Below are 71,084 nucleotides of genomic sequence, written 5' to 3'. Positions count from 1 at the left end.
GGTGACCGAGTATCGCCTCCAAAACAACCACACCGACTCGGATGTTATCCCTGGGCCGATCACTGTCCACTGCAGGTTGGTCATCAGCATTAAGCTGATTCGTTGAGTCACAAGTTGTGTTCTTTTTTATTAAATTGTGTTTATCTCACAAATACTCGTTAGAATGTTATTTAATATAGGGGTGTTAACGTTTACATTTTTGTGTAGTTGAGTGTTGTAACTGTCTTTAGTTACAGTTAAGGTTACACACAGTTGTCTCCATTCAACCACCTCTTAATCTCATTACAGCAAAGCCCTTCCAGTAGTAAGTTCCAAATTGTTTATTCTTGTAGACCTACTCCAAGTACATAATTATCAAATCAAAATCCAAAACGTCCCTGATCTACGAGTTCTAAGTATTTCGCCGCACAAAATGAATATTCAGAATCGTAACTAAAAATACAATATTTTGTCCTTATATTTCCTTCAGTGCAGGTATCGGCAGGACCGGCTGTTTTATCGCAGGCAGTATTTGTTCTCAGCAGCTCAGAGAAACGGGTCAGGTTGACATTTTGGAGACTGTGTGTCAGCTGCGACTCGACAGGTACGTGAGGGAAAAAAATAAAAGCCTTTTTTTGTTCCTCTCGTGTTCATTCAGGATCCACAAGTGTCTCATTCGTCTCTCGTCACAAATGTCATACATTTTTTGGGGAGTAATTGGTCTCATCCTGTGCAGGGGTGGGATGATCCAAACCACGGAGCAGTACCAGTTCCTCTACACACTCATGGCTCAGCACAGTTCCCAGTTACAAAGTGATGAGCAGGTATTTATTAAAACAACACTTGTTTATTTTTTCATACAAGGAGAAGACTCAACAAAGTATTTTGTCTTTGTCCAGATCGAGAACCGAGACAAGATGAAAGTCCAGCAGGATTCAGATGATCAAGTCAGATTAAAACTTCAGCGCCTCAGGCTGGGAAACACATCCAACTAAAAGGAATGATGATCCTCGAGTGAAACTGGACTTAAAAAAAAATGTTATTGTTATTTGTTTCCATGTGTTTCTACTGTAATGTAAACAGGAACGACTAAACGTGCCACACGACTCAATTAAAACAAATTACATTTCTATTTTTTTTTCTCTGTTTGTCGACCTGAACCATCTTTCCCTCACAGCAAGTTAGAGACGCTTATTTACCTGGAAAACGATCTCCATCCTGGTCAAGAGATTTTACCTGTTGACCCAAATGTGGACTTTAAAAGACAATATTCTATAATCCTTTATCTCAAAAAGACTATGTTAACTGCTGTGAGGTGAAGAATTAAGGTGTCTTTCTCTTAATTTTCATTATTTTATAATGCATTTGTTCAAATTAGGGATATTAACATTAACAGCTTAAATGTTCATGTATTGGAATTGAAAATAAAAAATATTGGCTAGTTTTTGTTGGTATAGAAAAATCTAGAGCTAAATACGCTTTAAATAAATGTATTTTTCTATTATTATGTGGTTTTCTTGCGTCTGTAAGAAAAAGTTAAATGTTTCCATTTTTAAATGGCATTTCAAGACATATTAAAAGCGGTTTATATTCATTTTTTTCGGGAGTAAAGAAGAAACTTCAAAACGCAAGTTTAAACGCTACCACCCATAGACAGCAGGGGGCGATGTTTCTATTCAACAATAAGCAACGTGATTCTCGCCGTCTTCTCTTTGCTCTCGCTCTCGTTGGCGTTTTCCGTAAACCCCACCCAAACCGGAAATAAGGTTTGACACTTCGCTTATAATTTAAGCAAAACGTTTATAATGCGAATAAGTAAGTGCACAATAGCATATACTTAAATATAGTGAATAATTGTTCGTGTACTTTATGTTTTCTGTGAATATTTCGTCGTGATAGCGCAGCAGTTGTTTTCGATTCGGAGTTTATTTTGAAGGGTTTTCCCGGAAGTGCTAAAGGAGATTTGACGTCGCTGGATGGTGAAGGCGTAGCTAGTAAACATCTAAAAAAAAAAACCCAGAGATAACACCGCTGACACTATCGCTTGACGGCACCGATCGACGACGACTGTTCCACGGCTTGCGTCGAGAGTGTCTCGGTCTCTCTCCGGTCTCCCGGGACTGTCACGGGCTCGTAAAGAAACCCAAGCACACAAGTCCGAGGCGGCTACTAGCATAGCTAGCATTAGCAGCCGGAGCTAGCTTCTTTTTTTTTTATTAGCGTTAGCATCCGACGACAGCCATGATCGCGCTGATCAACAAACTGCTGGACTGGTTCAAGGCGCTCTTCTGGAAGGAGGAGATGGAGCTGACCCTGGTGGGCCTCCAGTACTCCGGGAAAACCACCTTCGTCAACGTGATCGCGGTGAGTTTTTCTTTTTTTAGGGGGTGCTCCAGATGTTAGCATCTGGCCGCGTCTATTGTTACACAGCGGTCAAGTGATCGCTCGGATGACGAGGTCAGCTGACTTTATGACATACGAAAGCACTTTTTTTTTTAAACAATTGTTACTTAAATCTCCATCTATCAGCGAATCGATTACTCGGATCGATACATGTTTTCTATCGTCTTTCTTGTGTAGATTTCCGGGTCCTGTGGCCGGATTTAGATCCACATTATAAGACGAGATCGGTTTTATGTTCGGTCCAACAGTTCGTCTGGAAAAGTGGGTCGACTCTCCTCCCGGACAGAGTGACCTTCCTTTCCTTCCTTTTTTTTTGTTTATCTCCTTCGAGATGAAGTCACTCCTTTTCCTGCGAGAACAGCTGACATCATGTTTCACATTCACTATTGGAAATCCATGACATTGATGTTCTTCTCTTGGATGATTTTCACTTCTCAAAGTGTGACAGTTTTCCCCCTTTTAGTGACTTATTATTTCATATAGTGTCCTGGTTTTCATGTCTTGTATTTGTCTGAAACGACTCACCCATCAATGGTTATTAAATCATTATTAATATTTCGTTTATTTATGTTCTTACTGCCTTTTTCATTGATTTTCAGGAACTCCTGTGTTGTTCTCTGTATTATCTTGACCTTTAAAGTATATATTTTATTGAGTATTGTTTTGATTGTTTAAGCGCTTTGTGACCCTGGTCTGGAAAAGTGCTATATAAATAAAAATTACTTACTTACTTTCTGTACTTGGAACAATAATAAATGTGTTCTATTACCTTTGTGTTTCAAAACACTTCTTTGTGTAGGTGTGTGTAGAAAATAATGTGGCGATACGTATCACAATACAATACTTAAAATCAAAAGAGTGTTTAACTAGCTTTTAGTTTTAAAACTCATATCACGTACAACACGGAGGTGTTGTCATTACGGACGGTTTTAGCGTTTCCAAATTCTTCCATTGCAGAATTCGGTTCAGTTATCTGGTATTACCTGAAAGTATATTTATTAAATAAATGTTTGTGATCTTTAAAAGTGCCTGTGTCTGTCTCCGTAATAATGTTTTGGCTAGAATATGGCAATACAATACAGAGGAAACAGGCACGATATATCGTGATACTGTAGTAACAAGGATTTATTTGTATTATTGTCGAGTACTTGACTCTGGTGTTGCATAATTTACAGACCACATGATTCTTCACAAAGTCATAACTGCCTTAATTTTTTTTAAACCAAAATATTTCCAAACACCAGCTTTAAAAGCCCTTGGAGTCGATTGTATCCTCTCGTCCTCAGTCTTCACCAGGATCCCACAGGATTTCTTTGTTCCTTTAGCTATTGAGGACGTAACCAAAAATTAAAACGATGCTCTACATTTCAATTGGAATTTAACATGCAAAAATGTCAAAGTATAAAAAATATGCTTTAAATAAAATATAGTTTCAAAGCATAAAAAACAACATTATCAATACAGTGCTTTTTAATATTGCAATGTTTTAGTGTATTTATATTTTCTTACAAAGATTATCTTGATATATTGTTTATAAAAGTTTCATTTTAATTGTACGTATTCTTTCTCCAGCTGTAGGACATTATCAATCAATCCACAAACACATAATAAAGATAATTATTGGTTGGTTTAAGGTGATATTACTTTGTTTTTTATTGGAAGAAGATCATGGTTTTGTTTTTTTTGTGGGAGTTCCTCTTCAGTCAAACATGACTCACGTGTGCGTTGTTGTACTTGTATCTTCCAGTCCGGCCAGTTCAGCGAAGACATGATTCCAACAGTTGGATTCAACATGAGGAAGATCACCAAAGGCAACGTCACCATCAAGGTCAGAACTAGTTTCTCTTTTCCTGATGCTCTTCCTGATGATCATCTGACTCTGTGTAGTGTGTGTGTGTGTCTGTGTGTGTGATGATTGAGTGACCAACAATGGCTGTAAATGAATCAGCCGTCTCGTGTCTTATCTTGTTTAAAATGAAAGTGGATTCAAAAGTGATTTGTTTACGTCGCAGGATTCAATCAATGGTTGATTCGTGGAGATAATATGATGCTGTCGGTTCTTTAAACACAGGGGTTTGGAACTCGCAACCCCCACAGTTTAGAGAGGACAATTTTTGAGGAAAGATAATAATAATTGGAACAAATGGAACCCAATTAATTCAATTAAATAGTAACATTTTACTTTTTAAATTAGTAGATGAACGTTTATGCGTGCAGTCCGTTCTTTCACTTTTTTGAATCAAGTTATTTTTTATTTTAGTTTCTTTTTTTTCCTTTTCCTTACAACTTAATTTTTACGATATTTTATCACACATATGGACTACAAACTTGGAATAATAATATAAACAAGAGATAATAATAATTAAAGTAAATAAATTAAAACTGAACACATTAAAAAAACATTAAATAAACAAATCAACCTGTGGATATTTTAGTCTTAAATTTACCTATACCATATTTTACTCTTATAAATACACTGTTTCCTCTACAATGTTTGGTTTATATATTTTCTCCAGTTTTTTGTTTAATACATTTCAAAGAAATATTAACTGAGTTATCTTTATTTTCTGCTGCTCTTAGTCAGTTTTAAGTTGATGTGAAATGATAAAGAACTTCCTGTTCTAACGAAATGGAAAGCAGTTGTATGTATTTTAAAGTATGTTTATTTAAAATAAAAACTGTGTCACAAAGGATGTACTTCACTCTCTTCTCACTGTTTACCATAACAAAATGTATGTATTCACGTCTAGTTGTGGGATATCGGCGGCCAGCCTCGCTTCAGAAGCATGTGGGAACGTTACTGTCGAGGAGTCAGCGCCATTGTGTAAGTCCTGGTTCACATCCTGTTACTGAGATGTATATTTAACAAGAAATTAAACATGTTTTTAAACAACCATTTTGTTGTTGTTGTCAGTTACATGGTGGACGCAGCAGACCCGGAAAAGATCGAAGCCTCTAAAAACGAACTTCACAACCTGCTGGACAAACCACAGCTGCAGGGAATTCCAGTGAGTTCTCGGAATATTTGTCCAGAATATAGAAATATTAATTGACTATTGTGTACAATTTAGAACGAGAAACGTATTTTGTAGCTGTTGAAAAAAACCCTAAACTGACTGACTGTGTCTTAGGTGTTGGTTTTGGGGAACAAGAGAGACTTACCAGGAGCGTTGGATGAGAAAGAGCTCATAGAGAGAATGTAAGTACAGGCTTTTAAACACTTTTGTTCATTAAAATAAATTATGCTAATGGTTTTGCTTCAATGCGAAGGTATCCAGTATATTCTATTGATTTTGCGTCTTTTTATTTTTACTCAGGAATCTGTCAGCCATTCAAGACAGAGAGATCTGCTGCTACTCCATCTCCTGCAAGGAGAAAGACAACATCGGTACGACACACACACACACTTTCACACACACTCCTTTGAACCTTCTCTAATGTAGCAACTGAGCTCTTACCATTATTTATGTAATATTCTTAAATAAATATAACAATAATGTAAGGGTAATAAGTAGTATTGGCCACAATCTGGTGTTATGATGCATATCATGAAACAAGCGCCACAATGCGATATATTAACAAGTATATATTTGAAGTATTGTCGAGTACTTTACTCTATTGTTGCAGAATTTACAGACCACATGACTCTTGATGAAGTTGTAACTGCTTTCATTTGTTTTGAAACCAAAATATGTTCAAACATCAGCTTTAAAAGCTACTAGACTCCACAGTATCCTCTCGTCCTCAGTCATCACCAGGAAAAATTAACAAATTATGTAAATATTTCGTTGTGAATTTAAAAAAGAAGAAAAATTTTTTTAATTTTATTTACATTTTTTTAAATGTAAACCATACCTTTTGTTTAATAAAAAGATAAAATATGTTTCAAAGCAAAAAGGGAAAAATTGTCGGTATTGTGAAGAAAGATGTTTACAATATTTTAGTGTATCGATCTTTTCTCACATCTTTAATTCCAAGTATATATTTTTGTAGTATTGTCGAGTACTTGACTGTTGGATTTACAGACCACATGACTCTTGACAAAGTCGTAACTACTTTAATTTGTTTTGAAACCAAAATATGTCCAAACATCAGCTTTAAAAGAGTCGACTGTATCCTCTCGTCCTTAGTCATCACCAGGATCCCGCGGGCTCTTATTGTTCCTTTTTCTGCGGAGGACATAATGCTGTCATCTAGTGGCCGAAAGTTTAATCGCAACACATAAGTGAACAAATTACATAAATGTTTCCATGTTAATTGTGAATAATAAAAATTAATCGAATTTTACTATTTAATATACACTTTTTAAAATATAAACCATTAAAAAAAAGGCAATAAAAAATATATATATTTGAAAGTATAAATCGCTAAAGTGCTGTTGAATATTGATACGATATCGTGTCAAAACCTTTAATTATAACCATATTTTCAATTGATTTGTAGCTTTTATTTCCTGGCCGCTACAACAAGTAGTTACACCCTTGATACGTGGCACCACTCTGACAACACACTGTCAACACACTTTCAACACACTGACACACCACACTTTCAACACACTGACACCACACTGTCTCTGCAGACATCACTCTTCAGTGGTTGATCCAACACTCCCGGACCAAGAGGAGTTCCTGAGAACAGATGAAACCCCCCAGTTAACGGAGCAGTCCGTGTCACATGATCAACCCTCCCCACTTCCCAACCAACCCCCTCCTACCCCCCTCTCTACACACACCCCTTTTTATTTAACCCTCGCGACCCTCCACAAACATCAACTTTCTTTCCTGACGCTGTCGTCTCTACCTCGAGATGCACTGACGCCACCTTGAGGCTGTCGGTGGCACGTTCATCGAAACGTTTCCCAAAAAAAAAGGAGGGATGAAGATTAGCTGTTAATCCCAGCGTCGCTTAATCCGTCTCTCGAGCTTCAAAACGTTGTGGAAAAGCATGTCTTTGAGCAGATTTAAGGGTAGAAAACGAGACGATGTAAAGATTAAAAGGATCCGACGCGTCAGTGCATCGTCACATGTCCGCATCGTCGTAGCTTTTATTGATGAACGTGTGAAAGTCGAAGCCTTTTGTAAATCTATGGAAGTGTTTCGGTGCCGAGTATTGAACGGTTGGGTTTTAAATGTTGAAACTTCTTCTTTTTTTTTTCTTCAATTATTTAATAATTTAATTATCATAATTTCTATAATGAAACGTTGACATTGTTTACTTAAATAATCTGTATATTTAAGGGTTGAATTTGATTTTAATTAAATTAAAATAAAATAAAAACTAAATGAAATATTTGTTTTACACATAGAGTTTGATATTTACATTTAAATTGCATTCAAATATTTCTTCTTAATTCAATATTTTTTTTAATTTGTAGCCTTTTAAATTCAGTTTAAAAACGCATTTAAAAGGGTACATATAAAAAAAATACTTTCATTTTTTATTATTTGAATAAAACTATCAAGCTCTGTGTGGAAAATGAGAATTAATTTATAAAATATTATAAATGTATTATTTATTTATATTATAAATATATGTAAAGGAATTCAACCTTTAAATTGACAAATTATTAAATTAAATATATATATATATAAAAAAAACTAATCTTTTAATATAGAAATGATTTAATTTAATTATTTAAAATTTATTAAATTCCTAAAAAAATTAAATATTAATATAAGTTCTGTTTAAAGTTTCAATATTAAGGAATCAATTCAAGCGTTCAATATTCCGACGGCGCCGATATACTTCCATATAAATCAACTCAACCGTCAGCCATGTTGACTTTTAACCACTCTTGAAAATCACTGGAAAAAAAGGTGCCATTATTATTAGACTCTCTTCCTCCGCCATCCAAATGCCTTCATCGACTCCTCCCTCCTTCATTCACCTTTATACTAACCTATCCCTCCCCCTCTTACCTCCCTCCTCTTTTCTTTGACTTCTGTCTCTCTGTCCTCGCTCACCCTGCCGTGGAGCGAGGGATGAAATCTTTTTATTGCACTGTTCATTTCCTTTTTGGTATTGTAAGATATAATTAATGACAATAATGTTAATAATCTCATGTCGAGAGTCGAGGAGGCGGTACTAGAACTGGAGGTTCATGTTTCTGTGTATATGTAATAAGCTTTTGTTTTATATTTCTTCTTCTTCTTTTTTTTTTTTATCAATGTTTCTGGCATCATAAGACTTCTCTCGACGTGTAACCAGTTCAGTGTTTTTTTTGTTGTTTTTTTTCTGCTGGACGGCGCCCGCTGATTGGACCGGAGCCGTCACGTGATGTCATTTTTTTACGCCGGAATTAATTTCGCTGATTCTTTTTTTCCGACTATCCAATCAGAGCATGAATTCTTTATTCATTTTAATCTCGGCAAACAAATTCACTTTGGGGAAAGGAAAAAAAAAACAACAACTTGTATGGATTTTTCATCAAAACTGGATATGTTTAGGCCTAAATAAAGATTAAGAACTATTTATTGTTCATCCCAAAAAAACCAAACAGTTCTTTGTCTTATTAAACTCACTTTCACGTATGATTTTTCTCACAAGACACTTTAATGTAGTTTATGCAGATGCCAACATGTCAAGTGCAATGTTTTTCTTTCTAATTTAAATCGATTTAAATAACCTTTTTTTTTTTTAAATTCATCGCCTATGATTCGCGTGCCTTTTGTTTGCTTCGTGTAAATTCTTTGCTGATGGTCCGATGAAGGTAAAAATGAGTTAAAAGTGGTGTAAACTGAAAAAAAAAATCAACTTTATGTTGCGAGAAGTGAACTTGTCTAGCGATAAAGTAATCAAGTATTGAGTTTCGGGAAGAGACGATCACCAGCAGACGTTCCCACTCGAAATAACGACGTTACTTTGGGATCAATCGCATCCACAAATGTGCTTTTTAATCACGATCGAGCGATTTGATTATTGAAGAAAAGGTCGAGTCGTGAGTAGAAATAACTTGTCATTCTTTATGTTATTATATCTAAACGATGTACTGTAACCTTCGGTGAGTGTCATTACTTCAAGTGCATGAATAAAAATGATGGGAAGAAAAAAAAAACCAAGTCGGTAACTTTGATCTGATGATTTGTTTTAGTCGTGGTTTCATCGTCGGATTCTTTAACCAGTGATGAGAGAAGTTTGTCAGGTTTTTAGTCGTTTTATTTTTTGACACAAATGTGGCCCCAGTTTGAATATTTAGACATTGGTTTGTTGCTGTTACAAATGTTTTGTTTTATTCAGAGATTACTATCTGTATTTTCAATTGTGCAGGTTAATATACATCATATATGAATTTAATATATTTAAAATTCTTCTTCTTCTTTAAGATGTTTTATTTTTGCTTAATGTCGTTTCCGTACATTTGTTTTAATTAAATTTATATAAATGAGCTTAATGGACAGCAGGTGGCGGTAGCGTTTAACTTTACGGTTTCAGTTCTGCTTCTGTAGAAGTGGATTTATTTGTTTATTCACTAAAACAACGCTTCAATAAAATGAAAAGAAAATCGTTTTAATGAATTTTTTTATTTTTTTATTTCAGAAAGTTTAAAGGAAAACGCATTTCCATTAAAACAAAACGGTTTCTTTAATAAAATTAAGTGAAAAACATTTAAAAATTAAATAATGAAAAGTTGCAAATTAATTTTATTCTTTAAAAAATAAATGCAAAAAATGTTTTTGTTTATTTTCAAAGCTGCTTCTATCAACGCATATTATCTTAGAAAAAAACAACTTTATTATTTAATCACAAAAGTTGCTTCAATCAATTTAATTAAAACTTAAAAAACCTTTAGTTTTCGTTTTTTTCCATTAAAAATGTTTCTTTTTTTTATTGCAGAAACGTTTTCTCATCAACAAATAAAACGGTTAAAGCAACGTTTTTGATCGATTAAAAAAACTTGAATTTTTTTTTTTTAATCAAAAATCCGTTTAAACTTAAATCATTTTTGTAGCTGTCAGTGACTTTAACAGTGCAACGCGGGGTGTAATTCTCCTGATTGAACACCAGAGAGCAGCAAACGTCGTCACTATTCAACAATGAGCCTGAACAATCTCTTGAAGTTTAATTTAAGAATGTTGGTGACGTCAGCGCAGCTTCTCTCCCATGATGCAGTGGACGATGGGAGATCATTGACAGAGGAAGAGCTGGAGTGGGTTGTTCTCAGGGGGGAATCAAAAGCTGAGTGTCAAAAAAACAAGTGAAGAAGTTGGACGGAGAAAAAAAAAAGAAGTGGTGATCTGGTCACTTGGCTTCAGGGGTGATCGGCCCCCTGATTAAACGCCCTTTTCTCAGCCCGGCCGTCCCCCCTCCCGCCCGCCCTGAGGTTCTATCTGTTCCCTAATGTCGGTGAAAGTGTGAACTTTTTATATCCTTCCACAAAAGAGAGCGGCCTCGGCACTTCCTGTTCGTGATGCGAAGGTGGTCCAACCAAGCCGGGGGTGTTTGTTCGAAGCCAGAGTCAAATCTCGGGACCCCAGGCCCCGTCGCCATGGCGACGTGACAACGGCGTCCCTCCGTCCCTCCTTCCCTCGTCAGCTTTTTTCCCCCCGAAGAACAAAAGCAACTCTGTGCTCTGGGTTCTCTCGCCCCGTGTGAGTGTGAGACATTCAGGTCAGATTAGTTTGTGTTCGTCGAGCCTCACAGGAACTCTTGTTGCTCCTCGTTCACAGCATGAGTTTAAAGTTTAAAGACCCTTCTCTGGACACGTATGACCAAGATATGCCTGATGGGAAGTGTAACGTTTTAGAGCACGGGTGTCAAACTGGTCCAGTAAAAGGGCAGAGACGGTGCAGGTTTTGGATCCAACCATAAGCACATATAGTTGAACCAATCAGGCGTCTGAAGACAGAAATCAATTAATTGTCAGTCAGGTGTTGCTTGTTTAAGCTCACACCTGATTGGTTAACTCATGTGTGCTTGACTGGTTGGAACAAAAACCTGCACCGTCTCGGCCCCTTTTCCTGGACCAGGTTTCAGTGAATGTTGATGAAGAACAAATGATTCTATTTTGTTCAAGACTACCATCTGGATCCACAAACATTTTGAAGTACTTTTTTTTTCACTCTTCGTGAGAACGGCTGTGCTTTCATCAGGCCATTTACCTCTGACTGATGCCTGCTGTCCGTTTTCTTTTGTTTTCTTCCACAAAAAAAAAAAAAAGGTTAATATATTGCAAATTTAATGACTTACTACGTGGCCTAGAAGTGCTAAACAAATTCACAAACTCATGAAACCAATTCACAAACAAACGAAACAAATTTGCCAAAAAATCTGAAACAAATAAAGCAAGTTTGGAACAAATTTACAAACTCTGACACAAATTTTGAACATTTGTTTCTTGAAAAATAAATCTGAAACAAACTTACACAAATTATTTCCTGAAAATGTCAATTACTTGAGATTACTCTGAAACTTTACACTTTCAGAAATTATGAGTTTTCAATTAGTTTTGGGTAGTTTTCATTTTGTTTCAGAGTTTGTAAATGTGTTTTATGTTTTTTTTTAAATGTGTTTCAAGAAATTGTAATATAGTTTCAAGTTTGACTCCTAAACTCAGTGTTTGTAAATTAGTTTTTCACTTCTGGGCCACCGTAGTATTCCATCGAAGCTGCTGCTACATGAGAATTAAACTATTTGTTTCTGGCTCCCCCCGCTGTTATATAAGTGTAATTGCAACAGTGTAAACAAAGTAAAAATTAAGGGTAACCCTCAGAGTGGGAAAATTAATTTCCAGATTAAAAGAGATAGTTTTTTCCTGCCAAAGAATACTTAAGCCTTGATGGAAATAAATGCAACCATCGTCTCCATCCCACTGTGTGGTCGGGTCCCCCGTGCAATTGAATAGTGTGCAGCTTACATGTTGTGTTGGTTTACTCCGAGTTTCCTCCCACAAGCGGGAAACACACAGGTTGATTGAAATATCGTTGTGAATAAATAAAAATACAAGGTATAATGTTGGTATGAATATATATATGGGTTTAAACAAGCTGCTTGGCAGAGGTCTTGGCTCTCTCATTGGAAATCTCATTGTGTTGTTTTGTTCTAAGGTTTGGAATTTGAATATTGACTTCTCTTCGTAATCGGGATGAAATTGTTGGAAGTTTGACTCGATTCAACGCGAAGCTACAAACTTACCGTCCCCTGGACTATTTAACCCGTCGCCGTCGACCGCCGGGAGGGGGATTCGAACCCGTGACCCCCTTTGGGTTTACGTAAGCGCGGACCCCCTCTCGGTTCCCATCCACTGTTCTGCGGCGACGCTCTGGCATGACCAATGAAGGTCTAGTCGAGGCTAGTGAGTGTTGGTGGCTTCATTAGCGAACAGAGGCGTTCTGTTCCGCGGCGAGCGAAGTCTCATCACTACTAATGAGAGCGACTTCTTCCCTCCTTTGTCCGACTCGCACAAGCTGCTCTGAAGCTCGAAAAATGCGCAAAAATGCCATTTTTTTGGTCTTAAATTTCGAATCTGGTTGCAGGAATCGCTGGTGTATTACAGTCGTGATAATCGAAGCAGCCTTTGAAGCTGGACTGTGTGTTTCTCAGGAGAGTCTGGGCTTTAATCCCATAGCGACGGGACGGTTCTCTGGTCATTGATATTCTGCGGGGCAGCTCAGCTCAGAAGCAAGAAGTTCTCATTGTTTCTGATGGAGGAATATTTCCTTCTTCAACATTTCTTCCTCCACATGTCCATGGATCGTTTTTTTAAATGTATTTAAAATATGATGCGAGTGAGTAAAGTTGATAACAGAGCAAAGATATACTTGGTTAGATGATGTTTTTCTAGCCGATCTATTTGTTGATAGATACAGATAAATAGGTTTCACAGTTTAGTTTTTAAAGGGTGGAGAATAATGAGGAATCAAACCAGCAACTGATTCAAAAAGACACTCCAACTACTTCTTCATAAATTACTTAAATGAATATTTTAAAAACATTTCAGTCACTGCTGGAAGTAGATCAGTGGCATCAGAAAATTGATTTAGACATTTTAAATGATTAAACTTTACTTCTTTTTTTTTTTACAAGTGTTTTTAAAAATAAAAAAAATAAAAAATTGAGGTCAATAATTTGTTCTTTTTACAATGCTTGAAAGTTTTTTTCTTAACTATAAAGTTCGATATTCTAATTCTTTTTTGTCCAGTTGAACTTTTATAAAAAGAAATATTAATAAAAAAAAACATATTGAATTTAAAAGGCTACGAATTAAAAAATAATGAATTTAGAAAAAATATTTTTGAATCATCAGACTTGGAATATCAAACTCTGTGTAAAAAAAAAAAATGGATTCATTTAAAAATATATATATTTTTAATTAAATTATTCAAAATCAAATTGAACATTTCAATATACAAATGATTCAATCTTTAAAGTTATTTTTATTATTATTATTCAATAATTTCTGTATTGAAAGGTTTATTTGTTTTTTATTGAATAATTATTCAATAAAAAAAACAAAAGTTAATCTTTCAATACAGAAATGATTGAATTAAATTATTTAAAAACTAATTTAATGCACGTTTTAACATTTGAAATGTAAAATTCCACCATTTAATATTCGAATTGCACGTCTGAAAAAACATCATACAATCATTTAACAGACTTTAACTTCACGTCCAAAAAAATATAAAACTACAATAATTTTAACAACCATTTTTTTATTCCCATTTTTTTTATCGTTTGATCATTGAAATCCACTTTCACATTCCAGGTCAGGGTTATTGATTTACAACGACTCCTCTCTACAGTTACAGTAACCGTTAGCTTTGATCTACGCTGCTACGCTAAAGTCATCTTCAAAGGAGTCCAACATGTGTCCTACACGTCAATCACACCTTCATCCTTCGATAACTTGAAGCTTCTCCAGGAGGTCCACCATGTTGGACTTCCAAAAAATAAAAACGGAACTCTTGACGCGGACCCTCGTGTTTAGCTTAGCAGCCCGACGACTCCTCGGAGTCCTTCACTAGTGCAAGTATCTCTTCGACGTTTCTTAAGATCTTCCGTCCAACAAAAAAGAAAATGGGGCTCGTGGAGCAGAACGAGTCCGAGAGGAGACATGAGAGGAAGAAGGAAAGATCTTGACCACTTAAGAAAGATCTGAAGATGTTAAAAAGATCTTGAAATCTCTAAATATACTTGACATTTTTTTTAAGATTTCACGTAAGAACTTTCTTGAGGTCTTTTTGGAAAGAAATCTTGAATTCTTAAAAATAACATCTTAAAATTAAAAAAAAAAAAATCCTTAAGAACTTTCTAGAAACTTTTTTATAAAAGCTTCTGTAGATCTTTGTAAAAACTACTTGAGACCTTTAGAATAACTTCTTGAGATTTCTTTCTTTTTTTTACTTTTTAAGATCTTAATGAGAACTTCTTGAGTTCTTTATAAAAACTTCTTGAATTCTTTATATAAACTTCTTGAGTTCTTTATAAAAACTTCTTGAGTTCTTTATAAAAACTTCTTGAGTTCTTTATAACATTTCTTAAGTTCTTTATTTAAAAAACTTCTTGAGTTCTTTATTAAAAAACTTCTTGAGACCTTTATAAAAACTTCTTGAGTTCTTTATTAAAAAACTTCTTGAGACCTTTATAAAAACTTCTTGAGTTCTTTATTAAAACACTTCTTGAGCTCTTTATAACAACTTATTTTGCTCTTAATAAGAACTTCTTTAGCTCTTTATAAAAACTACTTGAGCTCTGAATAAAAACTTCTTGAGCTCTACATAAAAACTACTTGAGATCTGAATAAAAACTTCTTGAGATCTTTTTAAAAAAACTTCTTGAGCTCTTTGTAAAAACATTTTGATATCTTCATAAAACCTTCTTCAGATCTTTCCAAAAACCTCCTGAGCTCTTTATAAAAACTTCTTGAGCTCTTTATAAAAAACTTCTTTAGCTCTTAAGAAAAACTTCTTGAGCTCTTTATAAAAACTTCTTGTGATCTTTATAAAAACTTCTTCAGATCGGTCTTAAAAAGTTCTTCTGCTCTTTATAAAAACGTCTTGAGATCTGAATAAAAACTTCTTGAGACCTTTATAGAAACTTCTTCAGATCTTTACAAAAAAGTCTTGAGATGTTTTTTAAAAACATTTTTAGATCTTCATAAAACCTTCTTCAGATCTTTCCAAAAACCTCTTGAGCTCTTTATAAAAACCTCTTGAGCTCTTTATAAAAAAACTTCTTGAGCTCTAAATACAATGACAAGATTTTGAGGTTTTCCTAAAAAGATCTTGATGAGGCAACTTTTGCAAGATCTTTGTCTCCTTCCTTCATGTCCCTCCAGGGGCTCCACAGGGCAGGGGTGACCTTGGCTGCAGACAGAGAAACACAAAAACACTACGATGTAGAAAAGACGCGAGGAAAACGAAGGAGACGACGAGGGAACGCAGCTCTAGCTGGAAATGGACAGAATGGCAGATGTGTCTTTAGCCTTGTCGTAGAAGATGGACGTCTCGTTGGAGGTCTTGAGTTTGGCGTGAGAGCAGCTCGGGGAGCCTTGAGCCGTGGTCCTCTGACACTCCTGACAGCAGCAGCAGCAGCAGTCCATGAACGCCTGGCCCAGAGCCTGCAGACAAGACCCCCGTGAAAGTCCGCCGTCCAACATCCCCCGTCACTCGGACCATCGCAGCACGACCAACACCACCGTGGAGGCGGAGCTCCACACCACCTCCAGACCTACCTTACACAGACACAGCAGCAGCACCGGGGTCACGGACGACTTGAAGAACAACAGGAAGTGGTTGAGGAGCGCCAGCATGGCGGCCGTGTTCTCGGAGATGGTGATTTTGGTGTAGGCCAGCGTGATGCCGCACACGTGCTCGGGCAGAGCGCAGATCCCGTAGACCACGGCCAGGGCCAGCAGCGTGCAGTTGAGCTGGCGCTCCACCACCTGGTGCTGCTGCCGCTTCTGGCTGGACGAGCGATCCTCCGGGCCGCGCTGCTTCTGCGCCGAGCTGGAGTCGCTGCTCACGTTGCGCGTCGCCATCTGGCAGAGGACGGTGAAGAGGACGGGGAGGCAGAAGTAGCAGCCGAAGCACCACCACATGCGGCCCTGCAACGACACGGAGGGAGATGAAGCATGAGGTACGGTATGTGTCTTGTTAGGATATATTATTATAATAACAAGGATATATGTGTAGTGTTGTCGAGTACTTGACTCTGGTGTTGCAGAATTTACAGACCACATGACTCTTGATGAAGTCGTAACTACTTTCATTTGTTTAGAAACCAAAATGTGTCCAAACATCAGCAATAAAAGCTGCTGGAGTCGACTGTATCCTCTCGTCCTCAGTCATCAATGTTCGTATAGCTGCAGAGGACGTAATGACTGCTGCCAATATAGTGAATAAATATATCTAGTGATACTTAAATGTAAAAAAAACTTTATTTAAAAACTTCTTGAGATCTTTATAAAAAAATCTTGAGATGTTTAATAAAACTTCTTGAGATGTTTTAAAAAAAACAACTTCTTCAGATATTTCTAAAAACTTCTTGAGATCTTTCTAAAAACTTCTTGAGATCTTTATTCAAAAACTTCTTGAGACTTTTATTAAAAGCTTCTTGAGATCTTTCTAAAAACTTCTTCAGATCTTTATTCAAAAACTTCTTCAAATCTTTATTCAAAAACTTCTTGAGATCTTTCTAAAAACTTCTTGAGATCTTTATTCAAAAACTTCTTCAGATCTTTATTCAAAAACTTCTTGAGATCTTTCTAAAAACTTCTTCAAATCTTTATTCAAAAACTTCTTCAGATCTTTATTCAAAAACTTCTTGAGATCTTTCTAAAAACTTCTTCAGATCTTTATTCAAAAACTTCTTCAGATCTTTATTCAAAAACTTCTTGAGATCTTTCTAAAAACTTCTTCAAATCTTTATTCAAAAACTTCTTCAGATCTTTATTCAAAAACTTCTTGAGATCTTTCTAAAAACTTCTTCAGATCTTTATTCAAAAACTTCTTGAGATCTTTCTAAAAACTTCTTCAGATCTTTATTCAAAAACTTCTTGCGATGTTTAAAAAAAAAACTGATTGAGACCTTTATAAAAACTTCTTTTGATCTTTATATAAAAAAACTCTTTATATTTATTAAGAAAACTCTCTTCAAATCGTTATAAATATTTCTTGATACATTTCTAAAAAACTTCTTGATATATTTATAAAAAAAATTCTTGAGATCTTTTTAAAAATGTAAAATATCTTTATAAAAAAAACCTTGTGGAGATCTTAATAAAAAACTTCTTGATATATTTATAAAAAAAACTTCTTGAGATATTTTTAAAAACGTAAAATATCTTTATAAAAAAACCTTGTGGAGATCTTAATGAAAAAACTCGAGATCTTTATAAAAAAGTTCTTCAGATATTTTTAAAAACGTAAAATATCTTTATAAAAAAAACCTAGTGGAGATCTTAATGAAAAAACTCGAGATCTTTATAAAAAACTTCTTCAGATATTTAAAAAAAACAAAACAAAAAAAAAGCTCAGCTCTTTTTAAAAAAACTTCTAGAGATTTTGACTAAAATAAAGTATTTCCCACTATTTAGTGAGATAATTAAAAGTGAAAAAGTATAAAAGTCATAATAAAAGTTGTAAAAAGTCCCATCATGTCTTAATAAGGCAGTTTGAGTTCCTAGCGAAGCAGTATTACCTCGGTTAACAGGAGGGGGCTCAGCACCTAGCCCTGAGGGGACCAGTGCTAAAGTGTTTAATTTTAAGTAGAAGAAAATGGAAGTAGACAGAAAATAAGAAAGTTTGCTGACTCTGCAGGAACTCACCTGGAGGTACCTGAGCAGGAGCGAGTGCAGGGAGTCGGGCAGGTAGTGCGACAGAGGCGAGGAGGAGGTGATGGAGCAGGAGTCGGCCGGCTGGCCGGCGGAGGGCGACTCGCTGGGCGTGAGCTGCCACAGGAAGATCTCGGGGCTGGACAGCAGCAGCGCCGTCAGCCACACCAGCAGCAGCTTCAGCAGCACCGAGCGACAGCGCTCGACCCGCCGGGCCTTCAGGTGGGACGAGCTGGTGGCGGCGTGGAAGCGGTCGATGCCGAGGGCGCAGAGAGTGAAGGAGGTGAGACCCAGAGACACCACCTGGAGTACAAGAGGCAGCAAGTATTTAATCACAACGACATGCTAGCAGCTAGCATCACTCTTATTGTGACAACATATATATATATTTAAACTTTCTGTTACATAAATATATAGTTGAAATGACACTTTTAATGAAACTAAAATTATTTTTTAATTAATAGCAATTGCCAGGTAGTTGCAAAGATAGCATTCGGTCTCCATGGCAACCAAGTTTTAATGAAAGCAGATGAAGGTGCTGCCATTTGTCACTCCACATACTTATTCCCATGTTAACACGAAACGCATATATAATTTCAAAAGAATGTAGGTTCTGTACCGTGAACATGAGTTAATTCAGAGTAAATTGTTCGGATCGTAAATACTTTAAAAATGTTTATATATTTCCTGATTATTTTTAAAGTTGATTATTTATATAGAAATATAGGAAATGTTTTGTTTCTGTTAGTGCAAGAAAACTAAAATATAAAATTCAAGCACATTTTTTCAAATATTCTTTATGGTTTTATTGATTTGGCTGTATAATATTATATAATAATAATAACAATAATGATCAACAGATGTGATTGGTTAGCTGGGCGGCAAAGCATTACGGAGCTATTCTAAGAGGGTGGTTAAGTGAAGTTTGGTCCTTGTCAGAAAATATATGAGTGCTTGAGTGTGTTTATATTATTATACTTTTTCCATCTTATTTATATTTTTATTTAATATCGTTTTTACCAATTTCTTTACCGTGAATAAAACATGTTCTTGGCAGAGGTATGCACTGGCCCAGGACTTTTCTAGTTCTTTTTTTCAATATTAAAAATTCTCTTAACTCACATCTTGTATATAAATAATATATATATTAAGAATTATAACTATGTTATAAAAAGCCTGCTGAAATGTTTTTAAATTACAGTATATTTTAAGTTTTTTTCTTAATTATTATAAACTGTGTGACAAAAGTTGTGTTATTTAAAAAGTTCCTCCAACACAAATTCAACTTTCCTTCACATTCATCTCTGATAGATCGCACCACATATATAAGCCCCGCCTACCTCCATATATGGCACCACGCGACAGGTGATGTCACCCAGGATCCTCCTCTGGGTGAGCTGGTTGAGGACCACCACGGGGAGGCAGATGATCAGCACCAGGAAATCCCAGAAGGCCATGCTCGCCAGCAGGTAGTTCCAGGCCGACCTCATGTAGAAGTTGTTCCACACGATGCACATGACCGCCATGTTCCCCACCACGCCCACGGCCAGCACCAGGCCGGCCAGGAACAGGATGGCGTAGGCCACGTAGGAGCTGTCGTCCAGCGGGTAGAAGGGGTTGACGAGTCCGGGCGTCTTGTGGGTCTCGTTGCGTCGTCGGCCCGACGCGTTGAACCCGCTCGGCAGCGGCGTCGTCACCGTGTCGAACTCGAAGGACTGACCGAAGGTGGACTGCTGCTCGTCTTCGTCCGTGCCTCGGGCCAGACGCAGGTGCTGGTCCCGGTCCAGGTCCAGGACCTCCTCCACGCGAAGGCCGCCCCTGGAGGAGAGTTTGTCGAGGCTCCTGGCCTCCGTTGCCAAGAGCGACAGCAGCAAGCACAGAGCCACAGAACACATGATGACAAGTAAAGCTTCAGAGATAAAAAAAAGAAAAAAGTCCCGGATCTGTCAAAATCGACAAGAACGTTCGTGAAAGTTCCTCTCACGCTCTTCTTCGTTCCCTCTCTTCTCACAGTCGGACTCCTTCTCCGTCCATCGGTGGTCCCGGGGTCTCCGGCAGGAAAGGTGCAGCAGACTGGACTGGACTCGTCCTGCAGCTCTGATGCTACTCTGGGAACTCGTCGCTTCCCCAGTTTGCCTGGATGGAGCTTTTGTCAAAACACACACATCCACACAGGCATACAAACAAGGTTGGCACCGGCCTGGAGTCTGAGCACAATCATGCATGCACACTTTTTGTTCCGCCGACTTAATGCGCGTCTGTGCTGCCACCTACTGGTGGAAACCGTTCACAGCGACACGATACTATTTCACAATAAATCATAATAAACTCACCTTTCTATGGGTTTATATTTGTCTCATAAATATGACGACGTGCACAGAGGATCCATAAATGTGACCTCACCTTGGCCCAGCTACAACACAAGGGATCCCACAAGCACATTTGTTTTGGGGTCTTCGGGTCACCTTGACCCTGAGATGACACAAGGGTTAGAAAACATTTCAAATATTGAATTGCTCTTATTTACTTCAATACTGTAACCACTGGACTACTGTTAAAATAGTTTATTTATTTTTGATCAACCAGGAGATGACAGTAACGTGAAAGTAAAGTGGAAAAGCGCTATATAAATAATAATTACTTACTTACTTACTTACATCTGGGACTTGAACATTGAAAGACATATTTTCTTAGCACTAACTTATATACATTGAAAAGTTTAATACATCACTTTTTTGTTTGTTTTTGTTTACACATTATTTATAGTCTTACATATAAGAGGTTATTCTGAAGAACGTACTACCTCAGAGTAGAAGAGATGTATTTTATTTGATTACAAATTTGACTATACAGAAATAAAACGGTATTTTCGTTGAATTAAAATGTTGTTAGTAAACACTCACAATGACATGCTTAGTAAGAAACGTATTTTTGATTAAAAGATCGAAATAAAAGCGTAGCTGCGGAGTTTTTATAAATGGCGCCATCTTGTGGCTGACACTTGTCACTGCGTGTGGGTCTACTTCATTTATGTCTTATCCCTGCTAAAATGAGAAGTTCATGCCCTTTTGATTTCCAAACGGCTCTTGACTTCGGCTTTGAAATTATAAAAACATTTTGTCATCACACATGCAGCTATCTTTCTCTCCTTCATTGACCTCATTTTACTTTCATCTCATCCTCTCCACCTGCCTGACCTTGTTTCCATGAAAGAAGATCTATGTGAGAAAAAAACATTGCTTTCTCTCGCCAGATATCAACAGACACATCTTCAATGTTTGATTTGTCACACGTGTTGATGCAGCGACGCTGCCTCACGGTTATGTATTTGCTGAGTGGGCGTGTTTGAGAAACTGCTTGACAGCTTTTAGGTGCAAATTCTTCGTGGTGTTTGACTAGTGGGTGTGTTTATGAAGAACCGTTTTAAAAAACCAAATCAAGAGCTGGAGCTCGACTGTGTGAGGAAGTGATGGATCGTTGAACATGGTCCTGCAATACTGCGGAAGGTATAAAAACTTTATACCTGTGGTCAGGTATAAAACTTGTAGAATGATAAATAAACGTAAGTTGACACAGCAAGTATTTACTTAAGATTAAGATTACTACATTTGCCTTAAGTCTAAGTTTTTCTGCCTATGTACTGTAGATGTTGGGAAATTTTTATTTATTTATAAGATTATCTCCCCAGGTCAGTGTAAATTTAAGGTTTTACTTAGTGACAATTTCTTCCCAAAGGTGGTGTTGAATAAATATTTACATACTTAGTGTAGATTTTATTTTTTACCGTTTGTTGACATCAACATTTACAGTGTATCACATCACGAGTGTGTTTATCGATCTTGTTCTTCCGGTTTCCTCTGCAGCCACGGTTCAAACAATCTATTTAAAGAAAAAAAAAAATTATATTGTAATAAAAAGATAAAAAAGAACATTTTTTAATTAGACTGTTCTATTTAAATGTAATGTATATAATTTTTATTTAAAAATGTTTTATTTGTATTTACATTTTTAGTCTGATTTCAAATTACGGATGATTAATAACATCATCATTTTAAAAGTTTTTTTTTTAAATTGCTATTTAATGTGTATGTGAAAAAAGCAATTGTAGCACTTTGTGTTGTTTGTTTTGTACTTTTTGTTGACATAAACATGTAATGTGTGTTTTTCTACCTTGTTCATCCAGTTGCCACTTTATTGACACAGAGAAAAAAAATGTTTATACAAGAAAAAGATATACAGTATATAAAAATATATAAATACATAAAACATATATTTTAAATAAGTACTTAATGAAACAAAAATGTTGGTTCCTGGACTGAAAACACATTTCATAGTTAGTCAAACAACATTTTTATAAATTTTTTCTGCTAAATTTTAAAATTTTATTGTATTTTAACGCAATGTTTCCAACAAGATCAGTGCGGCAATAACTATTTTTATTACATGTATTCTTTAAAAGAGTCAAATCGTTGAAAATGGTTCCGTTTATTGGGTCTTAGATAAAGAGGCTTCTCTGTCTGCAGATGTGTCAGGTGGCAGCTCTGAGGTCAGTGCACTGTGTCTGCAGCTCTATATAAGGCTGTTTCTCTCATGGAAATATAGAATGGGTCAATACACACAAACACACACACCTTATTAGGGAGAGATGGTTGAACTTCTTTTCCCAGAAAATCTGATTTAAATCCCCAAATGCATCTAAGATGACCGAAAAAAGTCAGAACTTTGCACGACAACTTTAAAAGGAAGAATTCATATTTTTTGGTCTCTAAATTTCTGCTGCTTAAATATATATGTAAAAATATTGCAATAAATGTTATTGTAAGTATTATAACATAGTAAGATTACAGATAGTGGAAAGATAATTTCAAAAATACATTGACTTTAATCTAGTTTTAAATGGTTATTTTCGACGATAGAAGGAGAAGAAAACGTACATTTCAACTGCAATTTGCTATTTTTTCATTAGCAATACAATTCTAATGAATACAGTTAATTATATTTATATAATTATAATTATGTTGTCAAGTCAAGTATTTAAAAAATTAAGCAAATGTTACTTATACAATTAAAAAGTTTTATACTCACAATGATGTTCAATTTTCATCGGAGCGGACTTCCTCGATTTAAGATTAATTGAAAGAGCAGGTGCCAAAGTGTAACTTAGCGCCTCTAGTGAGCAAATCAGGAAGGTGCATTATTATATATTTCCATGAACGTTCAATAAATCCTCATCTATTTGTGATTCAATTAGTTATTTTTCTCACCTGCATATATTTAAACTCTCTTTGTTAAAAGTATTTTTGGTGAATTAACCACAGTATTATAATAAAATATAATAAGATGTTAAATCTGAGTTTGCCGCAACTAAGAAGTGTTTTTAAAAAATATATAATTTAAATTAAAACACCTGTTAAACTCCCCGTCATTTCAAGTCTTATGTGGTTGATATGGTGACCCTAAAAATGCAGGTTATATAAATCAGAATGGGAAACTGTTATTTTTGTTGTGACGGCAGTACAGAATAAAAGAATGAAATCAGACATAACACAAAAAACATTAGTTTATATTACCTAATATAAAGTATGTTTCAATTTATAACTGCCCATTGTGTGAGTAAGTCAACGCTAGTCCAACATAACTCAACATTGTTTCAAAACTATTTAAATAAATCCATTATTTTGTGCAGCGTACAGGAACTACACATCCTTAAGAACAGAGCGTAGTTCTGCTCCTCCACAGAAACCTTGGAAGCCATTACTAGCAGCTGTCACCATGACTAACGCACACACGCACGCACACACACACACTATAAATTTCTTAGTAAAAGGGATAGAGTTGAGAGGAATACTAAGCAGATGTAAGGCAGTGTTGCTGTGTTGTGCAGAGACCAGGAAATAAGCGTAAAAACTGTGATTTTTAGCAACAAAAATGAAACATATTCCAGAGGAACAGTAGAAAATATACACTTGAAATGTCAACACACGTGTGTGAGATGCATACAAAATGATTAACTTTAATAAGTTAAGTTATGATTGTCTCTGTATACTTCAGTCACATTTTCGTATCATAAACGTTGGAACACGCGTCTTCACTGTACTCCAACAACACAGGTACGACACCTGAATACAATCCGGCTCCTTAATTAGAAAAGAGAATGGATTAGATGTGATTGACAGGATGGCAGCGAACCAGGCATGTGCGAGCGAGTGTGTGTCGGATCCGGTGAGTTCAAACTGGTTTATTGGAGCAGAGTTGCAGCATCGAACCTGCCACCAGTCAGTCGGCTGCCTGCTGCTTTAACTGCTCAAACAGGAAGTTCACCCACCTCACTCAACACAAGAAAACACACACACTCACACACACCACACACACGAACAATCGGTTCTGAAATAGTTTCTTCTTTTCTGCATGTTGCACAGAAGAGTGGTTAACCACGAAAAAAAAACACAAAATGTCCGGTTCATGCACTTTAATCCCTCGCACGTTTTAGTTTTTCATGAGGTTGTTTATCTTTAGATTCCTTTGGACGTTTAAAGGAATGTAGGTGTTGAGCATTTGCATTGCAGACACTTGTTTAGTTGACAGAGGTGTGGCTTGATGTCTGCAAACCAACTATTTTTGCCTTCTAATGTAGGGAGAGTGCAGGCCTCTGCCAAGCAGCTCACATGGACTCATGCGTTACTTCGTTTTCTACACTAAATGTATTATTCAATATCATTTAATGACTTTTTTTTGCCATTTAAAATGTCAATTAGCAATTAGCTCAGATTGTGCTAGCATTTCAAAACCTGAATGCACAACACCATTGAGCCCCGCAAAAGATAAGTGGATCCAGATGATATATATATTTACACTGACGATCCAAAAGTACAGTAGTTTCCTTTCGGGTTAATACATTTGTTTTAGAGTTTTTGAGGTTTATTTTGGCAGACATTGCGATAGTGTTCTCAAAGATTGTAAATTTGTTTTGAAAAATGTGTTTCAACAAAATTTTAATTCTTTTTCTGGATATTGTAATTTTGTTTCAGAGTAAGTAAATGTGTTTCAGATTTTTGAAATTTGTTTCAGGAAATTGCAATTTTGTTTCAGAGTTTGCGAAGGTATTTCAGAGTTAGTAAATGTGTTGCAAAGTTCGTAGAAGTGTCTTATACAATTTGTATTTTGTTAGAGTTTGTTAATGTGTTAATATGTGAGTATTTTTTGTTTCAGAGTTTGTAAATTTGTTTCAGGAATATTGAACATTTGTTTCAGTTTGTAAATTCGTTTCAGGAAATAATAACTAATAATTTGTTTAGTGAAATTGTAATTTTGATACAGAATTCATTAATGTGTTTTCAAATTAGTAAATTTGTTTCAGAAAATTAAAAAAAAATGTTTCAGAGTTAGTTAATATGTAGCAGAGTGTGTATTTTTGCATTCATTTTACACCTCCGGGCCACCGTACACACTGGGCTTGAGCTAAACATTCTATACGAGTCACAAAGTCAATATAATTTGAAAAGTCTATATAAATATTACAAATAAAAACAGTTTTAAAATGTTTTTTTTACTTTTTATTATGTATCTTGGTAATGTACACATAGAAATGTAGATATTAATAATTATATTATGAGCTGATTCAACTTTTAAATAACATTAGCAAAGAAAGCTAGCCTAGCATCATTTCAATCTCAATTTCCTTATTGAAATTCTGAACTCTAGTGACATCTAGTGGTTTGAATAAAAGCTGTAATTAAAAATAAAACATTACATTAATCATCTTAAAAGTTTAAAACAAATCGTGTGTTTTGATCTCATGAAGAAAAGTTATGTCACGCTGTGTTTGAGTCGCTGCTTGTCATCCTTATCAACACCTCCACTCACTTCCTGGTTCTCTCGGACCGCAGTTTCTACGGCGAGCACGCCCGCACACACCAGTGGTATGTCGGCGAGGAGGGAGGGAACACTTGCCTCCCTGAACTGAAGACTCAAAACCTCCAAACACCTCGGAAGCGTTTTTTTCTGTCTGTAGTGCGAGAATAGTTCCCTTCGAGTCGAGTCTTCGTGAGGTTTGAAGCCGCAGGTTGACGCTGAGCCGCTGCAGGAGGAACATGGAGTTTTGAGGGACTTTGAAGTACTTTTTTGAAGAAGAACTGGGGACCCCCCACACGAGTGAGACTTGAGTGAGACCCTGAACCAGCAGCAGGATGTCGGACTCTGCCTCCAGCTTCCTTCATATCGGGGACATCGTGTCGATGTACGCGGAGGGAACTGTCAATGGCTTCATCAGTACTCTGGGGTAAGTTTCAACAATCTTTTATTTATTTTTTAAACCTATTTAAAGCTTAATAAAAGTTAAACTTCATTTTGAAGTCATTTAACCTCAGTCTATCTTTTTAAAATATATATTTAATACACTTTTTTTTGCTGAAAGTGGCGACAGTTTCAATAGTAGTACCAAGATAAATGTTTTAAAAAAGGAAATGTATCGCAATATTTATTTTCGATGGTACTGTATCGTATATTCGACATCATCTGTATAAAAAATGCGTTTATTTAATATTTGGCTTTTGAATCACGTTTTAAAACTAGTTATGCTATTGTTTAGACTCAAAAAAGCGTTTTAAAAAATAAAATAAAACGTTACAAAATGAAAATTACAACTTATATGCAAATATTTACTCCATTTGTTCATGTTTGTGTTACGATTAAACTGCCAACACCTGGACGGTCATTACGTCCTAGCAGCTAAAGGAACAATGACAAATCCTGCGGGATCCCAGGTTGCCGACTGAGGACGAGAGGATACAATCAACTCCGCTTTTAAAGCTTATTTTGGTTTCAAAACTACTGAAAGCAGTTACGACTTCATCAAGATGTTTTTAAACTACCGTTTTCCCTTCAGCTTCAATAAAAAAAAAAGTTATTTAAAATTAAGATGCAAATATTCACTGCGTTTGTTCATTTTTGTGTTGAAATTTAACTACCGGACGCCAGATGGCAGGAGTCATTTCGTCCTCCATAACTTGAGGAACGACGAAATCCTGCTAGATCCTGGCGATGACTGAGGACGAGAGGATACACTAGCAGCTTTTATAGCTGATGTTTGGACATATTTTGGTTTCAAAACTAATCAAAGCAGTTACGACTTCGTCAAGAGTCATGTGGTCTGTAAATACTGCAACACCAGAGTCAAGTACTCGACAATACTACTATATATCCTTGTTACTACAGTATCACTATATATCGTATCGTTGCTCCTGTATACATATCATATCGCCAGATTCTTGCCAATACTGAGGCCTAATTGCATACAATATTATACACTAAATTTGAGAGATTTTTAATTCAAGGTTTCCCTATAAATATCACATTATATTATATATATATTGCTAGTAAGTTAAAACATAAATTAATATCTTAATAGTAATATCTTAATTAGTGTTTTGGCAAATTTCCCCACAGAATAACTACAGCTAGCATTGCTATTGCCAAGCTAAGTTAGTAATTATTCAGTATTATTATTTATACCTTATAGTTAAAAGAAAACAACAATCTGTCTGTATATTATGGTGGTAAGGCTAAGCTTAAAAGAACAGATGAAACTAATAAAAAGAGTAAAATATATATATAATAAAATAAATTGTTTTTTACACCTGCCCGCTTAAGACCTCGGCCCCTGCATGGGTTTGATTCCACGATATAATCTCTTGTCTATATCACAGTGTCTTTGTAATGATCAGAACAGGCAAGTATGACGGATTAGTAAATAAAAGTGGACAGGTACAAATCATGATTTTATTATAGTACATTTACATATATTTTTCTTATACATACAGCATGTAATTTGCTCAATAGTACATGTTTTAAACAATAGATAGATTAATCCTACAGAGAGACATTTACATGTCAAACAGCATCCAGTTGCAAAGAGTTGTAGCATGAAAAATACAAAATACAATCTTGTGCAAATGTAATAATGAAATTGCAAATATTAAATTAAATAAAGGCAAATACTCCTAATATAGTATAAACATTATTGTTATTAGATACCATTTAAAAAAAATAAACATTAGAAATGAAAGGTAGAACTGTTTTCATCCCGTAAGAAAATTCACAAGACGTTATAATTGTTAAAAACCTTTTCAGTTACTTTCATAATCCAAAAAGACACGAATGTTCTCGGAACAAAACACTTTACTATTAAAACAACTTAATCTTATTTAATTGTCGACCGTTTACATGATTTAACAGGAATGAGACTTCAAAACAATCCGAAAATCAGTGACTCGACACCATTCTTTGCTATTGTACAAGTTAAATTGTGCAATAAAGATAATTATCTCTACAAATCCAGGAGAGAAAGACTTGATACTCTTGCCAGTTCACGCTGTGGATCCTGAAACTGTAGGTTGCTTCAGGGTGTCATTTGCAAAGACAACAATGGCCTCGCATGCACACACAAAACACACACAGCAGGAGCGAAAATACCTGTAATTGTAATCTTGTAACTCACGCAAAACACACTCTCCACCAACACATGTCTAGTTTATTGTCACATTGTTGTCAACTTTAATACAATAGGTAGATCATTTAAGGTTTAAGTGTATTATTTTTGTCACCTGAAACTGGAAAAATAAGTTCTTAATTCAGTTATTTATGTTAATTAAATTTAAAAAGGGTCAATAAAGATGACATGTCCCATTGAGGCATCACACCAGGAACCTTGTTAACAGTGTCATGTGATGCTACCTGTGCAAATATCACGTATATCAGCGAGCGTATGATAAATACAGATTAGGATCTTAACCCCTGGGTTAGTTCAGGTATCTGTTTAACCATTTAAACACCTACGAATCTCACAAGTAAAATAGTTTTATTCTGCTGTTTGTTGGAAATTTAGTGTTTGTTCATATAAAATACAAGTTGAACTTTTAAAAATATATTTTTTGCTTTAAATTTTTTTTTCTTAAGAAGTGAGTGGTTTGCAATAAATTATAAGCTTTAAATGCAGTATTTCAAGCTGTAAATAATTCCCTCAAAACTAGAAGAGCACTGAGGCAGTGAATACCTCCTCCAAGGAGCCCATTTCACATGACTTTAAAAACAACAACTTCAACTGGTAAATATGTTGTAATTATTGTGAAGTATTGGTCCTGGTATAGTTTTTAAAGCTTTTTTTCTTATATATTTTACCAGTATTTTTTAGTGCACATCAAACAGCAAGCATGCTTTTCAGGTGTTTTTTTTATGTTAACCCAAAGTCTTCATTGAGAAAACACAACACAATAGAGACCGTTGTGTTTTAAATTTAAATTTTAAATAATAAAATTTAAAAAAAAAACAGTAATTGTAATTGTTTTCCCAATACTCCACTTTCATTTTCTACTCCACTTACAAACGCACTGAATGGCACGAGCAACACTGCATGGCAGGAAGAGGATGTGAATGTCCAGAAAGATTTGTGCCAGTGTTGGTGCGTGTGTGTACATGTGTGTGTGTGTGTGTGTGTGTGTGTGTGTGTGTGTGTGTGTTTCCTGCCTCGTGGTTTTTTCAGCCACACTTTTACATTTTCACTCCAGCTTGACCTTTCCAGTTCATCTGCAGCCTCCAGCACCGACTGTTGACTTTGGCTGGCCTCCCTTTACTTCACTTGTATTCGATCAGTCAGAAGAAAGTGACACATCACGGACAGTGGATGCTTTTGAACCCGAGTGTTGACACTTTTATTTGTGTTCCCCCCCAAGTGAGGAACTTGCTAGAATGAGTAATAGAGATAAACATCACTTCAATATTCACGTTGACACCATCATTTCATTCGTGTCATGGCCTCAGAGCAAGCAGGCCGGTGGGTTTGAAGCCAACCCACAGCAGAACAGACAGAGGTTAATTAATGACTTTAAATTTGGTGCTTAAATGTGTGTTTAAGTGGTTGTATGGCTATATATGTGCCCTGTAATCATCTCTGGAACATCTATTTCTATCTTAAGCCACAACAATAGTCAGTTTTGAGAGCAAAGTGCATTTAAATTCTTACCAAGTTTGTTTCTAAAACAGTATTCTGTCGAGGTTTTTGTCAAGTCAAGACGGTTAATTATAAATGAAAAAAACAATATGCATCACGATATATTGTGATACTGTAGTAACAAGAATATATTTGTAGTATTGTCGAGTACTTGACTCTGGTGTTGCCGAATTTACAGACCACATGACTCTTGACGAAGTCGTAACTGCTTTCATTTGTTTTGAAACCAAAATATGTCCAAACATCAGCTGTAAAAGCTGCTAGTGTATCCTCTCGTCCTCAGTCCTCGCCGGGATCTCGCGGGATTACATTGTTCCTCAAGTTATGGAGGACGTAATGACTGCTGCCATCTGGTGTCCGGGAGTTTAATTGCAACACAAAAATGAACAAACGCAGTCAATATTTGCATCTTAATTCTATATAACTTTTTTTTTTGATTGAAGCCGAAGGAAAAACAGTAGTTTAAAAACATTGGAATAAACAGTATATAGTATCACTCTATCAATATCTTCTAACAACCCTATCATATGGTGCACTTAAATAACTTGTATGTGCATGTTACTTTACTTCCAGGTGTTCAACTCCATCATAACTAAACTATTTACATCACAGGTGTTATCGACAGTCAGTGGCACATGTGGTTTGGTGGCGAGATGTTTAGAACCATCACACCTGCAGCCCGGGTTTAATTCTTGTACTTTTTCTTTCTTATTCTTAAATTGGGCAACACTGCTGTTTTTCTAAAGAAATGTGTAATGAATTCTTATGTTATGCGCTGTTACACTACTTTAACAGTTGATATCTATACCATATTTATCTACACCTGAAGTTTAAAATGACAGGACGTTCTTTATAATGTACTTTCCATGAACTTAGGTCATGTGTTTACAATCTGCAAAAGCAAACACATTTCGAACTAAAAACCCACATTCTACCCATTTTTTAGTTTCTATCTTTCTTTGGTTTCTGGTTTTGAGTCAGACTCATTATCAAACAATTGAAGCTACCTTGTGTGTTTTTAAATTACAACTATAAGCATATGGTTTACATATCTGTGGATAAATGCATTGCATTCCCTGCTGTTTATAACTTGCCAGTCTTTTTTAAACACGGTAGACAGCTGGAACAACACGCACCACATCCTGCTGATTTGACTTCATACGTCGAGTTATTGTCACGTGATTTCAAAACAAAGGTTCTACTTAAGTTGATTTTTTTTAATATTTGAAGTACATTTGAATAAGGAGTGTCGTCTGCCGCTCAGAGCATGCATGTTATGAAAATACTTCGTTCAGTCAAATCAGCTTCCTGTTTTTATTATGTAATCAGAAGAATTAAGTGTATTTTTAAGTTTCCCTCAGTCAGTTTCGTGAGCAGGTAGAGTTCAGGTCAACATTTAAAGACCAGAATAGGATTCAAACTTAAACCTTTTCTTTTGTTAACTCTGGCTAGAGAAAGCATTTATCCAGCCACACAAATTCAAATGTCCATATTCAAATCTCTCCATCCTGCCGGGGACAAAAGAGGAGTGGAAGCGTGGAAAAGTGTTTTCCATTTAGGCCTCCGTCAATGAGATCAACATGCGCCGACATGCAGTGCAGATCACACGCCACGATAAGTACACAATCGAATTAATGCACATGTGTACTCTCGTGTCGACACAATAAAACTATTTGAGACTCTGAACTGGCCTCGACTTATAAACACAGAATTCTAGAAGAAAAATCAAAAGATGATAATAAATAAAAGCAGGTAACAGCGACACCTATTTCCAGTAATGAGAACCAAGCAGCTCGTGATCCCATCTGCATACCTGAGGGTTCGTGAGTGACAGGCGACTACCCTAAACACAGCCCACCTGGCAGGTAGACAAAAGAACTGATTGTGGTTGTTGGTTTAAGTCTGCGTGTGGTCAGACGAGCCGGGGAAAGCTGCTCGTAGAAAGGAAAAAGATACTAAGATCCTTTTCTTTAATTAAATATATCATCATATGTTTACATGTACATGTTTGCGGGGGGTATGTGACGGAACGTTTGTGCTGATGATGACTGTTGGTAAGCGATTTTAAAGAGTCAATAAAGACGCAAACAATGGAATTACTGCTCGTTCCTGAGCTTATGTCATTTTAAGTGAGACTGATTCAGCTTAAGACCTTATAATGGAATCAAGATGTTAAACCAGCAGCAAACAGTTTTAAAACACGTTTTTTTCCTACTTACCTTTCATTAACAACTTCTCGGCATTTAGAGATAAACGCCTTTTTGGCAAGACCGAGTGAACCGCTAATCCTGCCGACTGTGCCCAGGACGCGTGTCAGAGAGCCAGAGGCCATGTGCTCACCTGTGAACCCCCCTGTTTCCTAAACACCGATGTAAGATTTCCTTTAATGACCAGAACCAGCCATCCAAGTCATTGAATGTTGCCCACGGATTGGGTTCCGCACCACACTCTTGAAAATTACCTCCAGCTTTTCTCAAGTCGATGCGATAAACGTCAAACAAAGGACAAAATGTTTGCATAGTTTGTTGTTTCCTGATGTGTTTTTTTTGTGCAGTGTTACGGATTTTTGATGTGTTGTTTTTGGGTTTTTTTTCCAGGTTGGTGGACGACCGTTGTGTGGTCGAGCCAGCAGCAGGAGATTTGGATAATCCTCCCAAAAAATTCAGGGGTGAGATTGTTGTCCTATTACTTCAAAAATCTTAATATTATATGAAAAAAAAACGACAAAAGAAAACGGTGTTTTTGCTGTTAAATTGAATTATAAATAGTAAGTATATAATAAAGTTCTACCTTACCTTACCTTACCTTAGTAAGTAAGTAAGTAAAGGTTATTTGTAACGCGCCTTTCTATACCAGGGTCACAAAGCGCTTTAACAATCAAAAGCAATATATAGTTAAAATACATGCTTTAAAAGGCCAAGACACATAAGACAAACACAGGAGTCCAAGAAAATCAGGGAAAAGTCTGCACAAATAAGAAAGTATTAAGATGTTTCTTAAAGGAGTCAGTAGATCATCAAACACAGAGGAAGATCGTTCCAAAGCTTAGGAGCAACAGCCTGGAAGGATTTCTCTCCTCTGTAGATTCTGATCCACAGACCTCAGAGCCCAAGCTGGGGTGTAAGGCTGGATCAGATCACAGATGTAAGGAGGAGTCTGACCATGAATAGATCCGAAAGTAAGAACCAGAATTTTAAAGTTGATCCTGAAAGAAACTGGCAGCCAGTGAAGAGTTTTAAGAATCGGGAAAATGTGAGTTCTTCTACTAGAGCGGGTCAGAATTCTCGCTGCAGAGTTTTGTATTAACTGCAGGCGAGACATCTCCTTCTTGTTTAACTTCAAAGGAGACCTGTTCACATCGGAGGTTGTCAAAGCGGATTTATGTCTTCCAAATGTCAAATATCTGGACTCTTCGATCCAGCTTTGATACCAGCTGGATCGCTTTAAGTTCAGAATCTTTGCTCTCTTTTCGAAGACGCACAAACATCACTCAAATCTGTGTGAGCCTAACATGTGTTTTAAAGAACTATTCATACAGAAGTGAGACTAGATCTAGACAAGCTTTCTGTCAACTAATGGCTGTCCTTATTCTTCAAAGAATTAAAGTCAAACATCGACATTTAATTTCACACACTTTTGAAACAGTGGGTAAGTCAATAATCCATTATTTAATTTCAAAGATTTAAGCTTTTAGCAACACTGGAATACTGAAAACCACCTTTGACAAGTGCTCAACTCACCAAAGAAATAAAGTCATTTGATTGTATTATAGATATTGCACGGCTTAACTAAATATGTAGATCTTTAACTGTAGATTAGTGAGCTGTCACTCTTCTCAGTCATGGGAGATGACATGGAACCGTATTTTTCTTGAACGCGGCGCAGAGTGTTGATTGAACGCGAGACGGATATGAATTTCTTATCTTGATACCAAAGGATTAGATCAGTTGAGCAACTTTAAAAGATAAAGCGTGACAATAATAAAGGTATTAAAGTGAAGAAGACAAACCAGTAACGTTCAGTTTTCTTTGTTTATTTGCAGACTGCCTGTTCAAAGTGTGTCCCATGAGCCGGTACTCGGCTCAGAAGCAGTTCTGGAAAGCCAAACAGGCCAAACACGAAAAGGACAAAATTGGGGACGCCGTGCTGCTACAGAAACTACAGGTATGCGTTGTCCCTGAAGTGGAAAAAACATATTTACATTTTGCTGAACAAATAAACATTTTCAATGTCCACAATACTGTACATGGTTCCTGAAGACAAATAGGAGACTCGATTGATGACCGAAACTGAACATTTCAGGCTTCAAATTAACATTTAAAAATGCAATTTTACTACACAATGAATATTTATACATAACCAAATAAGAGTCTTGTACATTTTAATTTGTTCAGCACATTTAAACTACACTACTTGAGCTAAACGATTCTATATTTCTGAAATTTCTATGAAGTTTCTTGTATGTATGTACATACAATACACAACAGTACATGTACATGTGTAAATTGTCTTCCAAATTGTGTATTTTTGGATAACCAATATCATTACAAAATAATCATATAATCATGATGGATCAATGTAAAAAAAAAGAAGAAAATTCACTCCCAATTAACTCATATATTACAATAAAGAAAATGCCATTTTACGTCTTAAAGGAAAAATTTAATTAAGATCATATTTCTATTTTAAAGATCTATTTTTAGAATGTCTCTCTTTTTCTTTCAGCATGCGTCTAACCTTGAGCAGAAGCAGAATGAGGCGGAAAACAAAAAAGTCCACGGAGACGAGGTGAAGTATGGAACAGTAATACAGGTGAGTTATCGCTGTGTTGACTTTTTTGTGTGTGGGTCAATTTTCTGTTGCGCAGAAAACTTTTATTCCAGTGTGTCACAACCGTCGCCAGATTTATGGCATGTCATAAATTTGTGTTGCCGTTTGCTCACCTTGAGTAGACTTATCTAAACTCTCAGGAATTTTGGCAGTGCTGGCGAGAGCTACTCTGGTAATGATTATCTCTGGAGATTCATCTTCGGTGCACTTTTTCTAGAGGAGATAAGGCAGACTTTGGGGAAAGTTAAATTACGTAGCTTCAGGTCGATATTCTGCTTTTCTAATTGCAATTGCATTTCAGTTAAATCAAATAAATAAGGAACTTTTTTTCACCTCATCAAAACTAATCCCTTTCAAAAAGGTAAGTAAGTAACTAAGTAATTTGTATTTATATAGCGCTTTTCCAGACCAAGGTCACAAAGCGCTTAAACAATCAAAACAATACTCAATAAAGTATATACTTTAAAGGGCAAGATAAAACTAATAACACAACAGGGTGTTGACATCTCTGTTTTTAGAATTAAAAAGCCATAAACTCCATGTAAGCTGTAACTCTTAAAGGCTCTAAAAACTTCTTTTTTTTTCTCTCGCACACACTTGTGTCAAACCTGTCTAGAACGCACACAAGAAGTGACACCATCTTCTCGCAGGGATGTGCAGTTATCTGATGTGTCAATATTGACCTTGTTCCTGAGCTTTTACCTGTAGCCGCCTGCACACACACTCACACACACACATACACACGCACACACACTTGGGTGTGGCTCAGCGGCTGATAGCTCTCGCTTAATGAGTCATGTCAAAAGCATTTTATAGTTCTTGTAATAAATTTGGGAAGTGGAGATGGCGCTGAAAGATAAAGCCCTGCTGCAATATTTGTATTGCAAAAGTCCATAAAGTGTGTTATTTTTTAAGAAACAGAGACATTAACTCTCCACAAGTGTTTACTAAGTTCATTTATCTATTTTGAGACAGGATCACAAACCTTTTGTAAAAAGAAAATCATTATATAAAGGGTCCAACATCTCAATGCATGTGAGGAGTGGGTATTCAAAAACTTGTTTTCATGAATAATGATGACTTAATTTTACCTTCATATAGTTTTTGTGGCATAATATTTGTGAAAAACATCAATCAAATGCATGTTTAATATTATATAAAGGGTCTAACATCTCAATGCATGTGAGAGGGGGTATTCAAAAACTTGTTTTCATGAATAATGATGACTTAATTTTACCTTTATATAGTTTTTGTGGCATAACATTCGTGAAAAATATCAATCAAATAAATGTTTAATATTATATAAAGGGTCCAATATCACAATGCATCTGAGAGTGGGTATTCAAAAAATTGTTTTCATGAATAATGATGACTTATTTTACCTCCATATAGTTTTTGTGGCATCATATTTGTGATGAAAATCAATCAAATACATGTTTAATATTATATAAAGGGTCCAACATCTCAATGCATGTGAGAGTGGGTATTCAGAAAGACAAATTGTTTTCATTAACATTGAAGAATTATTTTCCCTTCATATCGTTTTTGTGGCATAATATTCGTTAAAAATATCAATCAAATAAATGTTTAATATTATACAAAGGGTCCACAATCTCAATGCATGTGAGGAGTGGGTATTCAAAAACTTGTTTTCATGAATAATGATGACTTATTTTACCTTCATATAGTTTTTGTGGCATAATATTTGTGAAAAACATCAATCAAATGCATGTTTAATATTATATAAAGGGTCCAACATCTCAATACATGTGGTTATTCAAAACTTGTTTTCATAAATAATGATGACTTATTTACCTCCATATTGTTTTTGTGGCATAATATTTGTGATGAAAATCAATCAAATATATGTTTAATACTATATAAAGGGTCCAACATCTCAATGCATGTGAGAGTGGGTATTCAGAAAGAACAACTTGTTTTCATTAACATTGAAGAATTATTTTCCCTTCATATAGTTTTTGTGGCAAAATATTTGTTAAAAATATCAATCAAATAAATGTTTAATATAATACGAAGGGTCCAAAATCTCAATGCACGTGAGAGTAAGTATACAAAAAGAATAACTTGTTTTTATGAATAATGATGCATTATTTCCCCCCATATAGCTAATATTTGTGAAGATTTCAATATAACAAATCTTTAATATTACATAAAGGGTCCAACATCTCAATGCATGTGAGATTGAGTATTCAAAAAGAACAACTTGTTTTCATTAACATTAAAGAATTATTTTCCCTTCATATAGTTTTACTGGCATAATATTTGTAAAAAAAAATAAAATAAAATGCATGTTTAATATGATATAAAGGGTCCAACATCTCAATGCATGCGAGCGTGAGTATTCAAAAAAAGCATTCTATTCCCCTCCTTGTAGTTGCTCCACATGAAGAGCAACAAGTATCTGACGGTGAACAAGCGTCTTCCTGCTCTGCTGGAGAAGAACGCCATGAGGGTCACTCTGGACGGGACGGGGAACGAAGGGTCCTGGCATTTCATCCAGCCGTTTTGGAAGCTAAGAGCTAATGGCGACAAGGTAAAGAAGAAATAATAATACTTCCAAGATGCTGTTGACAGTGAGTCGGTAACATTTGGCTGACGTTCACAGGTGGTGGTGGGAGACAAAGTCATCCTCAACCCTGTGAACGCAGGTCAGCCTCTACACGCTTCCAACTACGAACTGAGCGACCATCCCGGATGCAAAGAGGCGAGACGTCAAATGATGGAGTTGACTTTTATCGACTCGCGTGACTAAATGTTTGCGACCTTTATCGCCGCAGGTGAACTCTGTGAACTGCAACACCAGTTGGAAGATCAACCTGTTTATGATGTACAGCGACCATAGGGAGGAAGTTCTTAAAGGCGTAAGTCGGTCATGGATGGATGGATATAATACTGATAATAATAGACAAATAAATACATTAAAAAAACATATAAAAATAATTAAAATCAATAATTCACAGAGTAAAAAGTGCATGTCAAGCATGAAGGAGAGCACTGTTGTAGCATCTTATGGTTAAAGGAACATAGTATGTCTTATATTTATTATATTTTTTTATCTTGATTATTATTGTCTGAAAGGTGGTTTGTTTTAAAAACAATATTGCATTTTCTCTGAACTAATATTAGTCTGTGACTCTTGACTCGTGTTTTGTTTGAGTATCATACACGTTACATTCCTGTTTATAACTGACTCATGACTTAAAACCTTTATCCTAATTTAACCTATTAAACCAGTTCTGTCAAAGTCAATCAAACAAGTCATCGGTCTAATAACATATACAGTATATTCTTCCGTTACCATCCGTAATTAAACTTGAGACAAGTTTGAGTCGGTTGCTTTAAAAACTACCACTACCCTCTCATTTTATGACTTAATAATACCAATAATAAAGATGATAAAAAACTAAATGTTATCTGCTTATGGATAAAATGGATAATCTCACTTTCTATGAGATATTTTTTAATTTGCATATCAATTCTACTATCAGTTAATTACTATATTTATTTATTTAAATGGAAACTATTGATCTCGTACCTCTTGTTCTCATCACTATGTGTCAACATTACATTACAACATTTGAAACATGTGAGTTTGTCAGAAGATTACATTTAATTAAAAAAGGGTAAAACAATACGATGCATATTATGGACCATATATATTGATGGATCTGACTTTTCCAGGGCGACGTGGTGCGTCTGTTTCACGCCGAGCAGGAGAAGTTCCTCACCTGTGACGAGTATAAAAGCAAGCTCCACGTCTTCCTGCGGACGACACTGAGACAGTCGGCCACCTCCGCCACCAGTTCTAATGCTCTGTGGGAAGTCGAGGTAGAAAACCCTCCCCGAGTATTTATTTATTGTTTATCTTTAGGTCATCGTTTGAAACACTGTTTTTTTCTTTCGTCAGGTGGTTCATCACGATCCATGTCGTGGGGGTGCAGGACACTGGAACAGCCTCTACCGGTTTAAGCACCTGGCCACTGGAAACTATGTGGCAGCAGAGGTAACTTAAACAGACTTCATTCATTCATTCTCAACCTTTTTAAGCTTCATTCTTTAGCAAAACGTTTGTGAAAGAATGACGTTTTTGACAACAAAAAACACCATAGAGCAAATCGAGAAAACCGATGATTGACATATTTTACATCTTCACAATCACACACTTTCACTCCTGGGATGGAGTATCAATTGAAATATCACTGTAAGAAACAAGGCCCAACAATAAGCCTGCACGACACTAAACTGACTCATGCAAGTCAAGACTTTCTTTAAACTCAGTCGAGGTAGATCCAATAGCTTCACCGAGATGATCCATGTGTGGCAGGCTACGTAAGTGACCATTTCTTTGTTCATTCTTTTGTCTTATCTGTTGTGTTTGGAGGCGGCAAAGTCTGTCGGCCTCATGTCGTGCTGGATGGAAACGGCGCGGTCGGCATGTTTCACACTCTTGCAGAATCTTGCAGACTTCAAGACATCTCCCAAGTCTGATCCAGTCTTTCCTTTTCTTTTTCTCACACTCTTTTTTTTTCCTCTGTTTGTCTGTATTAAAGCAAAACATTTTTTTTTTATTATTAATGTATTGAGCTGAGATTTACAGGAAATTAACTACATCAAGAAATTGGCAAAGAAAATAAAGTTAGGAACAAAGGGAGAAGTTTTAACCCTAAAAAGTGTGTTTGTTGTATCATCTTTACCCTGAGGCAACACAAGGGATACCTCAAACACATTTGTTTCCGGGCCTCCGGGTCCCCTTGACCCTTTGATAACGCAAAGGTTTATGACCAATAATCATTTTAAAGGCAAACAAAAAAAAAGAACAACCAACAAATCTCAGAATTTTCAAGAACCTTTAGAAAATAAGCAGCAAATGTAAAGAAGTTGAAGTCATGTAATATTCTTTTAAATCTTTTCGGTTTTAGTTAAAGATTTTGAAATGTCAAATAACTCTGGGGTAGAAGAAGAAAGAAAAAAGAGAAAAGCAGATTTTGGACGGGTTGAAATGATCCAGATACTGAGTAGGGAGTGACCAAGAATGTTAAGCAAGGGTTCCTCGTGTCGTCCTCATAAACCATGAAGAATAATGTGAAAAGTTATCTCCAGTGTTATCAGGTGTAGTCGGCCTTAAAGTATAATCTATGCTGCAACTAACCCTTGAGAATCCTCCTGCTAAACTAACGCTTCAATAATCTCAAAGGCCCTGCGATCATCCATGTGATAGTTTAAACAAAAAGCGAGAGTGAAAATCTGACTTGTCTTCACAGTCATCTGTGATTCAGTTGTTCACAAATGACGGGAGTTTTCATTGCAGGAGAATCCAGGATATAAGGGCGATAACGCTGAGCTCTCTTCTTCTGTGAGTCCTGGACCGGTTGATTCAATAAAACACACAAGCTTCATTCAAATGCGCTGCACTTGAATTCCAACTGTTGTTGAGTATTAAACAGGATGTTTAACGCTTTTCTTTTTTAGATGGACAGTCGTAGCATCAAACGCTGCTATGGCGAGAGGATCAAGTACAAGCTAGTCGCCGTGCCTCATGGGAACGACATCGCCTCGCTGTTCGAGCTGGACCCCACCAAACTACAAAAGACCGACTCCTTTGTGCCGCGGTAGGTGGTATTTAGATCCATGTTGGACTCATTTTTGTTCAATTTTCCACCTCTTTTTTTTTCTAAATCCATGTACGATTATTCCAGTTGTTATTAAATTAAGCATGAATAAACTGAACATTATAATTGAATGGCATTAATGAACTGGACACTCAACAATCTTTCGTTTTTAAAAAAGATTAGATGAAAAAAAGACCCTTTTTTTTTCACTTTTTAGTTTTTTTGTTCTTAATTGATTATCAACTGAACGAATCATACAAGGATTGATTAGTAGGATCTATTTTCAATTTGAAATGCACATCAAAATAAATTAAGAGCCATTATTTGATTTCCCTTTAGATAACTAACATTTGAAAACCAATTTAATTTAAAACAGCACCTACTTAGCGAGTTCAATCTATTTTTTTAATTTTAAAAATGAAAAAAAAAAGAAGCATTTTCTTCTTTTCTCAATATGTGAAGTAAATTTTTTTAAGTCTTAAGATGCTTTTTCCATTGAATTTACAGCCATGAAATTATTTTTCTTGTTATTGAATTTGTGCTACCAGAATAAAGCACAGAATCCAATGTTCATTCATCTAAAATGAAAAATGCTTGGCTCTCTTCATGATAAGGAACTGTAAGGCGTTTTTTTTAGCCAACACTCCCAGATTCTTTAGCTGTGACTTCTTGGCTCAAGACACACCATTATCACTTCAAGGCACCAAACTTCTGCAACCAAACCTGCCACTTATAATCACACATATGTTTACTCAAACAAAGAATATGAATCAGTTCTGGATCAAAGTCACACATTTTTACTTGCAAGGAGAAGGAAGAACATAGTTTACATGTCTGAATCCTTTCTGAAGCACAGAGCCAGTTAGTTCGCTTTTATATCTTTGTCGCAATTTAACAAGCAGCTAATTAAATTTAACAAGCAGCTAAAGATTTATGGACTTTCTTGGAGTACAAAACCAGTACTAGGAAATCCAAGTGTATGGCTGTATTTTAATGAAACAAATGATACTTTACAGTATTACTTTTCTTTTTTTTTAAACATCTGTTTATTCAAACTTTACAAGATGCAGTCACAGAAGAAGAAAAAAGAAAACAAAAAACAAAAACAAAACAAAATATACACAGAAAAAAGACAAACGTGCGTGAAAACATAGATAAAATAATAAGAAAAATAAAACAAAAGCAGCCAGTCCAGTACACCTCTATCTTGTGATTATTACAGTCAAATCAAATTTCCAATGTTAAAACTTTCCAAAAAGTTATAGAACATTTTCCATATTTTCCAAAATTTGTCCAGTTTACCTTTCACACAAAAAACAGTATTACTTTACAGTACTTTTAAGTACTGAAGAAATACTTGTTTTTTTTTTTCTATTTCTGATTATTGTTCCAAAATAACATGAACTATAAATACCTCACTGTAGAATTATTTTCACTGATGTATAATGTCCTTCAAATGTTCTCAGGGACTCCTACGTGCGATTAAGACACCTTTGCACCAACACTTGGATCCAGAGCACAAACGTCCCCATCGACATCGACGAGGAGAGACCCATCAGACTCATGGTGTGTCGCGTCGTTCATGTTCAGTCAGTACAAGAATGAAAATGAAGGCATTATATGGTATGGCTGCTATAACTGCTGCTGCTCAAAGCTAGCATTAAACCCCAATTAAATTGGCGTAATAAACCACAGCATAACATTGAATCCCTTTAAATGAATTCAATTTTGTTGGACTAAATGTGTTGCTATTATTCAGTTGTTTTAGGGTTGCTAGATAAATTCACAACAGATTTAACAACTCCGAAATACGACCAAGCAAACTAACTGTTGGCCAGATTCATCCAATACAATTGTTGAATCCTTAAAGTTGGTCTCTGCCGTGCTTTCACGATGTCTCGGTTCCTTTCAAGGCTCCTGTAGTAAATGTGTCCATCTGATGCTCAAGTTAGGAACGTGTGCGACGAAAGAGGACAAAGAGGCGTTCTCCATCGTCTCCGTTCCCGTGATGGAAATCCGAGATCTGGACTTTGCCAACGACGCAAGCGCCATGTTGAGCACCGTCGTCGTCCAGTTAAGCAAGGGCTTCATCAGCCAGAACGATCGCCGGTATGAGTCCTCCTAATTGCACCGACATTATTTTTTTCCCCATGAGGATTGTCTTAAGTTTTACTTTTGTTTGGCAGGTTTGCCATCAAGCTGCTGGAGGATGTGGTTTTCTTCGTGGCTGATGTCATCAACAGTGGTCAGCCCGTGCTGGACATCGTCATGACCAAAGCTAACCGAGAGCGACAGAAGCTGATGAGGGAGCAGAACATTTTGAAACAGGTCCAGCATTCCTGATGAGATCTTCGTTATACTTGTCCCAAGAGATCCAAAGTATCCATTTAACCATGAATTATTCCTGACTTGTTCTCACTCTCAACTTTGTGTTCAGATCTTTGGCATCATTAAAGTGCCTTTCGTAGATCGAGGAAAGGATGAAGGTCCTTTGCTGCGACTGGAAGAACTGGCCGACCAGAAGAACATTCCGTACCAGTACATGTTCCGTCTTTGTTACAGAGTTCTGCGGCACTCCCAGGAGGACTATCGCAAAAACCAGGTGGGTCAATTCAAGAAATCTAAACTCTTCGTCCAGTTTTTTCAATGCCATGTTTGTTTTTCATATTTTCTTACTGCTGAGTTCCATATTCACGCCTGTATCTTCCCCTCAGGAGCACATAGCCAAGCAGTTCGGTGTGATGCAGAGCCAGATCGGATACGACATCTTGGCCGAAGACACGATCACAGCGTTGCTGCACAACAACCGTAAACTGCTGGAGAAACACATCACCAAAACTGAAGTGGAAACTTTCGTGAGCCTCGTTCGGAAAAATCGAGAGCCCAGGTAGATAAGTTATTAAAAAATATACAATTTTGTACGCAATATTTTGCATCCTTTTTTTGTTATTGGCAGGTTTCTGGACTACCTGTCAGACCTCTGCGTGTCAAACAACATCGCCATCCCCGTCACCCAAGAGCTCATTTGTAAATGTGTCCTGGACCCCAAGAACCAGGACATCCTCATCAAGACTGAGTAGGTTGAAACGCGTCACATTGCTTACTTACTTACTTACATACATTTGAGTCATTTGTTTGGCAGGTGCTTTAGGTTATACTTAATCTGGTGTAAGTAAGTAAGTAATATTTATTTATATAGCGCTTTTCCAGACCAGGGTCACAAAGCGCTTTAACAATCAAAACAATACTCAATAAAGTATATACTTTAAAGATCAAGATAATACTGAGAACAACACAGGAGAAAATCAAGGAAAAGCCTGAACAAATAGGAACGTCTTAAGATGTTTCTTAAAGGAGTCAGTAGATCCATCAAGCGCAAAGAGAGAGGAAGATTGTTCCAAAGTTTAGGAGCAACAGCCTGAATTTTTTTACTTTTTTTAAATATTTTTAAATATTTTTTTACTGTGATTATTTACACCAGGTGTCGCCAACCTTTTTTGTACCAAAGACTGTTTTAATGTTTGCATTATTTTCATTGACAGACCTTCAGACAAAGAAAGTAAAAATAACTGGAAAAAATAAATTAAATCAAAATACACGCTGGAACAGCAAGAGCTCTGGACTGACGTTTGTGTATCTGCATCGATGCATATTTAATTGTATGCTGAAGATGGTGTTTTGTATGTGTGTGTCTCCAAGATTTCAGAAACTTAAGACTAAGATAGTTTTATAGCATTATTTATAGGAAATGTTTCTCAAGAGTTTGTGTTTTACTCATTTTCATGTTTTTTTGTTTTGTAAACTTGACAAAAAAACAAGCATCTTGACATGTCATAAGTCACAAGGTAATGTTATTCCAAAAAAATTACTATAATATTTCCAAAAAGATGACGAGAAATGAGGAAAAATCAAAAAGAAAATTTCTTTCTGTGTGGCCCAGTAACATATGGCTCACATACTGGTCCCTGGACCGGGGTTTGGGAACCACTAATTTACACCGACATGTGTCGAACTCGATCTAAAAAAAGAGGCTGAAGTCTTGATATATTGTCTTTTCATTGTTCTTTTGCAGACGTCGCATCCCCAAAGAGCCGCCGTCTGCTGGCGGTCAGGGAGACTACCTGGTGATGGACGACTTTGTCGACGAGGACGAGGTGAGTGTTTTAAATGAACATTTCTTAAACCACGACTCAAAATTCAACCTTAAAGGTGTGTTCATTTAAGTGTCACTTAAGTAGATCCTGGACCTCTGTTGTATCATCAGCATGTGTCTGTTTGTACAAAACATTATTTACATTAGAAAATGTGCTTAATCTCCGCCCACTGAAAACACTTCTAAAATCCTGTTCACCATAACTACACCTACTCTGCTTTGATTGGTCAAGCATTGAGGTTTGTCACCGCACGTCATCAATCCCAGAAGCCTAATCCTCAAAGGGACTCGTTGTATAAACAAAGCGAGGTGTGATTACAGCTTGCTGCAAGAGGAGTCAAGCCATTGTTATGTCATAATACAGACGCTTGTAACCTCTTGTTTGCTGAGATTCCATACAGGGTTGAACTTTATAAAGAAATAACTTCAAAACATGCTCATTTTGAGAGAATAATTACATCTTGTAGAGGAAGTCTAGAGTTGTACATTTCAGATAGACGAGCCATTTTCACTGCTCACGACGCCAGCGCCCTGGTAATACTCTCTTTTAAAATGTGTGTCAGGTCTCCTTCCTTTACCAATATAAGGTCAAATAAAGGGCTATATTTGATAAAATGAAAACCAGTGAGGTAAAAAATGTACAAAATCAATAAAATATTTGAAACAAGCAACAAACGAGGGTGTGTTTTACATTGTCTGGTTCAATATACATATTATAACGTAGACTTTATCTACTCAAGGGCCACAAATGGCCCCCATTGCAGCTTACACGGTTATGAACAAGCTAAGCCACCAAATGTACCCAACAAAAGGTCAAACAGAGGTCGCTACCCTGGAAGTGGAGTTTGTTATTTCTGTAAAGCCCCTGGTCAACTCCTGATCCTACCTGTTGATGTTCCTCCTGTGCTTGTTTGCTGCAGGTGTGGCTGGTTTGGACGGACAAGACCAACGAGCGGCAGGAGAAGAGCATCAGACAACTGGCTCAAGAGGCCAGACAGGGAAACACCCACGACGAGAATGTTCTCACCTACTACAGGTCATTCCAGTGAAAAAAACCCCACAGATGAATGAATGATAAAACGAGTGTTTTATATTAATTTGACATTGCTACAGGTACCAGCTGAAGCTGTTTGCACGCATGTGTTTGGATCGTCAGTATCTGGCCATCGATGAGATCTCCAAGCAGCTGGACGTGGAGCTCATCTTCCTGTGCATGATGGACGAAACCCTGCCCTTCGACCTCCGAGCCTCCTTCTGTCGCCTCATGCTGCACGCGCACGTGGACAGGGACCCCCAGGAGATGGTCACCCCGGTGAAGTTTGCACGCCTCTGGACGGAGATCCCCACGTCCATCACCATCAAAGAGTAAGTGTGAATTACATGGAAGAAGTTATTTCCATTTTGTTATCAGCCAAGATTACTGGAGGAAATTATTTTGAGCTCTTTTGACGGTTTTGCTGTAAAACAAATGTAGGTTTTGACCAATAAAGTTTTAATTAAAAAACAAAAACAACCTTATAATAATATAAAAGCTCAAATTCCACATTTTCTTTATTAACAATAAAACATCACACTTTTATTAAGCACAAAAAATAATAGAAAAAAAGGATTTAAGAGTAAAACTTTGAGCCATAGAGCATTAGATTCATAAGAGATAATCCTAATATGTAAGTAGTTGATTTATACCTCGGAAATATATGGAAAAAAGAATTAGAGTTAAAAAAAAATAGATATAAAATGTAAAATGAATAAATAAATAATTAGATCAATTTATTTTATTTAATAATATTTGGTATTTATATTTATATATTTTTTTCTTACCACTTGACTTTTATTAAACCTTTACTATATAATAATTGGAGAGATTGATCAATTTTATAAGAATCTTCATCTTCTTGTTTTACTCTTCGCTAAGAGTAAGATATATTAGGTGTTCTTGCATATATTCCTGTTGTGGCTTTGTTTGAAGCTATTAATAATGAAATTTAGATCCGGTAATAGGATAATTATGTGTAATTTTTATCTTTCAAAGTGAATATTACAAGAACAGCTGATACTTATTAATCATTCCGTTTGTGTATCTAACATGTTGGTAATACATCTATTTATTTAATTTTTAATTAAATAAGAATGAATTACATTGTTCAAATAAAGTGCAAAAGTATGCCGCAATTCTCTGCTCAAATAGAAAAATAAAGTCAATTCGAGAACTCATTTCGTTCCCAGTTACGACTCCAACATGGACGACAGCAGGGACAACAAGAAGAACAGTTTCTCCAACACGATGGTGTTCATGGAAGAATACCTCAACAACGTGTTGAACGATGAAGTACCGTTTCATAATGAGGAGAAGAATAAACTCACATACGAGGTTTGACTGCAGAAATCACCGTCTTTGTCGCTCCGTTTATTAACCCCTGTGTGTTTTCTTCACCCAGGTGGTGAGTTTAGCGAGACACTTGATCTACTTTGGGTTCTACAGCTTCTTCGAGCTCCTCAGACTCACCAGAACGCTGCTGGGCATCATCGACTGCAGACCGAACCCAAACGCGGGAGTGGTGTTCAACGACGACGGGTCAGGTACTCGTAAAGTTTAATTCGAAATCATCTCGTTATTCTTCAACGACTACAGTTTTTTTCTTTTTTCATTTTGCTTGTAGTGAAGAACGTGAAACGATCCATTCATGGAATGGGTGCGATGATGTCCACCATGGTCCTGGCCAGAAAGCAGTCTATATTCGGAGGCCCGGGGGCCAGGGGGGCCGGGATGGGGGCCGCGATTGATGGGCAGAGATGCACTAAAGATAGTATCGACAAGATAGACCTGACGGTGATGGACACCAAGCTGAAAATACTGGAGATTTTACAGGTAACTAGAAAGATGAGTGATCGGGGAAATGATTCTAGGCGTCTAAGGGTCTTGTTGACGGTTCTTTGAAGCACCTAATCTGTCCCTAACCTCTGCTCAGTAACTCGAGATTCCTTCAGCTTTTGTTCAGACCAGAATTGTGCGACAATCACGTCCAGCTTAAGAGTTGAACAGGTGGAAACCTTGAGACGAAAGCAAAGCAAACACATCATGGGTTCTATTCCTGTTGACACTAAGAATAAAGTGTAAAAGAAAAGGCTTTAGAATTATATCTCAACTAACATTGTTAAAAGTCTGTTCGATTCTGGAATCCCTGTTCAGACAAATATTAGTGTCGGATTACAGAGTTCCCATGAAAGCATTCCTCTTAATGACCGAAGGTGAGATTGGAAGCTTGACCTCTTTGCAGTATGGAATTTCAACTTGGAAAATCAGCAGAGCTTCCCCCACTCTTATCATCGAAAAAACAAATAAAATATTGTTTTTTTCTTTCTCGCTCATCCTTATGATCAGCTAATAACATTCCACAATATTCCATTGTTTCCCTGTCAGTCGTACAAACATTTTGATCATCTTCTCTACCCACAGTTCATCCTAAACGTCCGCCTGGACTACCGCATCTCCTTCCTGCTCTCCGTGTTCAAGAAGGAGTTTGTGGATGTTTATCCGATGGCCGACGCTGATGCCACCACCAATCTGGAGCAAGCAGGTCTTTTGCAACACTCCGTATTGTTGTTGTTGTTTATATCGTCTATATTTTTTGGGAACATATTTTAAGGGTATTAAGAGTGCATGCTGCCTGACACAAAACATGTTGCATGTTTTCTTTTAAACATGTTTATTCATAGCAATAATTTAGTGGAATAGAAATGCAGGTAAATCCAGCAGTATCCTCCTAAATCACACTGAAGGAAAGTATTGATATTGTTTATTGTAATGCTGTTTAAATAATATTTATAATAATAGAAATACGAATTTGCTTTGTATACATATAAGAGTTTAAAACTACAAGCAAACGTTTGCACCTGTTGTCAACCATTATACCAATTATATTTAAAAAAGTTTTTCTCTGTTCAAACTATGTTCAACTAAAAATTTTACAGGTGTATTAAAACTAATTTATTAAACAATTTTCAGGTGTATTGAAACTCGTTTCAACTGTAATACAATGATTTATAGGTGTATTCAATCTATTTTCAACTGTACTTAAACAATTTACAGGTGTATTCAATGTAGTTTAACTGTAATCAAACAATTTACAGGTGTATTTAATCTAGTTTTAACTATAATTAAACAATTTACAGGTGTATTTAATCTAGTTTCAACAGTAATTAAACAATTTACAGGTGTATTTAATCTAGTTTCAACTGTAATTAAACAATTTACAGGTGTATTCAATGTAGTTTAACTGTAATCAAACAATTTACAGGTGTATTTAATCTAGTTTTAACTATAATTAAACAATTTACAGGTGTATTTAATCTAGTTTCAACAGTAATTAAACAATTTACAGGTGTATTTAATCTAGTTTCAACTGTAATTAAATAATTTGCAGGTGTATTTAATCTAGTTTCAACAGTAATTAAACAATTTACAGGTGAATTTAATCTAGTTTCAACTGTAATTAAACAATTTTCAGGTGTATTTAATCTAGTTTCAACTATAATTAAACAATTTACAGGTGTATTTAATCTAGTTTCAACTATAATTAAACAATTTACAGGTGTATTTAATCTAGTTTCACCTGTAATTATCAGGACTCGAGGCAGTGAACCCAAACGCAGAAGCAGGAAACGGGATTAAATGAACGAACTACTTTATTTACAAATAAGGATAATAAAAAGAGCAGACACGAGGAACTTATAAAAAGGCACAAAAACATCGGCCAACTGAACTAACAAGAGACAAGAAACGAGCGATAAGGGGAACTGGGATCAGGTGAGACGAAGACACAGGTGACACAAATCAGGTCAGGAGCACAAAAGGAAGTTGATAAGACAAATGCACACGGATCAGGACTTTCACAATAAAACCAGGAAGTGAGACAAAAGGTAACAAAAGACTGGACATGATAGAAATACACTTATTAAACTATTTTCAACTGTTATTAAATTATATAAAAGTGTTTTCAAACTAGTTTTAACCATTATTAAAGTGTAATTTAATGATTTATAGAGGTATTCAAACTATTTTCAACTGTAATTCAATTATTTACACATGTTTCAAACTAGTTTCAACTGTAATTTAATTATTAACGGGTGTATTTTTACAGTTTTTCAAGTGTAATGTAATGATATATTGGTGTATTCTTACTATTATCAACTGTAATGAAACAATTTACAGGTGTTTTCAATGTAGTTTAAACTGTAAGAAATTGATATACAGGTATATTCAAACTATTTTTCAAGTGTAATTAAAACAATTTTCAGGTGTTTTCAAACTATTTTCAACTGTAACTAAACAATTTCATAGGTTTATTCAAACAAATTTCTAATTTAATGAAACGATTTACGACTGTTTTCAAACTATATAAGGTTGCGAAGGAAAAACATTTTTTCTAATGTTTCTGCCCCTTCCTTATACTTTTCCATTTGACTAAACAAAATATTTTTTACTTTTATTTCATAACAATTTTTACACAATTATTCCGGACTTGATGATTGATGTTAGTGTAACTCTTGATGCAGGTGCATGGGGGTCTGGTCTGTGTTTGGGTGGTTTTACTACAAGTATTGGGGCTAAATGTCTGTAAACTTCTATATCATAAGTTTAGAGTTGATAAGGATTCAATTCATCTTTGCATCTTTTAAAAAGACGTCACTCTTCAATGCTTTCAGGCATTCCAAACCCCCCGGAAACTACAGGTAACCACCAGAAGATCACATGATTCACATAGAGTTAGACTTCTGGGGCAACAAGGCATCGTTTTTTTGTAATTTGTATTCACTGATGATGTTCATGTGATGCATCCTAAATCTTTTTCCGTCTCTCCTCTGAAGCTTCTATCAACCTTCAACACATCGGGGAACAGGCGGAGGCCATGTTTGGAGTCGGGTATTTATCATCGTCGCTTGCTCAGAAACGAGGGAGTTTTTCTAAAAAAGAAATATGATTTTCTGTTTACTTGCAGTAAAGGGAACAGTATATTGGAGGTGGATGATGAAGGAGGTCGTATGTTTCTACGGGTTCTTGTCCACCTCACCATGCACGAATACCCTCCTCTGGTGTCGGGAGCGCTTCAGCTGCTCTTCAGACACTTCAGCCAGAGACAGGAAGTGCTGCATACATTTAAACAGGTAAGTGCGCACACATGTGTGATGGTGTGTATAAAAAAACAACAACAATTGTTGTGATTTATTTTAGATTAATCTAAAATTTCTCTTATTCAGTGGTGGGCAATTCAATTTCCACGTTTTTTTTGGCAAAAAGTATAAAATCAACAACAACAAAAGTATATACTTTTTTGAGTATTGTTTTGATTGTTAAAGCGCTTTGTGACCCTGGTCTGGAAAAGCGCTATATAAATAAATATTACTTACTTACTTACTTACAAAATCAAGTTAAATATGCTTAAATTATTGTTTGTATTGTATTTTATAAATGCTTTTTTTAATCTGATATACAATAACTTTTTCCAAAATTATTTTATTGCACCTAAATCTTAATGAAAATGATAAAAGTCCTAAACAAACCTGTTAAAAAAGGCAAAAGTCCTAAAACAAAAACAGTATATAGTCATATTTAGAGACTTCTAATTAATAAAAATAAATAAATACAAAATAAAATTAGTTTTTTACCTCACAATGGGACATATGTTGTATTCATGGAGTTGATATAATACGTGTTAATTCATATTGATATCTTGATATATTTAACACATGATATATTGTTTTAAACCTGTTGGTTTAATATTGCAGGTGCAACTGCTGATCTCGGCTCAGGACGTCGAGAACTACAAGTTGATCAAGGCCGACCTGGATCGCCTGCGCACCCTGGTGGAGAAATCCGAACTTTGGGTGGAGAAGAAGAACTCTGGAGGGGGGGACGGGAAAAAGGAAAAGAAAGATAAGAAGGAGAAAAGTGAGGTAAACTGAGAGTGATGTTTTTTTTTTAAATGCTGAACATTTCAACTTCACAGGCGGATAACAGACCGTAGAATAAACCAGGATGTAGGTCGCCGGATGGTTGTGTAGATAGATTGAGCCGCTAAAATAAAACGTCAGATTTATACTTCCTGGTTAGTAAATTAACATTTCACTTGAACCTTGAAACAGTTTGTCATAGTAAGGAGGCTAACCGGGACCAGATTATAGACTTCACGACCGGGACCAGAACAGTCGGTCCTGGGTATTTTACAAAAAACCACCACGGAGACAGTGATCACTTTTTCCTCACTTTTCTTTCTTAAAATGATCAAAATCTACCTGTCATTTACAAACTAACTCGCCCACTAACTAACTGTTGAACTAACAAAACTAATCAAGCTTATAAATATATTTGTTGCTCACTAAAAAAAGTAGTTATTGTTAATGACTCCGCCATTAAAGGCACTGGAGTGAGAACAGTAGATGATTCGGTTGAATTGTGCTGAAGCTTGGCCTTGTGTTTTTTGGGGACTACTGGGGGGACTACTGGTGTGGGGCTTGCTTGTGTCGTACCTGGCAAAGGTGTTGCTACATGCTACTGGGGTTGGATTTGGAGACTTTTACTGCATGTCACACCTTCCTGTCTTCCTAAAACACCTTGTGTGAAATGAGAGAGACGTGCACCGATCGCTCCGTGGCCAGGTATTTCCATATTTTTATTTGAAAGCCGATTTAAAAAGGTGAGTTTGGTGTGTTTTTGAACGATCTTATTTCTGAGTTCACTCTTTTACATAGTCTGTTATACTTAACTTTTAAAAAACCTTTGTATATAACATCCATACAAAGGTAAATTAAAAGTTAAAACATCATTTGTCCTTCATCTCACCTGCATCCCAACGTTATAATATAGATTTTAGTCTTTAATTTATAGCTCGAAAGTGCAGCAGTATTGAAGCGTCATAGCTATTAAGAGTCTCAATGAAACATCCAAAGTATGTTATTTTTAAACCCAGCATACATTAAAGATGATGAGTAAACGTTGGCAAAGTAGACCTCCAGACGCCGTTGTACCTTTTGCATCCTCCAGGGGGCTTTAGAGGACAGCACACCCAAGAAGGACAAACAAGAGAAGACCAACGAGAACTACCAGAATGTCAAAGAGGTCAGAGCTGTTTTATTTTTCTCCTCCTTTCTCTCTCTTTGGTGTCGAGTACTCAGTGCTGAACGGTTTCTGTCCTGCACGTCCGCCTGCCAATCAACGTTTGTTTTTGTTTTAAGTTTGCCGTCATAGGGATTGTTTTGGCTTCTTAATGATTCTGGTTTGTTCTGCTTATGATTTAGATATTTGAAGGTGCTACTTTGTCAAGAACGACTTGAGCTATGCACTATTTGAAATATTATTTATTTATTCTATTTATAAAATATTAGCACTATTGTTAACTTATTTTATATTTATACTTTATATCCGTTAATTATTATATGAAATATTTATAATGTTATTTATTTATTCAGTTTATACTATATTGCACTATTTTTATCTTATTAATATTTATATTAATACTTTTAAAATATTAATCTCTCTGCTGTGTTTTTTAACGGTTGCCAAGCAATGAAATTTCGTTGCCAGTTTCACTGCTGTGTTTTAAAATAAAAGTAAAAGGAATTTTAAAAAATAACTTCAAAAAATACCTGTTTTAAATTTAAATTGCATTTCTGAGATTCTTAAATTACACCAACTAGTAAAAGTAATTTAATCCATTATTTAAAATATTTATTTTAAAGAAAAGTCATATAAAATGTATTTTTCTTCACTGGTGAAAGGCAGTAAGAAAAACTGGTATAACTGGCGTCTAGTTGTACCACAGCATGCAGTGCAAATACATTATACACTGTAATAAATTAAACTTCCCAGTAGAGCAGTTAAAACAAGCAGTTGTTAATACACTGCGTGCAGAATTATTAAGCAAGTCAGTATTTTGACGACATTGTCCTTTTTATATATATTTTCCAGCTCTAATCTGTATAAACTTGAATGCCAATTGGATTAAAGCATACAAGGTGAAGTGCATTTGTATCATGAGAGAGGGTGTGGCTTAATGAGATCAACATCCTGTATCAGGTGTGCACGATTATTAGGCAGCTTCTTCTCCTCAGGCCAGAAGAAAGATCTCAGACTCTGAAAAGGGATTCAGCACTCTTGAAATTTCCAAGATATTGAGCCGTGATCACAGAACCATCAAACGCTTTGTTGCAAATTCCCCACAAGGACGCAAGAAACGTGTTGAGAAAATAAAAGACGCAAAGTAACTGCGAAAGAATGTGAGGAGAATCAAGCGAGAGGCTACTAGGAACCCATGATCCTCCAGTGAAGTCATATTCCAGAACTGCAACCTACCTGGAGTGTCCAGAAGTATGAGGTGTTCAGTACTCGGAGACATGGAGAAGGTAAGAAAGGCTGAAACCAAACCCGCACGGAATAAGACGCCGAGATGAAACTTCAAGACTGGGCCAAGAAATATATGAAGACGGATTCTTCAAAGGTTCTGTGGACTGATGAGACATGAGTCACTCTGGATGGACCAGATGGATGGGCCCGTGAGTTGGGTCAGTAAATGGGCTTCACTTGGACTCAGGCGCCAGCGAGGTGGAGGACTGGTGTGGGCTGGTATTATTAAAGATGAGCTGGTTTGACCCTTTAGGGTTGAAGATGGATTAAAACTCAACTCCCAAACATACTGTCAGTTTCTAGAAGAAACGTTCTTCAAGCAGTGGTCCTGGAGAAGGCCTGCATCATTCAAAAAGACAATGATTTTTATGCAGGACAATGCTCCGTCTCATGCATCTAAATACTCCACTGCTTGGCCAGTAAAGGCCTGAAGGATGAAAAAATAATGACATGGCCCCTTCCTCACCTGAACTTTGACCCGATGGAGAACCTTTGGGCTCTTATTAAACGAGACCATTACAGTAAACTCTCTGAACAGTGTCAGAAACGTACAGACACCATGGATGGACGGCTTTTGAGTGTTCTAGAAAATAAGAGTGGCTATATTGGTCACTGATGTTCTGTTGTTAAAAGGTCAAATGTATTTGTACATTTTGAGTTTGTTTTTATTATTATCTTCACTTGAACGGATGAAAATTAATAAGTGAGTTGAGATAAGTTTTTTTTTTATTGAGCTGCATAATAATTCTGCACACTAATAATGGTGAACGCATTTTTATAATCGCCGACACCTCACTTTGACTTCTTTGAATGTCTAAGTTTGAGATTTATTAATATTTTGGATTGATCAGCAGCACTGTTGCTGCACCCAAAAATACAACTTTCCTAATAATTCTGCATGCAGTGTATATAGTGGCTGATATAAGAGCGGTAAGTAGGGAACAGCACGAGTCCCCACATAAAGAAAAAATGATTTATATAATTTGTTTTATTTGATGATCAATGCATGAATGGTATTTGAGATTGTATTTTAATTTTCTTTTTTTACATTATCCTGTGATTCTGACGTCAAGACGCTCGTTTCCGTCAAGGTTACTAAAAAGATAAACTTGTAAACTTGAGAAAATAAGAAAAACCAAAACGTTCTTTGATTTATTTTAACTCTTTTTTTCTATCTTGTGGTTGGTCTGTAAATATATTGGGACGTTTAAGGGGTCCGGGGTGTGAAAAGGGGGAAACGATTAGCCTTGTTTTCAGTGAAATCTACAGCGTCCAGTCAATATCTTAAATATCAAACATGCCACGTGTAAAACTGTGGGTAGTTAAATTTCAATTTCTGATCAGAACTTTGGCCTTTACACAAGAATAAGGTTTGATTTTATATATATATATATATATATATAAAATAATGGGTTGTTTAAATAGCAAATTATTTTCCCCTTAGTGCTTCTTCAAAATCCTTGAAGTTCCTTCGATACACAGAGGACTCCAGTGGAAAAAGTATAATGAAGCCAAAAATTTAAAATCAACAGAATCTAAATTGCTGTCCAGAAAACTACCTCTAAAGCACTTTTTTTGAGGTGGTCCGGACTGTATTTAAGGTTAAACTGTGTCGCTGGGATGGACCAGAAGGTCAGTGACGTAGCAAACTTTAACTCACCGACAGGATTGTTTTAGAGGCATGACTAGCAGTGGAGCACTTGTAGTTGGTGCCCTCTGCTGGTAATTATTGTCACTGACCCTCAAATGTAGTTTTAGCCTGTGATACTGACTGTCATGTTATTCACGCGTCCATCACCATCCCTGACCGTCACGTCTGTGCTGCAGATCCTGGAGAGGTTGAATAAAATGTGCAGCAGTGGAGTTTGGAAGAAGCAGCAGCGGCTGTTGAAAAACATGGGCGCTCATAAAGTCATGTTGGACCTGCTGCAGGTGTCGTACGACCAGGTGAGTAAAAACATTGAGGTCGATTTCCCATCATGATAATGAGCATCTTTTACTGTATTTATTCAGTTTATTTACTGAGGTGAAACTGTGTGTCTCTGCAGAACGACGTGAAGATGCAGGAGATCATCAAGTTCACGCACCTGTTCCTGCAGAAGTTCTGCATGGGGAACCAGGAGAATCAGGCTTTGCTGCACAAGAGCCTCAACCTTTTTCTAAACCCTGGGGTGAGAAGCTTAAAGAAATACCTTCTAATATTTAAGTTTGGTCCTTTTTTGTTGCTTTTGGTCAAACATTTGATTCATACTTTCCATAGGGATGTGAGTAGAAAATGTATACAGCAATGTATCGTGTTCTTTTTTTTTTTTCACACTACAACATCAATATTTTTTCACAAAAAACTAAAACAATTGGAATGTTTGGCTTTTAAATCCTGTTATTTATCACATATCAAAGTCCTTCATGGTCATATTTTGAAAAAATTGTGTTTAAATAAAAAATAATTTTTCATTTATTTAATGATAATTAACTTTATTTATTCTTGTGTTGCAATTAAACTTCTGGCCGCTAGATGGCAGTCATCACCTTATGCAAATTAAAAGCAGTTAAAACTTTAGCCGAGATATTCAGTGTGAGCCAGCGTTGACTGAGGATGAGAGGATACAGTCAACTCTAGCAGCTTTTAAAGCTGATGTTTGGATGTATTTTGGTTTCAAAACAAATTAATAGCAATTTCAACTTAGCCAAGATATTCAACATGACCCAGTGGTGACTGAGGACGAGAGGATACAGTCGACTCCATCAGCTTATAAAGCTGACGTTTGGACATATTTTGTTTTCAAAACGAATGAAAAGCAATTACAACTTTGCCAAGATATTCAGTGCGACACAGCGTTGACTGAGGATGAGAGGATACAGTCGACTCTGGACATATTTTGGTTTCAAAACAAATGAAAGCAGTTACGACTTTGTCAAGTCAAATATATCTTTGTTCCTACAGTATCAAGATCATTGATTCTTTGTCCCTGTATCTCGATACGTATTGTATCTATAGATTCTTGCCAATACACACCTTAAAAAAAAGTTAATTTTTAATACCTCTGTAGCTCCTAGAGGCAGAGACCGTGCAGTACATCTTCAGCAACAACTACCAGCTCTGCACCGAGATCTCCGAAAGTGTCCTCCAGCACTTCATCCACTGCCTGGCCACGCACGGACGCCACGTCCAGTACCTCAACTTCCTGCACACCATCATCAAGGCCGAGGGGAAGTACGTGAAGAAGTGTCAGGACATGATCATGACGGAGGTACGGAGATCGCTTGCGTCGAGTCGCGTGATGGTGAGACGACGTCACGTTTCTGTCTGCAGTTGACCAATGCGGGTGAGGACGTGGTCGTCTTCTACAACGACAAGACCTCCTTCAACACCATGCTGGAGCTGATGGCCGAGAGCAGGGAGGGAGTCTCGGAGACCAGTCCGCTCAGGTAGAAACACCAGCTAATACGTGGAATCTGGAGATGAATAATGACAAATGTAAAGGCTCTGAGGAAGAACACTGGTGTAACACCTATGTTTGTGATCATTTAACTGAATATAACAAGTTTAAATCAAATGAATTTGCTGGCGTAGGTATCACATATCCCTGGTGGAGCTGTTGGCCGCCTGCGCTGAAGGGAAGAACGTTTACACGGAGATCAAGTGCACTTCGCTGCTGCCTCTCGAGGACGTGATACGAGTCGTGACGCATGACGACTGCATCACCGAGGTGAGCTTCAGTCAAACTGTGAGATTTGAAACAATCCTGAACTTGTATTAATACACAATTTTCACACATGTACAATCTTTTATATTTCGTAGCTGTGATCTGGTTTTACAATTTGTAACATTCAACTGTAGTCAAAACATTTTTTGTTAAATCAAGCAATTTTAGCTAAACAGACGATATATTTTAGAGATTGTAAATAAGCCAAAAAAATATCGGTTCATTTTATTTCTGCCTCTTATTTATACTTTTAACTGAATTATTATTATTATTTTTTTTACAGAATATATAACATAATATTTACTTAATACTTGAGGTTATATTTATTGTTGATTTATTATTAAATGCTAATAAATACTACTTATTTTCTTCCTCTAATCTTCTTTTTTGATTTATTAATATCATGTGTTTAATCCACATTTTATGCGTCATATGAGTAAATTTATGGGTGGTAGTTGTCAATCAATTTCTCATTGCGATTAGCTACGAATATTTTTCTTATCTTCTATCATTTAACTGTAAAAAGGTTTTGATTTGGCACATTAAATTAAATGTAATTTAATTTTTTATTGGTGTCATTGAAGCAGAATATATTTCAAAATTCATGACCTTTCATGTCATTTATACTTCTCTTTTTACCATCAAATATATGCTTTTTCAGAGGGTAGAGTTTTATCTAATTTAAATGAATTTTATGTTATTGTTGTACTGACTGTCACTCTGCTGTTTGACATTGATTTTTAACTCAAATGTATTACATGTAATCATCAATTATTGTCATGATAATCTAAATTTGCTTACATTTAAGCTCCAGATCCATGAATATGTTCAATCCACCTTGTCTTGTGTTCATTTTGTTCTTGTTGTTTAATTCATAACCATCCGGATTAAACTGTATTCCTACATGACGAGGGAAATGAATTTATTATAAAATTAAAACTTGTATTATATCATTAAAAACATTTTTAAACGATAAAAAAGGATTTATTTTATCATTTATTTTTTTCAATACTTTAACATCACATTTCTGGGTTTTTTTTCAAGGTCAAAATTGCTTACGTCAACTTTGTCAACCACTGCTACGTGGACACAGAAGTGGAGATGAAGGAAATCTACACGTCCAACCACATCTGGAAGCTGTTTGAGGACTTCACCGCCGACATGGCCAGAGTAACAAGCGTCCTCCAGCAAACACCCGTCCTCGTATTAAACCTGCGTCTCTCTCCTGCAGGTCTGCAACAAAAGAGACAAGCGTCTGACGGATCCCATCTTGGAGAAGTACATCATCAACGTAGTGTTCGACACCATCAACGCCTTCTTCAGCTCCCCGTTCTCGGAGAACAGCACCTCCCTCCAGGTAGATGTTAACGCTAGAAAAGGAGTCGTGCAGAGATGGATCATCTCCTTGTGATCTTCAGAGCCACCACACCATCGTCACACAGCTGCTCCAGTCGTCGGTGCGACTGCTGGACTGTCCCTGGCTGCAGCAGCAACACCGAGGTCAGGTCGAGACCTGCATCAAGACGTTGGCCATGACGGGTAACTCAAGAGTTTAAAAACCTTTTTAATCAAAGAAATGCAGTCGACAACTCGTTGATACTTTTTACAGCCAAGAGTCGCTCCATCGCCATCCCTCTGGATCTGGAGGCTCAGATCAGCTCCATGTTGTCGAGTTCGGCTCTCAACATGCTGTCTCGCTCCAACCCCAACTACAAGTCGTCCACACGCTCCAGTCGAGCCATCGCCCCCAGCAACCCCTGGGACTACAAGAACATCATAGAGAAGCTGCAGGTACTCGAGCAAAAGTTGGATAAGTCATTTAATTTTACATGATATAATTGTAAAGGTTTAGAGATATCTTGGAAAAAAGAACACAAACACTTGGTTTTAGCCTATTTTGAACAATTCTCACGGTTCCCGCCGATCCTTAAAAAGTCTTAAAGGGCGACTTATGTCGAAAACCCAACTCTCCTGCATCACTTACATCTTTAAAATGTTAGTCTTCCTCTCCAAGATGCAGTAAGTCCCTCATCATGACCATGTTTTGAAGTTATTACTTTATAAAGTTCTGCCCTGTCTGAAATCTGGGCGAACGAGAGGTTACGAGAGCCGAATCCATTATGACGTAATAATGGCATCACTCACTTCTCCAGCCAGCTGTAACTACACCCCGCTTTGTTTATACAATGTGTCCTTTGGTGGTGGAGGCTTCCTGGATTGATGACGCGTGGTGACAAACCTTGATGTTTGACCAATCATAGCAAATCTTCAAAAATCCTTAAAGAAGCGTTCTCAGCGGGCAAAGCTTAACACTCTTAACTCACGATGAGTAATATTTGAGTTATTCAAATCTCACGATATTTGGTCTTATTTATTTAAAAATAAATAAATTGACGTGCAAAAACAATAGCGGATTAAAAAAAACAGGGATGTGGTTGCAGCAGATGTTGTCGTGTCATGTAGCAACTTCTCAAAAAGATGCTTTGCTACCAGGCAATGTGTATGTATGAGGCACAGTGTACAGATGTTATTTGGCCACAATTTACATCATCTCCTGTCAGCCTACTGTACTGTGAGGTTGAACTGTGTGACCACCAGGATATCATCAACACTCTGGAGGAGCGTCTGAAGCCACTGGTCAACGCAGAGCTGTCGGTCCTCGTGGATGTTCTTCACCAGCCTGAGCTGCTCTTCTTAGAAGGAACCGACGCTCGACAACGCTGCGAGTCGGGAGGCTTCATCTGCAAGTAAGACAAAAAAAAAAAGCGGAAAGGTTGATGAAATCATTCACACGTGTGTGTGTTTGTGTGTAGGTTGATTCAGCACACTAAAGCATTGATGACCTCAGAGGAGAAGTTGTGTATCAAAGTGTTGAAAACGCTTCAGGAAATGTTGATAAGAACTTTGGATTTCGATGAAAAGGTCAGATTACAGTTCAATATTCCGCCTTATCAATGATCTTTTGAAGCATTAATGGGGTTCTTGTTGTCTTTCGCTCATTCAGGGAATATGTCTACGGAAAGTTTTGCTTCAGAACTACCTTTTCCCGAAGAAAAAAACCGGCCCGAAGAACGACCTGGCGGAGCTCGGCGCAGCAGGTCCATTTTTTTTTTTATCCCCTGTTGTGTATTTAATAATGTGTATTCGTTAAAGTACAAACTTGTGTATGATTGTGATTCAGGCGGGGAGCAGGAGCGTGACTGGACGGCGGTGGCAGCAGTTCAGTGTCGTCTGGACAAAGAAGGAGCGACAAAGTTGTTCACTGACCTGGTCATGAGCACCAAGACGGACAAAATCTTCCAGGAGAGCATTCAGCTGGCTATATGTCTGCTGGAGGGAGGGAACACGGAGATTCAGGTAACTTGTCACGTGTCAAACCTTAGGACTTCCTGACACTTTAAATGTTCGCTTATTTATAGAAAACCGAGAAAACAAATCTAAATCAAGAAACGTATAAAGTAAAAATGTGAAAAAAATTAATTATAGATTCTGAAAGATTGTGTCTTGTATACAAGTTTATATTTTTTAATGAACCGTATATAAGCCACTGTATGTGTCAAGAGTGTCCCAGAAAATATTTCATGTATAATAGCATAAACATATTTTTTCTTTCTGTGAGGACCAATGATTTAGGGTTCAAGTATGAGTGAAGGTGAAAGGACTACTGAATAATATCGAGTAGAATATATATATATATATATATATATATATATATATATATATATATATATAGCTAAAGAACATTATTGTGAGTGCTGTGCAATAAAATGAGGTTTTTGCGTCTTGTACACTGTGGACAGCAAAACGATTCAATACAAAACACATAAAACCTATTAAAAAAAAACACATTTGGAATAAAAACGGTTAATAAACAGTATATACAAAAATAAATGATGAAACACATTGATAATTAATTAATAATAAAATTAATTGCAGCCAAATTACCATTAATAAAACGTGCAAATTGTTTTTGATTATATACATTTTTTTTATTTAAACATTGAAAGTTTTATAGTGCTGGAGTCATGGAAGAGACGTGTTAAACACATCCAAACTTGTATGTTCTCATACTTGTTATTTTGATATATATGTAATAAATATTTATTTTCATTCAGATGTCTATCCATGCGATCCAAAAAAAGGTTTTCACTTTTTAATCTTAAATAATTATGTTGTTTTGGCAGAACTCCTTCTATAAGCTCATGATGGGCGACAACAAGTCGGAAAAGTTCTTCAAGGTTCTGGACGACCGGATGAAGGAGGCGCAGACCGACATCAAAGCTACGGTGTCTGTGAACGTGGGCGAGATGACGCACAAGGCCAACGAGAAGGAGCTGGAGAACGGTGGTGAGGCCGTCGTCATATGGAGATTTAAGTTCTTCTGCGACACACGTTGACGACGTCTTTACCTCGTGTCAAGGCGGATCTGCGACTTCGGCGGTGAACGGCACAGGCGGTCACCCGTTATTGGTGCCGGGTCCGTCCATCGCCCCGGTGCCGGGACCCGTCCATCCAGCCCACCCGGAGTCGGAGCAAAGGGAGACGGAGACGGAGATGGGTCCTGCCGTCACCATCATGAAGCCCATACTGAGGTTCCTGCAGCTGCTTTGTGAGAACCACAATCACGACTTGCAGGTACGAACAACTGGAAAACCTCTTTGCCTGATAACAGGGTGTCCACAAATCCTTGGTCTTAAAAGACATTAAACTCATGGATCTAAAATAATGCTTCAATAGGCAGTTAAACGTCTTAAAAAGTATTAACCAGAAACGGTTTCCTTCAACTGAGAAAAATCTCTAAACTACGTCACAACATGATCTGTAGCTTGTAATCCATGTGTTTGTGTCTTCTCGTTCTATTGTAACAGTTTATTATGGTGTATAAACAAGAAGGATCTGTCTCGCCCGCAGTTAGTACATAACTCTGCAGCGAGGATTCTGACCTGCTCTAGTAGAAGAACTCACATTTCCCCGATCCTTAAAACTCTTCACTGGCTGCCAGTTTCTTTCAGGATCAATTTGAAAATTCTGGTTCTTACTTTCAGGGCTATTCATGGTCATACTCCTCCTTTTGTGACCCCGGTCGAGAAAGGTGCTTTACAAATAACTTGCTTACTTAAATTCATGGATCTAAAATCAGGCTTCAATTGGCAGTAAAAACTCTTAAATCGAACTATCAAAGGTATTAAAAATCTGAGAAAAATGACATAACATGATAAAATTCCATTTTAATAATTTTAAAAAAAAAAATTCATGGCTAAAGGTAATGCCAGGCAACACATGTGAAGGTTTGTGGTATTTTGTGCAAGATTATTTTTTTGATTTTAATTGAAATGAAAGTTTTTCACTGGAAAATAAGTCATGTTTTATGTTAAAACTTCATGGTCTTAAATTTAAGCTCAAATCGTATAAAAAAAATAAAAAAAATTCTAACTTACCTTAAAGGGTTAATTCAACCAAAATGAAAATGTTTGACTGTCTTCTGTTTCCAGAACTTTCTTCGTTGCCAGAACAACAAGACAAACTACAACCTGGTGTGCGAGACTCTCCAGTTCCTGGACATCATGTGTGGAAGTACCACCGGCGGCCTGGGTCTGCTGGGCCTCTACATCAACGAATCAAACGTCCACCTGATCACTCAGACCCTCGAGACCCTGACCGAGTACTGCCAGGGCCCGTGTCAGGAGAACCAGGTGAGAACCACACACCTTCTCGTGTTTTAAACCAGATTAATTCTGAGCGAGACTCATCTTCCTTCAGACCTGCATCGTGACGCACGAGTGCAACGGCATCGACATCATCACGGCTCTGATCCTGAACGACATAAGTCCGCTCTGTCGCTACCAGATGGAGATGGTTCTCCAGCTAAAGGTACCATTGGAAAGAGTCCAACTTCCCTTTTTTCAAAAACTCAGCATTTTTTGTTTCTCTTGGTTGCCAGGACAACGCATCCAAGCTGCTGTTGGGGCTGATGGAGAGTCGTCACGACAGCGAGAACGCAGAGAGGATCCTGTTAAACCTGCAACCTCGAGAGCTGGTCAGTCCGACCTCTTGTGTTCTTTAGAGTCGAAGTGGCTATTTTTTATTATTTTTAAATGACTAAATCATGGGTGGGGCCATATATTTTCCTGAGGGGCCACATTATATGCTATGATTGTTGCATGACGAGGAAAAACGGCAAGTTTACAAGGAAACAAGAGAATTGTGACATGATTTTATGAAATAAATCTTATTTATTTAATTACATTTTATAGAGGTTTTAGGTTATATTTATACTTTACTATACATTATTATATGCAATATTTAAAACTTTATTTATGTATTCTGTTTATACTATATTGCACTATTTTGTAACTTATTCATATTTATACTTTTTATATATACATTCATTCTGCTGTGTTTTAACCAAGCAATGAAATTTTTTCGACAGTTTCACTGCTGTCTTAAGTCTAAAGTTATATTTTATATTCTTTTGAGCTATAATAATTAATAAAAGAGAATTTAAAAGAAGGAAACAAAGACTTAGTTTATAAAGTCTACATTAATTGTTAAATAATTAATAAAAAAAATATATTAATTATTTAAATAATTGTTGAAGTGGTAATGTATAATAAAATATCACAGGGTGTTGTAGAGATACATTTGGAGAATCATTTCTTGTAAAAGTATATTTACCGGTAAGTTTTCACTGAATTTATGGAAACGTATCAGGACAGAAATTTGAGTTAAAACAGAACCAAAATAAAACTTTAAATATGTTTCTCTCATTATGGGAAAGTTTAATCTTATTCCAACTAGAATTACCTGTGAAATGAATCCCTTTGTTTTTCTATTTTTTTTAAGTACATTTATTCTCCTAATATCTAATATTCTCTCACAAGGTTTTTCTTTGTGTGTCCAGGTGGAGGTGATCAAGAAGTTGTACAATCAAGAGGCTGAATGTGAGGGAGGGGAGGTCTCCCCCCGCGAGGTGGCGCACAACATCTACATCCTGGCTCAGCAGGTTCCAGAAAAACCCAAGTCTCTGTCAATCCAAACGTTTCTCCCCCAGTAACGATTGTGATGCTCTTGCAGCTGGCGAGACACAACAAGAAGCTCATCTGTATGCTGAAGCCTCCCAAGAAGAATAAAGAAGGAGACGAAGGGATTTCCTCGATGGTAGATGTCATGAGAGCACGGGTGTCATACTGGGGGCAGTTTTTGAGGAGACTGACCTCTTTGATTAGATTGATATTTGTTCAATGTTTTATAGATCTTTGTGTGGTTTCACTTTGAATTTGCAGCATTGTTAAATTGCATTTTATTTTTTTTATTAAATTTGTTTCATTTTGACAATATAATCAACATTATATAAATTAAAACAGTCTCTTGCTCTGTCTGAACCTTTAAAAACATTATACAATAAATTGAGGGGCCGCTGAATATCACGTCATGGGCCCCAAATCGCCTGCAAGTCTCTCATCATGACAATGTTCTGAAGTTAAAACTTTATAAAGTTTGGAAATCTCAGCGAACAAGAGGTTACGAGAGCGAAGTCCATTATGATGTAATAATAGCTTCACTCCTCCTCCAGCTGGCTGTAATCAAGCCCTGCTTTGTTTATACAACGAGTCTCCTTGAGGTCTCTGAGACTTCTGGGATCGATGACATGCGGTGACAAACCTTGATGTTTGACCAATTACAGCAGAGTGGGTGTGGTTATGGTAACAGGATTACATCTCCAGAAAAGCAAAGTGTTTTGAGTGGGCGGGGCTTAAAATACTTTTTTAATGTAAATATTTAAATTAAGAGTTTTTTACAGACACTTATGATACAATAGAGTCCAGGAACAATTTAAGACAAAATTGTATCTACACATAGTGTGTATTGCGTTGACCTTGAACGTCCCTAAATAAGATGTTTTACCATCTGAATGTCATTTATTTTTTCAGTTGAACCTGAACAATCGGCCGCTGTCCCAGATGTTGACGTCCGCCGCTCCTGCCGACGTGGTGGAGCAGGACCCGCTCGAGTACTACGACCAGCTCACGTCTCAAATCGAGGTATTTTTTTATTTATTTTCAAACGGGCATCAAACGATCCGAAGATCTTCGACCAAACGGTGTGTTTGTATCGCGCAGATCGTGCGAGACGATCGCAGCATGGAGCAGATCGTGTTCCCCGTCCACCCCATCTGCGAGTTCCTGACGGAGGAGTCCAAGTGTCGCGTCTTCAACACCACGGAGCAGGACGAGCAGGGGTCAAAGGTCACGCATTTCTTCGAGCAGTCCTCGTTCCTCCACGGAGAGATGGAGTGGCAGAAGAAGCTCAGGAGTGAGGGAAAAAAAACAGTGGTTATTCCACCTTGTTGTAGAGACTGAGGCTGGTTGTCGCCGCAGGTATGCCGGTGCTGTACTGGTTCTCCAGGAGGATGACTCTGTGGGGAACCATCTCCTTCAACCTGGCTGTCTTCATCAACCTCATCATCGCCTTCTTCTACCCGTACGCCTCGGGACAAGGTAGGGATGAAACGGACGTGTTTAGGAATAGAAGAATGTTTTAACAGATTCTTCTCCTTCACAGCCGGAGCCATAGATGACTCGATGCTGCTGATGGGGTTCTGGATCCTGACGGGTCTGTCGGTTGTGGGTCTGTTCATGCAGCGCTACGGCGTCCAGCCGCTGACCTTGGCTCTGATACTAAGATCCATTTATCACTTTGGCATCGGGAACACGCTCATCGTGCTCGGAGCTCTCAATGTAAGATTGTATTTCAAATGGCACGAGTCTAACTTTTCTAAACACTCTCTTTGTCTCCTCAGCTTATAAACAAAGTGGTGTTTGTTGTGAGTTTCGTTGGAAACAATGGGACCTTTATTATGGGATATAAGGCCATGGTGATGGATGTGGAGTTTTTGTACCATCTGGCTTACGTCCTGACGTCCACGCTGGGACTTTTCGTTCATGAGCTTTTCTACAGCATCCTGGTGAGAAACCTGTTGAGTCAGCATCTTTTTTTTTGCTTTACGTTGACAAACATGTCTGTAACTCATGGAAGGAAAAAAGTGAAAAATAAAACTGGGGCACATGAGTATCATTAAAATTTACAGAGCGGCTCCACAGGCATCAATAGAATATTGTAGTTTTTCTTAAGCATTTCTATATTGAAAGGTTAATAATTATTTTAAATATTACATATAGAGTTTAATATTCTTATTCTAATGATTAAAAAATATATAAATTCTACATTTATAACCTTTTAAATCAAACATTTTTTTATTCAAATTATTACATTGAATTATTTAAAGAAATATTCAATTTATTAATGTCATTATTCCTTTTTCATACAAAAAAATGTAATCGAAAAAATTCAGTATCAAAATTTGAATTGTTAAAATTTTCCATTCAATATTATGGTGGCACTGATGTACTTCCATATAATAACCACTAAATGTAAATATTAATTACTTACTTACTTAAATAAATAAAAATTGGACTTCTATAAGTTTATTGAGTTGTAAAATCATTCTACTTTAGTAAAGAGGCTATTCTGTTTCACATTTTCTGTAAGTGTGTCCCTGTCACTAAAATGCTGTGAGCGAGGAAAGACCACCAGGCTGCTCACTCTTACCACAAATACCTGGATACTGCACTTGCATTAAAATGAAAAATAATGGTCAATAGTATACTTTTGTTTCTTCCGCCACCTAGTGTACATTCGGCGTTCTTTTTTTTTGTAAATCGATTTAAAACTTGCATTTGTGACTCCAGTAGCAAAAAGGTAAACCCGTTAACCCACTCCTCCGCCTCCAGCTGTTTGATCTGATCTATCGGGAGGAGACCCTCTTCAATGTGATCAAGAGTGTGACCCGTAACGGTCGCTCCATCCTGCTGACGGCTCTGCTCGCCCTCATCCTCGTCTACCTCTTCTCCATCGTGGGATTCCTCTGCCTCAAAGAAGACTTCATCATGGAGGTGGATCCGCTGGTACAGATCGCACAAGGTACGTCTCAACAGTCGCTGTAAACGACATTTCTTAAGAAGTAGCTGATGATTACGAGGACGACTGTCTTTGTGTCGCAGCTCCTCAGCCGAGTGAAGCGTCTCAGGACTTCCTCAACTCGTGTTCTACAGATAAAGTCAGCTGCACGGCAGAGACCAGCGTCATGGCGGACACTGAGGAAGAAGGTGAGACTTCAGGATGTGTAAATAAAGAGAATAAGACGGTAACCGATGTTGTTTCACAGAGGAGCCCAACACTGAGCGAGCCTGCGACACTTTACTGATGTGCATCGTGACCGTCTTGAATCACGGCCTGAGGAACGGAGGAGGAGTCGGGGACGTTCTCCGAAAACCTTCCAAAAATGTAAAGTGTCACTGACTCAGTCAGATTTTTCATGTATAAAAGTACTTGTTTCTGTGTTATTTAATAGAAAGAAAATTCCACTCAACCAAAAAGGTTGCTTCACTTAAAAACCATATTGGAATTTTAAAAAGAAGTTGCTTCAATCAAAAACTTGTTTGCATCCAAAAAAAAGTTGCTTAAGTCAAAAAAGATATTTGCTTTTTTTTTTAAGTTGCTTCAATGAATGGAAAAGTTGCTCCAATCAAAATATTTCTGCATTAAATAAAAAGTTACTTTAATCAAAAACATATTTCTGCAGTAAATAAAACATTTGCTTCAATCAAAAACTTGTTTGCATCATTAAAAATAAAGTTGCTTCATTTAAAAAAAAAAAGTTCCTTAAACCAAAAAAATATATATGCATTTTTCAAGTTGATTTAATCAATAGAAAAGTTAATTCAACCAAAGAGCATGTATGCAATTTTTAAAGTTTCTTCAATCAAAATAAAATGACCAAATAAAAATGGTTTCAATTTTTTTTTTTTTAATTCAATAATTAAGACACACAACTACCCATATTTTAGTCCATTCACCCAAAAATTACTTCAACAATTTCCAGGTTTTCACTTAAAAATGTTTTTTTAATTGAAGTATTTCTTTCATGATTCATGAGCATTTTTTTTATTATTATTATTTTTTTATTTTTTTATGGAAAAATCAAGAAACAAAACTACATTCACTCACCAGATCCTCTCTGTTAACTGTTGCTTATCATTGCACTTACAACAACTGACCTGTAGATGGCGGTGTCGCTGGAATATTTAGTACCTAACGAAGCCATTAATGTTATCGTCACGTGTGCAGGAGCCGCTGTTTCCCGCCAGAGTGGTGTACGATCTCCTCTTCTACTTCATCGTCATCATCATCGTCCTCAACTTGATCTTCGGCGTCATCATCGACACCTTCGCCGACTTGAGGAGCGAGAAACAGAAGAAGGAGGAAGTCCTGAAAACCACTTGTTTCATCTGTGGTGCGTTCATTTTCACGTTCTCCAAAACTCTTCCTGGATCTTGAAGCTTCCACGAAAGTGTCTTGTTTTGCTCGTGCAGGTCTGGAGCGAGACAAGTTCGACAACAAGACGGTGTCGTTCGAGGAGCACATCAAGCTGGAGCACAACATCTGGAACTACTTGTACTTCATCGTGTTGGTCCGGGAGAAGAACAAAACCGACTACACCGGGCCGGAGAGCTACGTGGCTCGCATGATCAAAGTGATTTTTTTCGACTTGTGACGAGAGTTTTGTCGCTGCCTCTGACACGAGAATCTCTGGTTTCTGTAGAACAACAACCTGGACTGGTTTCCAAGGATGCAGGCCATGTCGCTGGTGGTAACCGACGGCGACGGAGAGCAGAACGAGATGAGGATGTTGCAGGACAAGTTGGCCTCGACGATGAAGGTGGTGATCACTTTGACAGGGCAGCTCAACGAGCTGAAGGAGCAGGTGAGACGACACTTTCATTCATTGACACACCACTAATCTTATCAAAGTACAAATCATTGTATATTTAATCTATTTCCTACTTTGGGACAAATCATATTCTTACAAAGATCTTCGTTCTAGTCCCGTAATTCTTCTTTTCAAATGAATAACTTGTCAAATCTGCCCGAAGATGACGGAGCAAAGGAAAAGGAGGCAAAGAATGGGTTTCGTCGACGTCCAGCAAGGAGCCGCCAGTGCTGCAGTACCTCCCAGCGCCGCTGGGGGAAACCACCAGATGTACAAATCATAGACTCGTAACAAGACTTTTCTTCCTTTCCCGGACGACGAGAGAGGTTTGAGTGAACTAGGCTTAAAAAAAAAAAGACATTTGTATAAACTTTGCACAGTTCTATTGAAACTATTTTAGGACGCATGAAAAGAGGGGAAATAGTTTTTTTAATTTGTCTCATGCGTGGTTGTTTTTATCAGTCTGGGGAAATTTTATTGTGATGTTTTATTAATATATTTATAATGCAGAGGGTTGTTTGTTTGAACACTGTACATTAGCTCAGTGACACTGGATTGAAGGACACTGGTCCTCAAATGTCATGAAGTTTGAACTTTTGAAGTAACTAAATATAATTTTTTGTGATCACTTTTATGTTTCATCCTTTTTTTTTCTTTTTTGAAAATCAATTAGCTTGTGTAGAGAAATAAACATATTTATTACTGAAATTTCATTTACATTTATAAATAAAATAAAAATATCATAACGAAAGTAATTATTTCCTTACGTTTCAATTAAAAAATTCCGATTCACATAACGGAATGCGTTACTAGTTGTTTTCCACAAGATAGTGTTAAAAACAACCAGCTTCATATTTTGAATAGATTTTGGTTTCAAATCTGTTCTGATATTTTGATTTTACAACGTTTGCTCACGAATAATGACGATTTTATTTAAAAGCTGAATAACTATTTACGATAAAACATTAAATCGATTGAACACATTTGAGTTATGTTCAAATTGGGGATTAATCATTTTGGGGAAAAAGTCAAATTGTGATTTTTATTTTCTACCAATATCGCAATTGAGATTTTTTTTTTTTTTCATACTTTTGGGGTTATATGATACATGTCATTGCATTCAACCAACACAACATAGCAAAGGAATGTTTTCAATAAAATATCTTTATTTAATTTTCAAACTGTAAACAAATAAAACCCCTAAATGACCCAAAACACTGCCCAGCACACCTGGAATGGTCAATATAACTTATTTATAAATATAACGCATATTAAAATGTAAATAAAACTAGGTAATTTAATATAAAAACGTTTTTTTTTTTTACTTTTAAGTTCAAGAAAAAAAGGAAAACACTGTAAACGGGGCTTCGTCTCTA

The 71,084-nt window shown here is 36.6% G+C and overlaps 4 protein-coding genes across 10 annotated transcripts in view; 3 read left to right on the top strand and 1 right to left on the bottom strand.

Annotated features, from left to right (window-relative positions):
• Positions 1 to 1,111, top strand: part of LOC148059474 (tyrosine-protein phosphatase non-receptor type 7-like) — an 11,129-nt gene extending 10,018 nt beyond the window's left edge. Inside the window, exons 10-13 of one of the 2 annotated variants that reach the window (XR_015709480.1) lie at positions 1 to 75; positions 475 to 583; positions 716 to 803; positions 879 to 924. The exon at positions 1 to 75 is cut by the window's left edge and continues 101 nt beyond it. Coding sequence is in view for 1 of the 2 variants with exons in the window: in XM_087782313.1 (XP_087638439.1) it covers positions 1 to 75; positions 470 to 583; positions 716 to 803; positions 879 to 974 (373 nt within the window). In the remaining variant the exon portion in view is untranslated. Of the gene's footprint in view, positions 76 to 469; positions 584 to 715; positions 804 to 878 lie in introns of both variants that reach the window. The other variant, XM_087782313.1, reaches the window with a different exon arrangement.
• Positions 1,112 to 1,931: 820 nt separating this feature from the next.
• On the top strand, positions 1,932 to 8,878 carry LOC148059473 (ADP-ribosylation factor-like protein 8A). The gene is made up of 7 exons (XM_087782310.1): positions 1,932 to 2,343; positions 4,130 to 4,210; positions 5,133 to 5,206; positions 5,297 to 5,390; positions 5,514 to 5,581; positions 5,700 to 5,770; positions 6,962 to 8,878. Exons 1-7 carry the CDS (start codon positions 2,221 to 2,223, stop codon positions 7,012 to 7,014), a joined length of 564 nt encoding a protein of 187 aa, XP_087638436.1. The 5' UTR covers positions 1,932 to 2,220; the 3' UTR covers positions 7,015 to 8,878.
• A 5,135-nt stretch (positions 8,879 to 14,013) lies between these two features.
• Positions 14,014 to 20,760, bottom strand: gpr37l1b (G protein-coupled receptor 37 like 1b). 2 transcript variants are annotated; one of them, XR_015709479.1, is made up of 5 exons: positions 19,495 to 20,760; positions 18,149 to 18,457; positions 16,055 to 16,426; positions 14,915 to 15,940; positions 14,014 to 14,778 (listed from the first exon to the last, which is right to left on the bottom strand). XR_015709479.1 is itself a non-coding variant. In XM_087782309.1 (4 exons), the coding sequence occupies exons 1-4, from the start codon at positions 20,047 to 20,049 to the stop codon at positions 15,767 to 15,769; spliced, it is 1,410 nt and encodes a 469-aa protein (XP_087638435.1). In that variant the 5' UTR covers positions 20,050 to 20,760; the 3' UTR covers positions 14,014 to 15,766. The 2 variants fall into 2 exon arrangements, 1 of the variants encoding a protein (XP_087638435.1); XM_087782309.1 differs by having other exon boundaries at positions 14,014 to 15,940.
• A 5,311-nt stretch (positions 20,761 to 26,071) lies between these two features.
• On the top strand, positions 26,072 to 70,691 carry itpr3 (inositol 1,4,5-trisphosphate receptor, type 3). Of its 5 annotated transcripts, none has more exons than XM_087782253.1 (61): positions 26,073 to 26,432; positions 32,756 to 32,826; positions 34,201 to 34,322; positions 34,884 to 34,970; positions 37,384 to 37,542; positions 37,615 to 37,713; positions 37,787 to 37,870; positions 38,691 to 38,837; positions 38,917 to 39,012; positions 40,318 to 40,362; positions 40,479 to 40,618; positions 42,085 to 42,184; positions 42,567 to 42,727; positions 42,805 to 42,946; positions 43,056 to 43,220; positions 43,333 to 43,505; positions 43,575 to 43,694; positions 44,691 to 44,772; positions 45,692 to 45,807; positions 45,885 to 46,136; positions 46,998 to 47,142; positions 47,210 to 47,351; positions 47,432 to 47,640; positions 48,229 to 48,349; positions 50,478 to 50,504; positions 50,640 to 50,694; positions 50,771 to 50,936; positions 51,558 to 51,725; positions 52,813 to 52,887; positions 55,999 to 56,118; positions 56,220 to 56,342; positions 57,222 to 57,422; positions 57,485 to 57,600; positions 57,746 to 57,881; positions 58,923 to 59,048; positions 59,110 to 59,235; positions 59,297 to 59,417; positions 59,488 to 59,669; positions 60,477 to 60,625; positions 60,692 to 60,800; positions 60,883 to 60,976; positions 61,060 to 61,235; positions 62,063 to 62,222; positions 62,299 to 62,513; positions 63,371 to 63,571; positions 63,639 to 63,749; positions 63,820 to 63,915; positions 64,780 to 64,881; positions 64,953 to 65,036; positions 65,810 to 65,920; positions 65,999 to 66,191; positions 66,257 to 66,376; positions 66,441 to 66,616; positions 66,679 to 66,843; positions 67,670 to 67,859; positions 67,940 to 68,044; positions 68,104 to 68,222; positions 69,066 to 69,231; positions 69,311 to 69,471; positions 69,541 to 69,702; positions 69,872 to 70,691. In XM_087782253.1, the coding sequence occupies exons 1-61, from the start codon at positions 26,341 to 26,343 to the stop codon at positions 69,989 to 69,991; spliced, it is 8,097 nt and encodes a 2,698-aa protein (XP_087638379.1). In that variant the 5' UTR covers positions 26,073 to 26,340; the 3' UTR covers positions 69,992 to 70,691. The 5 variants fall into 5 exon arrangements, with proteins under 5 accessions (XP_087638382.1, XP_087638379.1, XP_087638378.1 ...); XM_087782252.1 differs by having other exon boundaries at positions 62,063 to 62,225; XM_087782256.1 differs by lacking the exon at positions 52,813 to 52,887 and having other exon boundaries at positions 26,072 to 26,432; positions 62,063 to 62,225.
• Positions 70,692 to 71,084: the final 393 nt, after the last annotated feature.

Source organism: Callionymus lyra, chromosome 19 (genome assembly GCF_982586985.1).
Source record: "Callionymus lyra chromosome 19, fCalLyr1.hap1.1, whole genome shotgun sequence".
Lineage (NCBI taxonomy): Eukaryota > Metazoa > Chordata > Actinopteri > Syngnathiformes > Callionymidae > Callionymus > Callionymus lyra.
The sequence above is the reverse complement of the archived record's forward strand: the minus strand, read 5'-3'. Positions and strand labels throughout refer to the sequence as shown.

Coding starts and splice junctions, on each gene's coding strand:
- LOC148059473 (XM_087782310.1), top strand. CDS start 2,221: ATGATCGCGCTGATCAACAAACTGCTGGACTGGTTCAAGGCGCTCTTC. Junction 5,207..5,296: donor CGAGGAGTCAGCGCCATTGT/GTAAGTCCTGGT, acceptor TGTTGTTGTCAG/TTACATGGTGGACGCAGCAG. Junction 5,391..5,513: donor CACAGCTGCAGGGAATTCCA/GTGAGTTCTCGG, acceptor ACTGTGTCTTAG/GTGTTGGTTTTGGGGAACAA.
- gpr37l1b (XM_087782309.1), bottom strand. CDS start 20,049: ATGTGTTCTGTGGCTCTGTGCTTGCTGCTGTCGCTCTTGGCAACGGAG. Junction 18,458..19,494: donor GCGTGGTGCCATATATGGAG/GTAGGCGGGGCT, acceptor CTTGTACTCCAG/GTGGTGTCTCTGGGTCTCAC. Junction 16,427..18,148: donor TCCTGCTCAGGTACCTCCAG/GTGAGTTCCTGC, acceptor GTGTCGTTGCAG/GGCCGCATGTGGTGGTGCTT.
- itpr3 (XM_087782252.1), top strand. CDS start 26,341: ATGTCGGACTCTGCCTCCAGCTTCCTTCATATCGGGGACATCGTGTCG. Junction 60,801..60,882: donor CTTTGGATTTCGATGAAAAG/GTCAGATTACAG, acceptor TCGCTCATTCAG/GGAATATGTCTACGGAAAGT. Junction 66,617..66,678: donor TCGTGCTCGGAGCTCTCAAT/GTAAGATTGTAT, acceptor TTGTCTCCTCAG/CTTATAAACAAAGTGGTGTT.